The sequence below is a fragment of the Apteryx mantelli genome, chromosome 19, assembly GCF_036417845.1.
Source record: "Apteryx mantelli isolate bAptMan1 chromosome 19, bAptMan1.hap1, whole genome shotgun sequence".
Taxonomy (NCBI): Eukaryota; Metazoa; Chordata; class Aves; order Apterygiformes; family Apterygidae; genus Apteryx; species Apteryx mantelli.
The window spans coordinates 2,551,539-2,618,582 of record NC_089996.1 but is presented as its reverse complement, the minus strand read 5'-3'; positions in this window follow the sequence as shown (position 1 = coordinate 2,618,582).

The following is a 67,044-nucleotide window of genomic DNA, read 5'->3' as shown; positions in this document are numbered from 1 at the left end:
AAGGCACGCAGCGCTTTGCCAGGCGCCCAAGGACGCAGCGCTGTGCGAGGCGGCGAGGGCACGCAGTGCTTTGCCAGGCGCCGAAGGCACGCAGCGCTCTAGGAGGCGGCGAGGGCACACAGTGCTTTGCTAGGCGGCGAGCGGACGTGGAGCTTTGCTAGGCAGCGAAGGCTGAGGACGCTTTGCTAGGCGCTTTGCTAGGCGGCGAAGGCACGAAGCGATTGGGGAGGCGGCGAAGGCACACGGCGCTTTGCTAGGCGGCGAGGGCGAGAAGGCACGCAGCGCTTTCTTAGGCGGCGAGGCGGCGAAGGCACGCGCTGCTTTGCTCGGCGCCGAAGGCACGCAGCGCTTCCTTCGTTTGCGAGGCAGCGAAGAGATGGAGCGCTTTGCTTGTTGGCCAGGCAGCGAACAGGCGCCGTGCTTTGCTTTCTGCCACTCAGCGAATACACGCAGCGGTCTGCTTGTTGGCGAGGCAGCGAAGAGATGCAGCGATTTGCTTGTTGGTGAGGCAGCGAAGAGATGCAGCGGTTTGCTTGTTGGCGAGGCAGCGAAGAGATTCAGCAGTCTCCTTGTTTGTGACACAGCGACCATGCACAGTGCTTGCTCATTGTGCGAGGCAGCGAAGAGATGCAGCACTTTGCTTGTGCAGCAGGTGGCGCAGTGGCATCGCGGATGGCTTTTTGGCGTGGAGGCGAAGCGAGGCAGCACTTTGCTAGTTGGCGAGGCAGCGAAGAGACGCAGCAGGCTGCTTGTTTGTGAGACAGCCAACATGCACAGTGGTTAGCTCTTGTGCGAGGCAGCGAATCACCGCCGAGCAAATGGCTTTGTGCGTTCGCCGCCTCGCTGCCTAGCAAAGCATCGTCTGCCTTGGGCGCCTAGCAAAGCTGCGCGTGCCGTCGCTGTCAAGCAAAGCGCCGTGTTCCTTGGGCGCCTAGCAAAGAAGTGCCTGCGTTCGGCGCCTCGCCGCATCGCAGCCTAGCAAAGCGCTGCGTGCCTTCGGCGGCTGGCAGAGCAGCGCGTGCCTTCGCCGCCTCGCCGCCTGAGAAAGCGCTGCGTGCCTTCTCGCCCTCGCCGCCTAGCAAAGCGCCGTGTCCCTTCGCCGCCTCGCCGCCTAGCAAAGCTCCGCGTGCCGTCGCCGCCTAGCAAAGCGCCGTGTTCCTTCGGCGCCTAGCAAAGCAGCGCGTGCCTTCGCCGCCTCGCTGCCTAAGAAAGCGCTGCGTGCCTTTCGCCCTCGCCGCCCAACAAAGCGCCGTCTCCCTTCACCGCCTCCCCAATCGCTTCGGCCCTTCGCCGCCTCGCCGCCCAGCAAAGCGCTGCTTGCCTTCGCCGCCTCACACACCGCTGCGTCCCTTCGCCGCCTCGCCGCTTAGCAAACGCCGTAGTAGCGCCGAAGGCACACGGCGCTTTTGTAGGCGCCGAAGGCACGTGGCGCTTTGCTAAGCACCGAGGCAGCGAAGGCACGCAGCGATCTGATGGTGGTGGACGGGCTAGGGCGCCTTGCTAGGCGGCGAGGCGGCGAAGGCACGCAGCGCTTTGCCAGGCGCCCAAGGACGCAGCGCTGTGCGAGGCGGCGAGGGCACGCAGTGCTTTGCCAGGCGCCGAAGGCACGCAGCGCTCTAGGAGGCGGCGAGGGCACACAGTGCTTTGCTAGGCGGCGAGCGGACGTGGAGCTTTGCTAGGCAGCGAAGGCTGAGGACGCTTTGCTAGGCGCTTTGCTAGGCGGCGAAGGCACGAAGCGATTGGGGAGGCGGCGAAGGCACACGGCGCTTTGCTAGGCGGCGAGGGCGAGAAGGCACGCAGCGCTTTCTTAGGCGGCGAGGCGGCGAAGGCACGCGCTGCTTTGCTCGGCGCCGAAGGCACGCAGCGCTTCCTTCGTTTGCGAGGCAGCGAAGAGATGGAGCGCTTTGCTTGTTGGCCAGGCAGCGAACAGGCGCCGTGCTTTGCTTTCTGCCACTCAGCGAATACACGCAGCGGTCTGCTTGTTGGCGAGGCAGCGAAGATATGCAGCGATTTGCTTGTTGGTGAGGCAGCGAAGAGATGCAGCGGTTTGCTTGTTGGTGAGGCAGCGAAGAGATGCAGCGGTTTGCTTGTTGGCGAGGCAGCGAAGAGATTCAGCAGTCTCCTTGTTTGTGACACAGCGACCATGCACAGTGCTTGCTCATTGTGCGAGGCAGCGAAGAGATGCAGCACTTTGCTTGTGCACCAGGTGGCGCAGTGGCATCGCGGATGGCTTTTTGGCGTGGAGGCGAAGCGAGGCAGCACTTTGCTAGTTGGCGAGGCAGCGAAGAGACGCAGCAGGCTGCTTGTTTGTGAGACAGCCAACATGCACAGTGGTTAGCTCTTGTGCGAGGCAGCGAATCACCGCAGAGCAAATGGCTTTGTGCGTTCGCCGCCTCGCTGCCTAGCAAAGCGTCGTCTGCCTTGGGCGCCTAGCAAAGCTGCGCGTGCCGTCGCCGTCAAGCAAAGCGCCGTGTTCCTTGGGCGCCTAGCAAAGAAGTGCCTGCGTTCGGCGCCTCGCCGCATCGCAGCCTAGCAAAGCGCTGCGTGCCTTCGGCGGCTGGCAGAGCAGCGCGTGCCTTCGCCGCCTCGCCGCCTGAGAAAGCGCTGCGTGCCTTCTCGCCCTCGCCGCCTAGCGAAGCGCCGTGTCCCTTCGCCGCCTCGCCGCCTAGCAAAGCTCCGCGTGCCGTCGCCGCCTAGCAAAGCGCCGTGTTCCTTCGGCGCCTAGCAAAGCAGCGCGTGCCTTCGCCGCCTCGCTGCCTAAGAAAGCGCTGCGTGCCTTTCGCCCTCGCCGCCCAACAAAGCGCCGTCTCCCTTCACCGCCTCCCCAATCGCTTCGGCCCTTCGCCGCCTCGCCGCCCAGCAAAGCGCTGCTTGCCTTCGCCGCCTCACACACCGCTGCGTCCCTTCGCCGCCTCGCCGCTTAGCAAACGCCGTAGTAGCGCCGAAGGCACACGGCGCTTTTGTAGGCGCCGAAGGCACGTGGCGCTTTGCTAAGCACCGAGGCAGCGAAGGCACGCAGCGATCTGATGGTGGTGGACGGGCTAGGGCGCCTTGCTAGGCGGCGAGGCGGCGAAGGCACGCAGCGCTTTGCCAGGCGCCCAAGGACGCAGCGCTGTGCGAGGCGGCGAGGGCACGCAGTGCTTTGCCAGGCGCCGAAGGCACGCAGCGCTCTAGGAGGCGGCGAGGGCACACAGTGCTTTGCTAGGCGGCGAGCGGACGTGGAGCTTTGCTAGGCAGCGAAGGCTGAGGACGCTTTGCTAGGCGCTTTGCTAGGCGGCGAAGGCACGAAGCGATTGGGGAGGCGGCGAAGGCACACGGCGCTTTGCTAGGCGGCGAGGGCGAGAAGGCACGCAGCGCTTTCTTAGGCGGCGAGGCGGCGAAGGCACGCGCTGCTTTGCTCGGCGCCGAAGGCACGCAGCGCTTCCTTCGTTTGCGAGGCAGCGAAGAGATGGAGCGCTTTGCTTGTTGGCCAGGCAGCGAACAGGCGCCGTGCTTTGCTTTCTGCCACTCAGCGAATACACGCAGCGGTCTGCTTGTTGGCGAGGCAGCGAAGAGATGCAGCGATTTGCTTGTTGGTGAGGCAGCGAAGAGATGCAGCGGTTTGCTTGTTGGCGAGGCAGCGAAGAGATTCAGCAGTCTCCTTGTTTGTGACACAGCGACCATGCACAGTGCTTGCTCATTGTGCGAGGCAGCGAAGAGATGCAGCACTTTGCTTGTGCAGCAGGTGGCGCAGTGGCATCGCGGATGGCTTTTTGGCGTGGAGGCGAAGCGAGGCAGCACTTTGCTAGTTGACGAGGCAGCGAAGAGACGCAGCAGGCTGCTTGTTTGTGAGACAGCCAACATGCACAGTGGTTAGCTCTTGTGCGAGGCAGCGAATCACCGCCGAGCAAATGGCTTTGTGCGTTCGCCGCCTCGCTGCCTAGCAAAGCGTCGTCTGCCTTGGGCGCCTAGCAAAGCTGCGCGTGCCGTCGCCGTCAAGCAAAGCGCCGTGTTCCTTGGGCGCCTAGCAAAGAAGTGCCTGCGTTCGGCGCCTCGCCGCATCGCAGCCTAGCAAAGCGCTGCGTGCCTTCGGCGGCTGGCAGAGCAGCGCGTGCCTTCGGCGCCTCGCCGCCTGAGAAAGCGCTGCGTGCCTTCTCGCCCTCGCCGCCTAGCGAAGCGCCGTGTCCCTTCGCCGCCTCGCCGCCTAGCAAAGCTCCGCGTGCCGTCGCCGCCTAGCAAAGCGCCGTGTTCCTTCGGCGCCTAGCAAAGCAGCGCGTGCCTTCGCCGCCTCGCCGCCTAAGAAAGCGCTGCGTGCCTTTCGCCCTCGCCGCCCAACAAAGCGCCGTCTCCCTTCACCGCCTCCCCAATCGCTTCGGCCCTTCGCCGCCTCGCCGCCCAGCAAAGCGCTGCTTGCCTTCGCCGCCTCACACACCGCTGCGTCCCTTCGCCGCCTCGCCGCTTAGCAAACGCCGTAGTAGCGCCGAAGGCACACGGCGCTTTTGTAGGCGCCGAAGGCACGTGGCGCTTTGCTAAGCACCGAGGCAGCGAAGGCACGCAGCGATCTGATGGTGGTGGACGGGCTAGGGCGCCTTGCTAGGCGGCGAGGCGGCGAAGGCACGCAGCGCTTTGCCAGGCGCCCAAGGACGCAGCGCTGTGCGAGGCGGCGAGGGCACGCAGTGCTTTGCCAGGCGCCGAAGGCACGCAGCGCTCTAGGAGGCGGCGAGGGCACACAGTGCTTTGCTAGGCGGCGAGCGGACGTGGAGCTTTGCTAGGCAGCGAAGGCTGAGGACGCTTTGCTAGGCGCTTTGCTAGGCGGCGAAGGCACGAAGCGATTGGGGAGGCGGCGAAGGCACACGGCGCTTTGCTAGGCGGCGAGGGCGAGAAGGCACGCAGCGCTTTCTTAGGCGGCGAGGCGGCGAAGGCACGCGCTGCTTTGCTCGGCGCCGAAGGCACGCAGCGCTTCCTTCGTTTGCGAGGCAGCGAAGAGATGGAGCGCTTTGCTTGTTGGCCAGGCAGCGAACAGGCGCCGTGCTTTGCTTTCTGCCACTCAGCGAATACACGCAGCGGTCTGCTTGTTGGCGAGGCAGCGAAGAGATGCAGCGATTTGCTTGTTGGTGAGGCAGCGAAGAGATGCAGCGGTTTGCTTGTTGGCGAGGCAGCGAAGAGATTCAGCAGTCTCCTTGTTTGTGACACAGCGACCATGCACAGTGCTTGCTCATTGTGCGAGGCAGCGAAGAGATGCAGCACTTTGCTTGTGCAGCAGGTGGCGCAGTGGCATCGCGGATGGCCTTTTCGCCTGGAGGCGAAGCGAGGCAGCACTTTGCTAGTTGGCGAGGCAGCGAAGAGACGCAGCAGGCTGCTTGTTTGTGAGACAGCCAACATGCACAGTGGTTAGCTCTTGTGCGAGGCAGCGAATCACCGCAGAGCAAATGGCTTTGTGCGTTCGCCGCCTCGCTGCCTAGCAAAGCGTCGTCTGCCTTGGGCGCCTAGCAAAGCTGCGCGTGCCGTCGCCGTCAAGCAAAGCGCCGTGTTCCTTGGGCGCCTAGCAAAGAAGTGCCTGCGTTCGGCGCCTCGCCGCATCGCAGCCTAGCAAAGCGCTGCGTGCCTTCGGCGGCTGGCAGAGCAGCGCGTGCCTTCGCCGCCTCGCCGCCTGAGAAAGCGCTGCGTGCCTTCTCGCCCTCGCCGCCTAGCGAAGCGCCGTGTCCCTTCGCCGCCTCGCCGCCTAGCAAAGCTCCGCGTGCCGTCGCCGCCTAGCAAAGCGCCGTGTTCCTTCGGCGCCTAGCAAAGCAGCGCGTGCCTTCGCCGCCTCGCCGCCTAAGAAAGCGCTGCGTGCCTTTCGCCCTCGCCGCCCAACAAAGCGCCGTCTCCCTTCACCGCCTCCCCAATCGCTTCGGCCCTTCGCCGCCTCGCCGCCCAGCAAAGCGCTGCTTGCCTTCGCCGCCTCACACACCGCTGCGTCCCTTCGCCGCCTCGCCGCTTAGCAAACGCCGTAGTAGCGCCGAAGGCACACGGCGCTTTTGTAGGCGCCGAAGGCACGTGGCGCTTTGCTAAGCACCGAGGCAGCGAAGGCACGCAGCGATCTGATGGTGGTGGACGGGCTAGGGCGCCTTGCTAGGCGGCGAGGCGGCGAAGGCACGCAGCGCTTTGCCAGGCGCCCAAGGACGCAGCGCTGTGCGAGGCGGCGAGGGCACGCAGTGCTTTGCCAGGCGCCGAAGGCACGCAGCGCTCTAGGAGGCGGCGAGGGCGCACAGTGCTTTGCTAGGCGGCGAGCGGACGTGGAGCTTTGCTAGGCAGCGAAGGCTGAGGACGCTTTGCTAGGCGCTTTGCTAGGCGGCGAAGGCACGAAGCGATTGGGGAGGCGGCGAAGGCACACGGCGCTTTGCTAGGCGGCGAGGGCGAGAAGGCACGCAGCGCTTTCTTAGGCGGCGAGGCGGCGAAGGCACGCGCTGCTTTGCTCGGCGCCGAAGGCACGCAGCGCTTCCTTCGTTTGCGAGGCAGCGAAGAGATGGAGCGCTTTGCTTGTTGGCCAGGCAGCGAACAGGCGCCGTGCTTTGCTTTCTGCCACTCAGCGAATACACGCAGCGGTCTGCTTGTTGGCGAGGCAGCGAAGATATGCAGCGATTTGCTTGTTGGTGAGGCAGCGAAGAGATGCAGCGGTTTGCTTGTTGGCGAGGCAGCGAAGAGATTCAGCAGTCTCCTTGTTTGTGACACAGCGACCATGCACAGTGCTTGCTCATTGTGCGAGGCAGCGAAGAGATGCAGCACTTTGCTTGTGCAGCAGGTGGCGCAGTGGCATCGCGGATGGCCTTTTCGCCTGGAGGCGAAGCGAGGCAGCACTTTGCTAGTTGACGAGGCAGCGAAGAGACGCAGCAGGCTGCTTGTTTGTGAGACAGCCAACATGCACAGTGGTTAGCTCTTGTGCGAGGCAGCGAATCACCGCCGAGCAAATGGCTTTGTGCGTTCGCCGCCTCGCTGCCTAGCAAAGCGTCGTCTGCCTTGGGCGCCTAGCAAAGCTGCGCGTGCCGTCGCCGTCAAGCAAAGCGCCGTGTTCCTTGGGCGCCTAGCAAAGAAGTGCCTGCGTTCGGCGCCTCGCCGCATCGCAGCCTAGCAAAGCGCTGCGTGCCTTCGGCGGCTGGCAGAGCAGCGCGTGCCTTCGCCGCCTCGCCGCCTGAGAAAGCGCTGCGTGCCTTCTCGCCCTCGCCGCCTAGCGAAGCGCCGTGTCCCTTCGCCACCTCGCCGCCTAGCAAAGCTCCGCGTGCCGTCGCCGCCTAGCAAAGCGCCGTGTTCCTTCGGCGCCTAGCAAAGCAGCGCGTGCCTTCGCTGCCTCGCCGCCTAAGAAAGCGCTGCGTGCCTTTCGCCCTCGCCGCCCAACAAAGCGCCGTCTCCCTTCACCGCCTCCCCAATCGCTTCGGCCCTTCGCCGCCTCACCGCCCAGCAAAGCGCTGCTTGCCTTCGCCGCCTCACACACCGCTGCGTCCCTTCGCCGCCTCGCCGCTTAGCAAACGCCGTAGTAGCGCCGAAGGCACACGGCGCTTTTGTAGGCGCCGAAGGCACGTGGCGCTTTGCTAAGCACCGAGGCAGCGAAGGCACGCAGCGATCTGATGGTGGTGGACGGGCTAGGGCGCCTTGCTAGGCGGCGAGGCGGCGAAGGCACGCAGCGCTTTGCCAGGCGCCCAAGGACGCAGCGCTTTGCCAGGCGCCGAAGGCACGCAGCGCTCTAGGAGGCGGCGAGGGCACACAGTGCTTTGCTAGGCGGCGAGCGGACGTGGAGCTTTGCTAGGCAGCGAAGGCTGAGGACGCTTTGCTAGGCGCTTTGCTAGGCGGCGAAGGCACGAAGCGATTGGGGAGGCGGCGAAGGCACACGGCGCTTTGCTAGGCGGCGAGGGCGAGAAGGCACGCAGCGCTTTCTTAGGCGGCGAGGCGGCGAAGGCACGCGCTGCTTTGCTCGGCGCCGAAGGCACGCAGCGCTTCCTTCGTTTGCGAGGCAGCGAAGAGATGGAGCGCTTTGCTTGTTGGCCAGGCAGCGAACAGGCGCCGTGCTTTGCTTTCTGCCACTCAGCGAATACACGCAGCGGTCTGCTTGTTGGCGAGGCAGCGAAGATATGCAGCGATTTGCTTGTTGGTGAGGCAGCGAAGAGATGCAGCGGTTTGCTTGTTGGCGAGGCAGCGAAGAGATTCAGCAGTCTCCTTGTTTGTGACACAGCGACCATGCACAGTGCTTGCTCATTGTGCGAGGCAGCGAAGAGATGCAGCACTTTGCTTGTGCAGCAGGTGGCGCAGTGGCATCGCGGATGGCCTTTTCGCCTGGAGGCGAAGCGAGGCAGCACTTTGCTAGTTGACGAGGCAGCGAAGAGACGCAGCAGGCTGCTTGTTTGTGAGACAGCCAACATGCACAGTGGTTAGCTCTTGTGCGAGGCAGCGAATCACCGCCGAGCAAATGGCTTTGTGCGTTCGCCGCCTCGCTGCCTAGCAAAGCGTCGTCTGCCTTGGGCGCCTAGCAAAGCTGCGCGTGCCGTCGCCGTCAAGCAAAGCGCCGTGTTCCTTGGGCGCCTAGCAAAGAAGTGCCTGCGTTCGGCGCCTCGCCGCATCGCAGCCTAGCAAAGCGCTGCGTGCCTTCGGCGGCTGGCAGAGCAGCGCGTGCCTTCGCCGCCTCGCCGCCTGAGAAAGCGCTGCGTGCCTTCTCGCCCTCGCCGCCTAGCGAAGCGCCGTGTCCCTTCGCCACCTCGCCGCCTAGCAAAGCTCCGCGTGCCGTCGCCGCCTAGCAAAGCGCCGTGTTCCTTCGGCGCCTAGCAAAGCAGCGCGTGCCTTCGCTGCCTCGCCGCCTAAGAAAGCGCTGCGTGCCTTTCGCCCTCGCCGCCCAACAAAGCGCCGTCTCCCTTCACCGCCTCCCCAATCGCTTCGGCCCTTCGCCGCCTCACCGCCCAGCAAAGCGCTGCTTGCCTTCGCCGCCTCACACACCGCTGCGTCCCTTCGCCGCCTCGCCGCTTAGCAAACGCCGTAGTAGCGCCGAAGGCACACGGCGCTTTTGTAGGCGCCGAAGGCACGTGGCGCTTTGCTAAGCACCGAGGCAGCGAAGGCACGCAGCGATCTGATGGTGGTGGACGGGCTAGGGCGCCTTGCTAGGCGGCGAGGCGGCGAAGGCACGCAGCGCTTTGCCCGGCCCCGAAGGCACGCAGCGCTTTGCCAGGCGCCGAAGGCACGCAGCGCTCTAGGAGGCGGCGAGGGCACACAGTGCTTTGCTAGGCGGCGAGCGGACGTGGAGCTTTGCTAGGCAGCGAAGGCTGAGGACGCTTTGCTAGGCGCTTTGCTAGGCGGCGAAGGCACGAAGCGATTGGGGAGGCGGCGAAGGCACACGGCGCTTTGCTAGGCGGCGAGGGCGAGAAGGCACGCAGCGCTTTCTTAGGCGGCGAGGCGGCGAAGGCACGCGCTGCTTTGCTCGGCGCCGAAGGCACGCAGCGCTTCCTTCGTTTGCGAGGCAGCGAAGAGATGGAGCGCTTTGCTTGTTGGCCAGGCAGCGAACAGGCGCCGTGCTTTGCTTTCTGCCACTCAGCGAATACACGCAGCGGTCTGCTTGTTGGCGAGGCAGCGAAGATATGCAGCGATTTGCTTGTTGGTGAGGCAGCGAAGAGATGCAGCGGTTTGCTTGTTGGCGAGGCAGCGAAGAGATTCAGCAGTCTCCTTGTTTGTGACACAGCGACCATGCACAGTGCTTGCTCATTGTGCGAGGCAGCGAAGAGATGCAGCACTTTGCTTGTGCAGCAGGTGGCGCAGTGGCATCGCGGATGGCCTTTTCGCCTGCAGGCGAAGCGAGGCAGCACTTTGCTAGTTGGCGAGGCAGCGAAGAGACGCAGCAGGCTGCTTGTTTGTGAGACAGCCAACATGCACAGTGGTTAGCTCTTGTGCGAGGCAGCGAATCACCGCAGAGCAAATGGCTTTGTGCGTTCGCCGCCTCGCTGCCTAGCAAAGCGTCGTCTGCCTTGGGCGCCTAGCAAAGCTGCGCGTGCCGTCGCCGTCAAGCAAAGCGCCGTGTTCCTTGGGCGCCTAGCAAAGAAGTGCCTGCGTTCGGCGCCTCGCCGCATCGCAGCCTAGCAAAGCGCTGCGTGCCTTCGGCGGCTGGCAGAGCAGCGCGTGCCTTCGCCGCCTCGCCGCCTGAGAAAGCGCTGCGTGCCTTCTCGCCCTCGCCGCCTAGCGAAGCGCCGTGTCCCTTCGCCGCCTCGCCGCCTAGCAAAGCTCCGCGTGCCGTCGCCGCCTAGCAAAGCGCCGTGTTCCTTCGGCGCCTAGCAAAGCAGCGCGTGCCTTCGCCGCCTCGCTGCCTAAGAAAGCGCTGCGTGCCTTTCGCCCTCGCCGCCCAACAAAGCGCCGTCTCCCTTCACCGCCTCCCCAATCGCTTCGGCCCTTCGCCGCCTCGCCGCCCAGCAAAGCGCTGCTTGCCTTCGCCGCCTCACACACCGCTGCGTCCCTTCGCCGCCTCGCCGCTTAGCAAACGCCGTAGTAGCGCCGAAGGCACACGGCGCTTTTGTAGGCGCCGAAGGCACGTGGCGCTTTGCTAAGCACCGAGGCAGCGAAGGCACGCAGCGATCTGATGGTGGTGGACGGGCTAGGGCGCCTTGCTAGGCGGCGAGGCGGCGAAGGCACGCAGCGCTTTGCCAGGCGCCCAAGGACGCAGCGCTGTGCGAGGCGGCGAGGGCACGCAGTGCTTTGCCAGGCGCCGAAGGCACGCAGCGCTCTAGGAGGCGGCGAGGGCACACAGTGCTTTGCTAGGCGGCGAGCGGACGTGGAGCTTTGCTAGGCAGCGAAGGCTGAGGACGCTTTGCTAGGCGCTTTGCTAGGCGGCGAAGGCACGAAGCGATTGGGGAGGCGGCGAAGGCACACGGCGCTTTGCTAGGCGGCGAGGGCGAGAAGGCACGCAGCGCTTTCTTAGGCGGCGAGGCGGCGAAGGCACGCGCTGCTTTGCTCGGCGCCGAAGGCACGCAGCGCTTCCTTCGTTTGCGAGGCAGCGAAGAGATGGAGCGCTTTGCTTGTTGGCCAGGCAGCGAACAGGCGCCGTGCTTTGCTTTCTGCCACTCAGCGAATACACGCAGCGGTCTGCTTGTTGGCGAGGCAGCGAAGAGATGCAGCGATTTGCTTGTTGGTGAGGCAGCGAAGAGATGCAGCGGTTTGCTTGTTGGCGAGGCAGCGAAGAGATTCAGCAGTCTCCTTGTTTGTGACACAGCGACCATGCACAGTGCTTGCTCATTGTGCGAGGCAGCGAAGAGATGCAGCACTTTGCTTGTGCAGCAGGTGGCGCAGTGGCATCGCGGATGGCTTTTTGGCGTGGAGGCGAAGCGAGGCAGCACTTTGCTAGTTGGCGAGGCAGCGAAGAGACGCAGCAGGCTGCTTGTTTGTGAGACAGCCAACATGCACAGTGGTTAGCTATTGTGCGAGGCAGCGAATCACCGCAGAGCAAATGGCTTTGTGCGTTCGCCGCCTCGCTGCCTAGCAAAGCGTCGTCTGCCTTGGGCGCCTAGCAAAGCTGCGCGTGCCGTCGCCGTCAAGCAAAGCGCCGTGTTCCTTGGGCGCCTAGCAAAGAAGTGCCTGCGTTCGGCGCCTCGCCGCATCGCAGCCTAGCAAAGCGCTGCGTGCCTTCGGCGGCTGGCAGAGCAGCGCGTGCCTTCGGCGCCTCGCCGCCTGAGAAAGCGCTGCGTGCCTTCTCGCCCTCGCCGCCTAGCGAAGCGCCGTGTCCCTTCGCCGCCTCGCCGCCTAGCAAAGCTCCGCGTGCCGTCGCCGCCTAGCAAAGCGCCGTGTTCCTTCGGCGCCTAGCAAAGCAGCGCGTGCCTTCGCCGCCTCGCCGCCTAAGAAAGCGCTGCGTGCCTTTCGCCCTCGCCGCCCAACAAAGCGCCGTCTCCCTTCACCGCCTCCCCAATCGCTTCGGCCCTTCGCCGCCTCGCCGCCCAGCAAAGCGCTGCTTGCCTTCGCCGCCTCACACACCGCTGCGTCCCTTCGCCGCCTCGCCGCTTAGCAAACGCCGTAGTAGCGCCGAAGGCACACGGCGCTTTTGTAGGCGCCGAAGGCACGTGGCGCTTTGCTAAGCACCGAGGCAGCGAAGGCACGCAGCGATCTGATGGTGGTGGACGGGCTAGGGCGCCTTGCTAGGCGGCGAGGCGGCGAAGGCACGCAGCGCTTTGCCAGGCGCCCAAGGACGCAGCGCTGTGCGAGGCGGCGAGGGCACGCAGTGCTTTGCCAGGCGCCGAAGGCACGCAGCGCTCTAGGAGGCGGCGAGGGCACACAGTGCTTTGCTAGGCGGCGAGCGGACGTGGAGCTTTGCTAGGCAGCGAAGGCTGAGGACGCTTTGCTAGGCGCTTTGCTAGGCGGCGAAGGCACGAAGCGATTGGGGAGGCGGCGAAGGCACACGGCGCTTTGCTAGGCGGCGAGGGCGAGAAGGCACGCAGCGCTTTCTTAGGCGGCGAGGCGGCGAAGGCACGCGCTGCTTTGCTCGGCGCCGAAGGCACGCAGCGCTTCCTTCGTTTGCGAGGCAGCGAAGAGATGGAGCGCTTTGCTTGTTGGCCAGGCAGCGAACAGGCGCCGTGCTTTGCTTTCTGCCACTCAGCGAATACACGCAGCGGTCTGCTTGTTGGCGAGGCAGCGAAGAGATGCAGCGATTTGCTTGTTGGTGAGGCAGCGAAGAGATGCAGCGGTTTGCTTGTTGGCGAGGCAGCGAAGAGATTCAGCAGTCTCCTTGTTTGTGACACAGCGACCATGCACAGTGCTTGCTCATTGTGCGAGGCAGCGAAGAGATGCAGCACTTTGCTTGTGCAGCAGGTGGCGCAGTGGCATCGCGGATGGCCTTTTCGCCTGGAGGCGAAGCGAGGCAGCACTTTGCTAGTTGGCGAGGCAGCGAAGAGACGCAGCAGGCTGCTTGTTTGTGAGACAGCCAACATGCACAGTGGTTAGCTCTTGTGCGAGGCAGCGAATCACCGCAGAGCAAATGGCTTTGTGCGTTCGCCGCCTCGCTGCCTAGCAAAGCGTCGTCTGCCTTGGGCGCCTAGCAAAGCTGCGCGTGCCGTCGCCGTCAAGCAAAGCGCCGTGTTCCTTGGGCGCCTAGCAAAGAAGTGCCTGCGTTCGGCGCCTCGCCGCATCGCAGCCTAGCAAAGCGCTGCGTGCCTTCGGCGGCTGGCAGAGCAGCGCGTGCCTTCGCCGCCTCGCCGCCTGAGAAAGCGCTGCGTGCCTTCTCGCCCTCGCCGCCTAGCGAAGCGCCGTGTCCCTTCGCCGCCTCGCCGCCTAGCAAAGCTCCGCGTGCCGTCGCCGCCTAGCAAAGCGCCGTGTTCCTTCGGCGCCTAGCAAAGCAGCGCGTGCCTTCGCCGCCTCGCCGCCTAAGAAAGCGCTGCGTGCCTTTCGCCCTCGCCGCCCAACAAAGCGCCGTGTCCCTTCACCGCCTCCCCAATCGCTTCGGCCCTTCGCCGCCTCGCCGCCCAGCAAAGCGCTGCTTGCCTTCGCCGCCTCACACACCGCTGCGTCCCTTCGCCGCCTCGCCGCTTAGCAAACGCCGTAGTAGCGCCGAAGGCACACGGCGCTTTTGTAGGCGCCGAAGGCACGTGGCGCTTTGCTAAGCACCGAGGCAGCGAAGGCACGCAGCGATCTGATGGTGGTGGACGGGCTAGGGCGCCTTGCTAGGCGGCGAGGCGGCGAAGGCACGCAGCGCTTTGCCAGGCGCCCAAGGACGCAGCGCTGTGCGAGGCGGCGAGGGCACGCAGTGCTTTGCCAGGCGCCGAAGGCACGCAGCGCTCTAGGAGGCGGCGAGGGCACACAGTGCTTTGCTAGGCGGCGAGCGGACGTGGAGCTTTGCTAGGCAGCGAAGGCTGAGGACGCTTTGCTAGGCGCTTTGCTAGGCGGCGAAGGCACGAAGCGATTGGGGAGGCGGCGAAGGCACACGGCGCTTTGCTAGGCGGCGAGGGCGAGAAGGCACGCAGCGCTTTCTTAGGCGGCGAGGCGGCGAAGGCACGCGCTGCTTTGCTCGGCGCCGAAGGCACGCAGCGCTTCCTTCGTTTGCGAGGCAGCGAAGAGATGGAGCGCTTTGCTTGTTGGCCAGGCAGCGAACAGGCGCCGTGCTTTGCTTTCTGCCACTCAGCGAATACACGCAGCGGTCTGCTTGTTGGCGAGGCAGCGAAGATATGCAGCGATTTGCTTGTTGGTGAGGCAGCGAAGAGATGCAGCGGTTTGCTTGTTGGCGAGGCAGCGAAGAGATTCAGCAGTCTCCTTGTTTGTGACACAGCGACCATGCACAGTGCTTGCTCATTGTGCGAGGCAGCGAAGAGATGCAGCACTTTGCTTGTGCAGCAGGTGGCGCAGTGGCATCGCGGATGGCCTTTTCGCCTGGAGGCGAAGCGAGGCAGCACTTTGCTAGTTGACGAGGCAGCGAAGAGACGCAGCAGGCTGCTTGTTTGTGAGACAGCCAACATGCACAGTGGTTAGCTCTTGTGCGAGGCAGCGAATCACCGCCGAGCAAATGGCTTTGTGCGTTCGCCGCCTCGCTGCCTAGCAAAGCGTCGTCTGCCTTGGGCGCCTAGCAAAGCTGCGCGTGCCGTCGCCGTCAAGCAAAGCGCCGTGTTCCTTGGGCGCCTAGCAAAGAAGTGCCTGCGTTCGGCGCCTCGCCGCATCGCAGCCTAGCAAAGCGCTGCGTGCCTTCGGCGGCTGGCAGAGCAGCGCGTGCCTTCGCCGCCTCGCCGCCTGAGAAAGCGCTGCGTGCCTTCTCGCCCTCGCCGCCTAGCGAAGCGCCGTGTCCCTTCGCCACCTCGCCGCCTAGCAAAGCTCCGCGTGCCGTCGCCGCCTAGCAAAGCGCCGTGTTCCTTCGGCGCCTAGCAAAGCAGCGCGTGCCTTCGCTGCCTCGCCGCCTAAGAAAGCGCTGCGTGCCTTTCGCCCTCGCCGCCCAACAAAGCGCCGTCTCCCTTCACCGCCTCCCCAATCGCTTCGGCCCTTCGCCGCCTCACCGCCCAGCAAAGCGCTGCTTGCCTTCGCCGCCTCACACACCGCTGCGTCCCTTCGCCGCCTCGCCGCTTAGCAAACGCCGTAGTAGCGCCGAAGGCACACGGCGCTTTTGTAGGCGCCGAAGGCACGTGGCGCTTTGCTAAGCACCGAGGCAGCGAAGGCACGCAGCGATCTGATGGTGGTGGACGGGCTAGGGCGCCTTGCTAGGCGGCGAGGCGGCGAAGGCACGCAGCGCTTTGCCCGGCCCCGAAGGCACGCAGCGCTTTGCCAGGCGCCGAAGGCACGCAGCGCTCTAGGAGGCGGCGAGGGCACACAGTGCTTTGCTAGGCGGCGAGCGGACGTGGAGCTTTGCTAGGCAGCGAAGGCTGAGGACGCTTTGCTAGGCGCTTTGCTAGGCGGCGAAGGCACGAAGCGATTGGGGAGGCGGCGAAGGCACACGGCGCTTTGCTAGGCGGCGAGGGCGAGAAGGCACGCAGCGCTTTCTTAGGCGGCGAGGCGGCGAAGGCACGCGCTGCTTTGCTCGGCGCCGAAGGCACGCAGCGCTTCCTTCGTTTGCGAGGCAGCGAAGAGATGGAGCGCTTTGCTTGTTGGCCAGGCAGCGAACAGGCGCCGTGCTTTGCTTTCTGCCACTCAGCGAATACACGCAGCGGTCTGCTTGTTGGCGAGGCAGCGAAGATATGCAGCGATTTGCTTGTTGGTGAGGCAGCGAAGAGATGCAGCGGTTTGCTTGTTGGCGAGGCAGCGAAGAGATTCAGCAGTCTCCTTGTTTGTGACACAGCGACCATGCACAGTGCTTGCTCATTGTGCGAGGCAGCGAAGAGATGCAGCACTTTGCTTGTGCAGCAGGTGGCGCAGTGGCATCGCGGATGGCCTTTTCGCCTGGAGGCGAAGCGAGGCAGCACTTTGCTAGTTGACGAGGCAGCGAAGAGACGCAGCAGGCTGCTTGTTTGTGAGACAGCCAACATGCACAGTGGTTAGCTCTTGTGCGAGGCAGCGAATCACCGCCGAGCAAATGGCTTTGTGCGTTCGCCGCCTCGCTGCCTAGCAAAGCGTCGTCTGCCTTGGGCGCCTAGCAAAGCTGCGCGTGCCGTCGCCGTCAAGCAAAGCGCCGTGTTCCTTGGGCGCCTAGCAAAGAAGTGCCTGCGTTCGGCGCCTCGCCGCATCGCAGCCTAGCAAAGCGCTGCGTGCCTTCGGCGGCTGGCAGAGCAGCGCGTGCCTTCGCCGCCTCGCCGCCTGAGAAAGCGCTGCGTGCCTTCTCGCCCTCGCCGCCTAGCGAAGCGCCGTGTCCCTTCGCCACCTCGCCGCCTAGCAAAGCTCCGCGTGCCGTCGCCGCCTAGCAAAGCGCCGTGTTCCTTCGGCGCCTAGCAAAGCAGCGCGTGCCTTCGCTGCCTCGCCGCCTAAGAAAGCGCTGCGTGCCTTTCGCCCTCGCCGCCCAACAAAGCGCCGTCTCCCTTCACCGCCTCCCCAATCGCTTCGGCCCTTCGCCGCCTCACCGCCCAGCAAAGCGCTGCTTGCCTTCGCCGCCTCACACACCGCTGCGTCCCTTCGCCGCCTCGCCGCTTAGCAAACGCCGTAGTAGCGCCGAAGGCACACGGCGCTTTTGTAGGCGCCGAAGGCACGTGGCGCTTTGCTAAGCACCGAGGCAGCGAAGGCACGCAGCGATCTGATGGTGGTGGACGGGCTAGGGCGCCTTGCTAGGCGGCGAGGCGGCGAAGGCACGCAGCGCTTTGCCCGGCCCCGAAGGCACGCAGCGCTTTGCCAGGCGCCGAAGGCACGCAGCGCTCTAGGAGGCGGCGAGGGCACACAGTGCTTTGCTAGGCGGCGAGCGGACGTGGAGCTTTGCTAGGCAGCGAAGGCTGAGGACGCTTTGCTAGGCGCTTTGCTAGGCGGCGAAGGCACGAAGCGATTGGGGAGGCGGCGAAGGCACACGGCGCTTTGCTAGGCGGCGAGGGCGAGAAGGCACGCAGCGCTTTCTTAGGCGGCGAGGCGGCGAAGGCACGCGCTGCTTTGCTCGGCGCCGAAGGCACGCAGCGCTTCCTTCGTTTGCGAGGCAGCGAAGAGATGGAGCGCTTTGCTTGTTGGCCAGGCAGCGAACAGGCGCCGTGCTTTGCTTTCTGCCACTCAGCGAATACACGCAGCGGTCTGCTTGTTGGCGAGGCAGCGAAGATATGCAGCGATTTGCTTGTTGGTGAGGCAGCGAAGAGATGCAGCGGTTTGCTTGTTGGCGAGGCAGCGAAGAGATTCAGCAGTCTCCTTGTTTGTGACACAGCGACCATGCACAGTGCTTGCTCATTGTGCGAGGCAGCGAAGAGATGCAGCACTTTGCTTGTGCAGCAGGTGGCGCAGTGGCATCGCGGATGGCCTTTTCGCCTGCAGGCGAAGCGAGGCAGCACTTTGCTAGTTGGCGAGGCAGCGAAGAGACGCAGCAGGCTGCTTGTTTGTGAGACAGCCAACATGCACAGTGGTTAGCTCTTGTGCGAGGCAGCGAATCACCGCAGAGCAAATGGCTTTGTGCGTTCGCCGCCTCGCTGCCTAGCAAAGCGTCGTCTGCCTTGGGCGCCTAGCAAAGCTGCGCGTGCCGTCGCCGTCAAGCAAAGCGCCGTGTTCCTTGGGCGCCTAGCAAAGAAGTGCCTGCGTTCGGCGCCTCGCCGCATCGCAGCCTAGCAAAGCAGTGCGTGCCTTCGGCGGCTGGCAGAGCAGTGCGTGCCTTCGCCGCCTCGCCGCCTGAGAAAGCGCTGCGTGCCTTCTCGCCCTCGCCGCCCAACAAAGCGCCGTGTCCCTTCGCCGCCTCGCCGCCTAGCAAAGCTGCGCGTGCCGTCGCCGCCTAGCAAAGCGCCGTGTTCCTTCGGCGCCTAGCAAAGCAGCGCGTGCCTTCGCCGCCTCGCCGCCTAAGAAAGCGCTGCGTGCCTTTCGCCCTCGCCGCCCAACAAAGCGCCGTCTCCCTTCACCGCCTCCCCAATCGCTTCGGCCCTTCGCCGCCTCGCCGCCCAGCAAAGCGCTGCTTGCCTTCGCCGCCTCACACACCGCTGCGTCCCTTCGCCGCCTCGCCGCTTAGCAAACGCCGTAGTAGCGCCGAAGGCACACGGCGCTTTTGTAGGCGCCGAAGGCACGTGGCGCTTTGCTAAGCACCGAGGCAGCGAAGGCACGCAGCGATCTGATCGTGGTGGACGGGCTAGGGCGCCTTGCTAGGCGGCGAGGCGGCGAAGGCACGCAGCGCTTTGCCAGGCGCCCAAGGACGCAGCGCTGTGCGAGGCGGCGAGGGCACGCAGTGCTTTGCCAGGCGCCGAAGGCACGCAGCGCTCTAGGAGGCGGCGAGGGCACACAGTGCTTTGCTAGGCGGCGAGCGGACGTGGAGCTTTGCTAGGCAGCGAAGGCTGAGGACGCTTTGCTAGGCGCTTTGCTAGGCGGCGAAGGCACGAAGCGATTGGGGAGGCGGCGAAGGCACACGGCGCTTTGCTAGGCGGCGAGGGCGAGAAGGCACGCAGCGCTTTCTTAGGCGGCGAGGCGGCGAAGGCACGCGCTGCTTTGCTCGGCGCCGAAGGCACGCAGCGCTTCCTTCGTTTGCGAGGCAGCGAAGAGATGGAGCGCTTTGCTTGTTGGCCAGGCAGCGAACAGGCGCCGTGCTTTGCTTTCTGCCACTCAGCGAATACACGCAGCGGTCTGCTTGTTGGCGAGGCAGCGAAGATATGCAGCGATTTGCTTGTTGGTGAGGCAGCGAAGAGATGCAGCGGTTTGCTTGTTGGCGAGGCAGCGAAGAGATGCAGCGGTTTGCTTGTTGGCGAGGCAGCGAAGAGATTCAGCAGTCTCCTTGTTTGTGACACAGCGACCATGCACAGTGCTTGCTCATTGTGCGAGGCAGCGAAGAGATGCAGCACTTTGCTTGTGCAGCAGGTGGCGCAGTGGCATCGCGGATGGCTTTTTGGCGTGGAGGCGAAGCGAGGCAGCACTTTGCTAGTTGGCGAGGCAGCGCAGAGACGCAGCAGGCTGCTTGTTTGTGAGACAGCCAACATGCACAGTGGTTAGCTATTGTGCGAGGCAGCGAATCACCGCAGAGCAAATGGCTTTGTGCGTTCGCCGCCTCGCTGCCTAGCAAAGCGTCGTCTGACTTGGGCGCCTAGCAAAGCTGCACGTGCCGTCGCCGTCAAGCAAAGCGCCGTGTTCCTTGGGCGCCTAGCAAAGAAGTGCCTGCGTTCGGCGCCTCGCCGCATCGCAGCCTAGCAAAGCGCTGCGTGCCTTCGGCGGCTGGCAGAGCAGCGCGTGCCTTCGCCGCCTCGCCGCCTGAGAAAGCGCTGCGTGCCTTCTCGCCCTCGCCGCCTAGCGAAGCGCCGTGTCCCTTCGCCGCCTCGCCGCCTAGCAAAGCTCCGCGTGCCGTCGCCGCCTAGCAAAGCGCCGTGTTCCTTCGGCGCCTAGCAAAGCAGCGCGTGCCTTCGCTGCCTCGCCGCCTAAGAAAGCGCTGCGTGCCTTTCGCCCTCGCCGCCCAACAAAGCGCCGTCTCCCTTCACCGCCTCCCCAATCGCTTCGGCCCTTCGCCGCCTCGCCGCCCAGCAAAGCGCTGCTTGCCTTCGCCGCCTCACACACCGCTGCGTCCCTTCGCCGCCTCGCCGCTTAGCAAACGCCGTAGTAGCGCCGAAGGCACACGGCGCTTTTGTAGGCGCCGAAGGCACGTGGCGCTTTGCTAAGCACCGAGGCAGCGAAGGCACGCAGCGATCTGATGGTGGTGGACGGGCTAGGGCGCCTTGCTAGGCGGCGAGGCGGCGAAGGCACGCAGCGCTTTGCCAGGCGCCCAAGGACGCAGCGCTGTGCGAGGCGGCGAGGGCACGCAGTGCTTTGCCAGGCGCCGAAGGCACGCAGCGCTCTAGGAGGCGGCGAGGGCACACAGTGCTTTGCTAGGCGGCGAGCGGACGTGGAGCTTTGCTAGGCAGCGAAGGCTGAGGACGCTTTGCTAGGCGCTTTGCTAGGCGGCGAAGGCACGAAGCGATTGGGGAGGCGGCGAAGGCACACGGCGCTTTGCTAGGCGGCGAGGGCGAGAAGGCACGCAGCGCTTTCTTAGGCGGCGAGGCGGCGAAGGCACGCGCTGCTTTGCTCGGCGCCGAAGGCACGCAGCGCTTCCTTCGTTTGCGAGGCAGCGAAGAGATGGAGCGCTTTGCTTGTTGGCCAGGCAGCGAACAGGCGCCGTGCTTTGCTTTCTGCCACTCAGCGAATACACGCAGCGGTCTGCTTGTTGGCGAGGCAGCGAAGAGATGCAGCGATTTGCTTGTTGGTGAGGCAGCGAAGAGATGCAGCGGTTTGCTTGTTGGCGAGGCAGCGAAGAGATTCAGCAGTCTCCTTGTTTGTGACACAGCGACCATGCACAGTGCTTGCTCATTGTGCGAGGCAGCGAAGAGATGCAGCACTTTGCTTGTGCAGCAGGTGGCGCAGTGGCATCGCGGATGGCTTTTTGGCGTGGAGGCGAAGCGAGGCAGCACTTTGCTAGTTGGCGAGGCAGCGAAGAGACGCAGCAGGCTGCTTGTTTGTGAGACAGCCAACATGCACAGTGGTTAGCTCTTGTGCGAGGCAGCGAATCACCGCCGAGCAAATGGCTTTGTGCGTTCGCCGCCTCGCTGCCTAGCAAAGCATCGTCTGCCTTGGGCGCCTAGCAAAGCTGCGCGTGCCGTCGCCGTCAAGCAAAGCGCCGTGTTCCTTGGGTGCCTAGCAAAGAAGTGCCTGCGTTCGGCGCCTCGCCGCATCGCAGCCTAGCAAAGCGCTGCGTGCCTTCGGCGGCTGGCAGAGCAGCGCGTGCCTTCGCCGCCTCGCCGCCTGAGAAAGCGCTGCGTGCCTTCTCGCCCTCGCCGCCTAGCGAAGCGCCGTGTCCCTTCGCCGCCTCGCCGCCTAGCAAAGCTGCGCGTGCCGTCGCCGCCTAGCAAAGCGCCGTGTTCCTTCGGCGCCTAGCAAAGCAGCGCGTGCCTTCGCCGCCTCGCCGCCTAAGAAAGCGCTGCGTGCCTTTCGCCCTCGCCGCCCAACAAAGCGCCGTCTCCCTTCACCGCCTCCCCAATCGCTTCGGCCCTTCGCCGCCTCGCCGCCCAGCAAAGCGCTGCTTGCCTTCGCCGCCTCACACACCGCTGCGTCCCTTCGCCGCCTCGCCGCTTAGCAAACGCCGTAGTAGCGCCGAAGGCACACGGCGCTTTTGTAGGCGCCGAAGGCACGTGGCGCTTTGCTAAGCACCGAGGCAGCGAAGGCACGCAGCGATCTGATGGTGGTGGACGGGCTAGGGCGCCTTGCTAGGCGGCGAGGCGGCGAAGGCACGCAGCGCTTTGCCAGGCGCCCAAGGACGCAGCGCTGTGCGAGGCGGCGAGGGCACGCAGTGCTTTGCCAGGCGCCGAAGGCACGCAGCGCTCTAGGAGGCGGCGAGGGCACACAGTGCTTTGCTAGGCGGCGAGCGGACGTGGAGCTTTGCTAGGCAGCGAAGGCTGAGGACGCTTTGCTAGGCGCTTTGCTAGGCGGCAAAGGCACGAAGCGATTGGGGAGGCGGCGAAGGCACACGGCGCTTTGCTAGGCGGCGAGGGCGAGAAGGCACGCAGCGCTTTCTTAGGCGGCGAGGCGGCGAAGGCACGCGCTGCTTTGCTCGGCGCCGAAGGCACGCAGCGCTTCCTTCGTTTGCGAGGCAGCGAAGAGATGGAGCGCTTTGCTTGTTGGCCAGGCAGCGAACAGGCGCCGTGCTTTGCTTTCTGCCACTCAGCGAATACACGCAGCGGTCTGCTTGTTGGCGAGGCAGCGAAGAGATGCAGCGATTTGCTTGTTGGTGAGGCAGCGAAGAGATGCAGCGGTTTGCTTGTTGGCGAGGCAGCGAAGAGATTCAGCAGTCTCCTTGTTTGTGACACAGCGACCATGCACAGTGCTTGCTCATTGTGCGAGGCAGCGAAGAGATGCAGCACTTTGCTTGTGCAGCAGGTGGCGCAGTGGCATCGCGGATGGCTTTTTGGCGTGGAGGCGAAGCGAGGCAGCACTTTGCTAGTTGGCGAGGCAGCGAAGAGACGCAGCAGGCTGCTTGTTTGTGAGACAGCCAACATGCACAGTGGTTAGCTCTTGTGCGAGGCAGCGAATCACCGCCGAGCAAATGGCTTTGTGCGTTCGCCGCCTCGCTGCCTAGCAAAGCGTCGTCTGCCTTGGGCGCCTAGCAAAGCTGCGCGTGCCGTCGCCGTCAAGCAAAGCGCCGTGTTCCTTGGGCGCCTAGCAAAGAAGTGCCTGCGTTCGGCGCCTCGCCGCATCGCAGCCTAGCAAAGCGCTGCGTGCCTTCGGCGGCTGGCAGAGCAGCGCGTGCCTTCGCCGCCTCGCCGCCTGAGAAAGCGCTGCGTGCCTTCTCGCCCTCGCCGCCTAGCGAAGCGCCGTGTCCCTTCGCCGCCTCGCCGCCTAGCAAAGCTCCGCGTGCCGTCGCCGCCTAGCAAAGCGCCGTGTCCCTTCGCCGCCTCGCCGCCTAGCAAAGCGCCGTGTTCCTTCGGCGCCTAGCAAAGCAGCGCGTGCCTTCGCCGCCTCGCCGCCTGAGAAAGCGCTGCGTGCCTTTCGCCCTCGCCGCCCAACAAAGCGCCGTGTGCCTTCACCGCCTCCCCAATCGCTTCGGCCCTTCGCCGCCTCGCCGCCCAGCAAAGCGCTGCTTGCCTTCGCCGCCTCACACACCGCTGCGTCCCTTCGCCGCCTCGCCGCTTAGCAAACGCCGTAGTAGCGCCGAAGGCACACGGCGCTTTTGTAGGCGCCGAAGGCACGTGGCGCTTTGCTAAGCACCGAGGCAGCGAAGGCACGCAGCGATCTGATGGTGGTGGACGGGCTAGGGCGCCTTGCTAGGCGGCGAGGCGGCGAAGGCACGCAGCGCTTTGCCAGGCGCCCAAGGACGCAGCGCTGTGCGAGGCGGCGAGGGCACGCAGTGCTTTGCCAGGCGCCGAAGGCACGCAGCGCTCTAGGAGGCGGCGAGGGCACACAGTGCTTTGCTAGGCGGCGAGCGGACGTGGAGCTTTGCTAGGCAGCGAAGGCTGAGGACGCTTTGCTAGGCGCTTTGCTAGGCGGCGAAGGCACGAAGCGATTGGGGAGGCGGCGAAGGCACACGGCGCTTTGCTAGGCGGCGAGGGCGAGAAGGCACGCAGCGCTTTCTTAGGCGGCGAGGCGGCGAAGGCACGCGCTGCTTTGCTCGGCGCCGAAGGCACGCAGCGCTTCCTTCGTTTGCGAGGCAGCGAAGAGATGGAGCGCTTTGCTTGTTGGCCAGGCAGCGAACAGGCGCCGTGCTTTGCTTTCTGCCACTCAGCGAATACACGCAGCGGTCTGCTTGTTGGCGAGGCAGCGAAGATATGCAGCGATTTGCTTGTTGGCGAGGCAGCGAAGAGATGCAGCGGTTTGCTTGTTGGCGAGGCAGCGAAGAGATTCAGCAGTCTCCTTGTTTGTGACACAGCGACCATGCACAGTGCTTGCTCATTGTGCGAGGCAGCGAAGAGATGCAGCACTTTGCTTGTGCAGCAGGTGGCGCAGTGGCATCGCGGATGGCCTTTTCGCCTGGAGGCGAAGCGAGGCAGCACTTTGCTAGTTGGCGAGGCAGCGAAGAGACGCAGCAGGCTGCTTGTTTGTGAGACAGCCAACATGCACAGTGGTTAGCTCTTGTGCGAGGCAGCGAATCACCGCCGAGCAAATGGCTTTGTGCGTTCGCCGCCTCGCTGCCTAGCAAAGCGTCGTCTGCCTTGGGCGCCTAGCAAAGCTGCGCGTGCCGTCGCCGTCAAGCAAAGCGCCGTGTTCCTTGGGTGCCTAGCAAAGAAGTGCCTGCGTTCGGCGCCTCGCCGCATCGCAGCCTAGCAAAGCGCTGCGTGCCTTCGGCGGCTGGCAGAGCAGCGCGTGCCTTCGCCGCCTCGCCGCCTGAGAAAGCGCTGCGTGCCTTCTCGCCCTCGCCGCCTAGCGAAGCGCCGTGTCCCTTCGCCGCCTCGCCGCCTAGCAAAGCTCCGCGTGCCGTCGCCGCCTAGCAAAGCGCCGTGTTCCTTCGGCGCCTAGCAAAGCAGCGCGTGCCTTCGCCGCCTCGCCGCCTAAGAAAGTGCTGCGTGCCTTTCGCCCTCGCCGCCCAACAAAGCGCCGTCTCCCTTCACCGCCTCCCCAATCGCTTCGGCCCTTCGCCGCCTCGCCGCCCAGCAAAGCGCTGCTTGCCTTCGCCGCCTCACACACCGCTGCGTCCCTTCGCCGCCTCGCCGCTTAGCAAACGCCGTAGTAGCGCCGAAGGCACACGGCGCTTTTGTAGGCGCCGAAGGCACGTGGCGCTTTGCTAAGCACCGAGGCAGCGAAGGCACGCAGCGATCTGACCGTGGTGGACGGGCTAGGGCGCCTTGCTAGGCGGCGAGGCGGCGAAGGCACGCAGCGCTTTGCCAGGCGCCCAAGGACGCAGCGCTGTGCGAGGCGGCGAGGGCACGCAGTGCTTTGCCAGGCGCCGAAGGCACGCAGCGCTCTAGGAGGCGGCGAGGGCACACAGTGCTTTGCTAGGCGGCGAGCGGACGTGGAGCTTTGCTAGGCAGCGAAGGCTGAGGACGCTTTGCTAGGCGCTTTGCTAGGCGGCGAAGGCACGAAGCGATTGGGGAGGCGGCGAAGGCACACGGCGCTTTGCTAGGCGGCGAGGGCGAGAAGGCACGCAGCGCTTTCTTAGGCGGCGAGGCGGCGAAGGCACGCGCTGCTTTGCTCGGCGCCGAAGGCACGCAGCGCTTCCTTCGTTTGCGAGGCAGCGAAGAGATGGAGCGCTTTGCTTGTTGGCCAGGCAGCGAACAGGCGCCGTGCTTTGCTTTCTGCCACTCAGCGAATACACGCAGCGGTCTGCTTGTTGGCGAGGCAGCGAAGATATGCAGCGATTTGCTTGTTGGTGAGGCAGCGAAGAGATGCAGCGGTTTGCTTGTTGGCGAGGCAGCGAAGAGATTCAGCAGTCTCCTTGTTTGTGACACAGCGACCATGCACAGTGCTTGCTCATTGTGCGAGGCAGCGAAGAGATGCAGCACTTTGCTTGTGCAGCAGGTGGCGCAGTGGCATCGCGGATGGCTTTTTGGCGTGGAGGCGAAGCGAGGCAGCACTTTGCTAGTTGGCGAGGCAGCGAAGAGACGCAGCAGGCTGCTTGTTTGTGAGACAGCCAACATGCACAGTGGTTAGCTCTTGTGCGAGGCAGCGAATCACCGCCGAGCAAATGGCTTTGTGCGTTCGCCGCCTCGCTGCCTAGCAAAGCGTCGTCTGCCTTGGGCGCCTAGCAAAGCTGCGCGTGCCGTCGCCGTCAAGCAAAGCGCCGTGTTCCTTGGGCGCCTAGCAAAGAAGTGCCTGCGTTGGGCGCCTCGCCGCATCGCAGCCTAGCAAAGCGCTGCGTGCCTTCGGCGGCTGGCAGAGCAGCGCGTGCCTTCGCCGCCTCACCGCCTGAGAAAGCGTTGCGTGCCTTCTCGCCCTCGCCGCCTAGCGAAGCGCCGTGTCCCTTCGCCGCCTCGCCGCCTAGCAAAGCTCCGCGTGCCGTCGCCGCCTAGCAAAGCGCCGTGTTCCTTCGGCGCCTAGCAAAGCAGCGCGTGCCTTCGCCGCCTCGCCGCCTAAGAAAGCGCTGCGTGCCTTTCGCCCTCGCCGCCCAACAAAGCGCCGTGTGCCTTCACCGCCTCCCCAATCGCTTCGGCCCTTCGCCGCCTCGCCGCCCAGCAAAGCGCTGCTTGCCTTCGCCGCCTCACACACCGCTGCGTCCCTTCGCCGCCTCGCCGCTTAGCAAACGCCGTAGTAGCGCCGAAGGCACACGGCGCTTTTGTAGGCGCCGAAGGCACGTGGCGCTTTGCTAAGCACCGAGGCAGCGAAGGCACGCAGCGATCTGATGGTGGTGGACGGGCTAGGGCGCCTTGCTAGGCGGCGAGGCGGCGAAGGCACGCAGCGCTTTGCCAGGCGCCCAAGGACGCAGCGCTGTGCGAGGCGGCGAGGGCACGCAGTGCTTTGCCAGGCGCCGAAGGCACGCAGCGCTCTAGGAGGCGGCGAGGGCACACAGTGCTTTGCTAGGCGGCGAGCGGACGTGGAGCTTTGCTAGGCAGCGAAGGCTGAGGACGCTTTGCTAGGCGCTTTGCTAGGCGGCGAAGGCACGAAGCGATTGGGGAGGCGGCGAAGGCACACGGCGCTTTGCTAGGCGGCGAGGGCGAGAAGGCACGCAGCGCTTTCTTAGGCGGCGAGGCGGCGAAGGCACGCGCTGCTTTGCTCGGCGCCGAAGGCACGCAGCGCTTCCTTCGTTTGCGAGGCAGCGAAGAGATGGAGCGCTTTGCTTGTTGGCCAGGCAGCGAACAGGCGCCGTGCTTTGCTTTCTGCCACTCAGCGAATACACGCAGCGGTCTGCTTGTTGGCGAGGCAGCGAAGATATGCAGCGATTTGCTTGTTGGTGAGGCAGCGAAGAGATGCAGCGGTTTGCTTGTTGGCGAGGCAGCGAAGAGATTCAGCAGTCTCCTTGTTTGTGACACAGCGACCATGCACAGTGCTTGCTCATTGTGCGAGGCAGCGAAGAGATGCAGCACTTTGCTTGTGCAGCAGGTGGCGCAGTGGCATCGCGGATGGCCTTTTCGCCTGGAGGCAAAGCGAGGCAGCACTTTGCTAGTTGGCGAGGCAGCGAAGAGACGCAGCAGGCTGCTTGTTTGTGAGACAGCCAACATGCACAGTGGTTAGCTATTGTGCGAGGCAGCGAATCACCGCAGAGCAAATGGCTTTGTGCGTTCGCCGCCTCGCTGCCTAGCAAAGCGTCGTCTGCCTTGGGCGCCTAGCAAAGCTGCGCGTGCCGTCGCCGTCAAGCAAAGCGCCGTGTTCCTTGGGCGCCTAGCAAAGAAGTGCCTGCGTTGGGCGCCTCGCCGCATCGCAGCCTAGCAAAGCGCTGCGTGCCTTCGGCGGCTGGCAAAGCCGTGCGTGCCTTCGCCGCCTCACACAGCGCTGCGTGCCTTCGCCGGCTGGCAAAGCCGTGCGTGCCTTCGCCGCCTCACACACCGCGGCGTGCCTTCGGCGGCTGGCAGAGCAGCGCGTGCCTTCGCCGCCTCGCCGCCTGAGAAAGCGCTGCGTGCCTTATCGCCCTCGCCGCCTAGCGAAGCGCCGTGTCCCTTCGCCGCCTCGCCGCCTAGCAAAGCTCCGCGTGCCGTCGCCGCCTAGCAAAGCGCCGTGTTCCTTCGGCGCCTAGCAAAGCAGCGCGTGCCTTCGTCGCCTCGCCGCCTAAGAAAGCGCTGCGTGCCTTTCGCCCTCGCTGCCCAACAAAGCGCCGTCTCCCTTCACCGCCTCCCCAATCGCTTCGGCCCTTCGCCGCCTCGCCGCCCAGCAAAGCGCTGCTTGCCTTCGCCGCCTCACACACCGCTGCGTCCCTTCGCCGCCTCGCCGTTTAGCAAACGCCGTAGAAGCGCCGAAGGCACACGGCGCTTTTGTAGGCGCCCAAGGCACGTGGCGCTTTGCTAAGCACCGAGGCAGCGAAGGCACGCAGCGATCTGATGGTGGTGGACGGGCTAGGGCGCCTTGCTAGGCGGCGAGGCGGCGAAGGCACGCAGCGCTTTGCCAGGCGTCCAAGGACGCAGCGCTGTGCGAGGCGGCGAGGGCACACAGTGCTTTGCTAGGCGGCGAGCCGACGTGGAGCTTTGCTAGGCAGTGAAGGCTGAGGACGCTTTGCTAGGCGGCGAAGGCACGAAGCGATTGGGGAGGCGGCGAAGGCACACGGCGCTTTGCTAGGCGGCGAGGGCGAGAAGGCACGCAGCGCTTTCTTAGGCGGCGAGGCGGCGAAGGCACGCGCTGCTTTGCTCGGCGCCGAAGGCACGCAGCGCTTCCTTCGTTTGCGAGGCAGCGAAGAGATGGAGCGCTTTGCTTGTTGGCCAGGCAGCGAACAGGCGCCGTGCTTTGCTTTCTGCCACTCAGCGAATACACGCAGCGGTCTGCTTGTTGGCGAGGCAGCGAAGATATGCAGCGATTTGCTTGTTGGCGATGCAGGGAAGAGACGCAGCGGTTTGCTTGTTGGCGAGGCAGCGAAGAGATTCAGCAGTCTCCTTGTTTGTGACACAGCGACCATGCACAGTGCTTGCTCATTGTGCGAGGCAGCGAAGAGATGCAGCACTTTGCTTGTGCACCAGGTGGCGCAGTGGCATCGCGGATGGCTTTTTGGCGTGGAGGCGAAGCGAGGCAGCACTTTGCTAGTTGGCGAGGCAGCGAAGAGACGCAGCAGGCTGCTTGTTTGTGAGACAGCCAACATGCACAGTGGTTAGCTCTTGTGCGAGGCAGCGAATCACCGCCGAGCAAATGGCTTTGTGCGTTCGCCGCCTCGCTGCCTAGCAAAGCGTCGTCTGCCTTGGGCGCCTAGCAAAGCTGCGCGTGCCGTCGCCGTCAAGCAAAGCGCCGTGTTCCTTGGGCGCCTAGCAAAGAAGTGCCTGCGTTGGGCGCCTCGCCGCATCGCAGCCTAGCAAAGCGCTGCGTGCCTTCGGCGGCTGGCAGAGCAGCGCGTGCCTTCGCCGCCTCGCCGCCTGAGAAAGCGCTGCGTGCCTTCTCACCCTCGCCGCCTAGCGAAGCGCCGTGTCCCTTCGCCGCCTCGCCGCCTAGCAAAGCTCCGCGTGCCGTCGCCGCCTAGCAAAGCGCCGTGTTCCTTCGGCGCCTAGCAAAGCAGCGCGTGCCTTCGCCGCCTCGCCGCCTAAGAAAGCGCTGCGTGCCTTTCGCCCTCGCCGCCCAACAAAGCGCCGTCTCCCTTCACCGCCTCCCCAATCGCTTCGGCCCTTCGCCGCCTCGCCGCCCAGCAAAGCGCTGCTTGCCTTCGCCGCCTCACACACCGCTGCGTCCCTTCGCCGCCTCGCCGCTTAGCAAACGCCGTAGTAGCGCCGAAGGCACACGGCGCTTTTGTAGGCGCCGAAGGCACGTGGCGCTTTGCTAAGCACCGAGGCAGCGAAGGCACGCAGCGATCTGATGGTGGTGGACGGGCTAGGGCGCCTTGCTAGGCGGCGAGGCGGCGAAGGCACGCAGCGCTTTTTCAGGCGCCCAAGGACGCAGCGCTGTGCGAGGCGGCGAGGGCACGCAGTGCTTTGCCAGGCGCCGAAGGCACGCAGCGCTCTAGGAGGCGGCGAGGGCACACAGTGCTTTGCTAGGCGGCGAGCGGACGTGGAGCTTTGCTAGGCAGCGAAGGCTGAGGACGCTTTGCTAGGCGCTTTGCTAGGCGGCGAAGGCACGAAGCGATTGGGGAGGCGGCGAAGGCACACAGTGCTTTGCTAGGCGGCGAGCCGACGTGGAGCTTTGCTAGGCAGCGAAGGCTGAGGACGCTTTGCTAGGCGCTTTGCTAGGCGGCGAAGGCACGAAGCGATTGGGGAGGCGGCGAAGGCACACAGTGCTTTGCTAGGCGGCGAGCCGACGTGGAGCTTTGCTAGGCAGCGAAGGCTGAGGACGCTTTGCTAGGCGCTTTGCTAGGCGGCGAAGGCACGAAGCGATTGGGGAGGCGGCGAAGGCACACGGCGCTTTGCTAGGCGGCGAGGGCGAGAAGGCACGCAGCGCTTTCTTAGGCGGCGAGGCGGCGAAGGCACGCGCTGCTTTGCTCGGCGCCGAAGGCACGCAGCGCTTCCTTCGTTTGCGAGGCAGCGAAGAGATGGAGCGCTTTGCTTGTTGGCCAGGCAGCGAACAGGCGCCGTGCTTTGCTTTCTGCCACTCAGCGAATACACGCAGCGGTCTGCTTGTTGGCGAGGCAGCGAAGATATGCAGCGATTTGCTTGTTGGTGAGGCAGCGAAGAGATGCAGCGGTTTGCTTGTTGGCGAGGCAGCGAAGAGATTCAGCAGTCTCCTTGTTTGTGACACAGCGACCATGCACAGTGCTTGCTCCTTCTGCGAGGCAGCGAAGAGATGCAGCACTTTGCTTGTGCAGCAGGTGGCGCAGTGGCATCGCGGATGGCTTTTTCGCCTGGAGGCGAAGCGAGGCAGCACTTTGCTAGTTGGCGAGGCAGCGAAGAGACGCAGCAGGCTGCTTGTTTGTGAGACAGCCAACATGCACAGTGGTTAGCTCTTGTGCGAGGCAGCGAATCACCGCCGAGCAAATGGCTTTGTGCGTTCGCCGCCTCGCTGCCTAGCAAAGCGTCGTCTGCCTTGGGCGCCTAGCAAAGCTGCGCGTGCCGTCGCCGTCAAGCAAAGCGCCGTGTTCCTTGGGCGCCTAGCAAAGAAGTGCCTGCGTTCGGCGCCTCGCCGCATCGCAGCCTAGCAAAGCGCTGCGTGCCTTCGGCGGCTGGCAGAGCAGCGCGTGCCTTCGCCGCCTCGCCGCCTGAGAAAGCGCTGCGTGCCTTCTCGCCCTCGCCGCCTAGCAAAGCGCCGTGTCCCTTCGCCGCCTCGCCGCCTAGCAAAGCTCCGCGTGCCGTCGCCGCCTAGCAAAGCGCCGTGTTCCTTCGGCGCCTAGCAAAGCAGCGCGTGCCTTCGCCGCCTCGCCGCCTAAGAAAGCGCTGCGTGCCTTTCGCCCTCGCCGCCCAACAAAGCGCCGTGTCCCTTCACCGCCTCCCCAATCGCTTCGGCCCTTCGCCGCCTCGCCGCCCAGCAAAGCGCTGCTTGCCTTCGCCGCCTCACACACCGCTGCGTCCCTTCGCCGCCTCGCCGCTTAGCAAACGCCGTAGTAGCGCCGAAGGCACACGGCGCTTTTGTAGGCGCCGAAGGCACGTGGCGCTTTGCTAAGCACCGAGGCAGCGAAGGCACGCAGCGATCTGATGGTGGTGGACGGGCTAGGGCGCCTTGCTAGGCGGCGAGGCGGCGAAGGCACGCAGCGCTTTGCCAGGCGCCCAAGGACGCAGCGCTGTGCGAGGCGGCGAGGGCACGCAGTGCTTTGCCAGGCGCCGAAGGCACGCAGCGCTCTAGGAGGCGGCGAGGGCACACAGTGCTTTGCTAGGCGGCGAGCCGACGTGGAGCTTTGCTAGGCAGCGAAGGCTGAGGACGCTTTGCTAGGCGCTTTGCTAGGCGGCGAAGGCACGAAGCGATTGGGGAGGCGGCGAAGGCACACAGTGCTTTGCTAGGCGGCGAGCGGACGTGGAGCTTTGCTAGGCAGCGAAGGCTGAGGACGCTTTGCTAGGCGCTTTGCTAGGCGGCGAAGGCACGAAGCGATTGGGGAGGCGGCGAAGGCACACGGCGCTTTGCTAGGCGGCGAGGGCGAGAAGGCACGCAGCGCTTTCTTAGGCGGCGAGGCGGCGAAGGCACGCGCTGCTTTGCTCGGCGCCGAAGGCACGCAGCGCTTCCTTCGTTTGCGAGGCAGCGAAGAGATGGAGCGCTTTGCTTGTTGGCCAGGCAGCGAACAGGCGCCGTGCTTTGCTTTCTGCCACTCAGCGAATACACGCAGCGGTCTGCTTGTTGGCGAGGCAGCGAAGATATGCAGCGATTTGCTTGTTGGTGAGGCAGCGAAGAGATTCAGCAGTCTCCTTGTTTGTGACACAGTGACCATGCACAGTGCTTGCTCATTGTGCGAGGCAGCGAAGAGATGCAGCACTTTGCTTGTGCAGCAGGTGGCGCAGTGGCATCGCGGATGGCTTTTTCGCCTGGAGGCGAAGCGAGGCAGCACTTTGCTAGTTGGCGAGGCAGCGAAGAGACGCAGCAGGCTGCTTGTTTGTGAGACAGCCAACATGCACAGTGGTTAGCTCTTGTGCGAGGCAGCGAATCACCGCCGAGCAAATGGCTTTGTGCGTTCGCCGCCTCGCTGCCTAGCAAAGCGTCGTCTGCCTTGGGCGCCTAGCAAAGCTGCGCGTGCCGTCGCCGTCAAGCAAAGCGCCGTGTTCCTTGGGTGCCTAGCAAAGAAGTGCCTGCGTTGGGCGCCTCGCCGCATCGCAGCCTAGCAAAGCGCTGCGTGCCTTCGGCGGCTGGCAGAGCAGCGCGTGCCTTCGCCGCCTCGCCGCCTGAGAAAGCGCTGCGTGCCTTCTCACCCTCGCCGCCTAGCGAAGCGCCGTGTCCCTTCGCCGCCTCGCCGCCTAGCAAAGCTCCGCGTGCCGTCGCCGCCTAGCAAAGCGCCGTGTTCCTTCGGCGCCTAGCAAAGCAGCGCGTGCCTTCGCCGCCTCGCCGCCTAAGAAAGCGCTGCGTGCCTTTCGCCCTCGCCGCCCAACAAAGCGCCGTCTCCCTTCACCGCCTCCCCAATCGCTTCGGCCCTTCGCCGCCTCGCCGCCCAGCAAAGCGCTGCTTGCCTTCGCCGCCTCACACACCGCTGCGTCCCTTCGCCGCCTCGCCGCTTAGCAAACGCCGTAGTAGCGCCGAAGGCACACGGCGCTTTTGTAGGCGCCGAAGGCACGTGGCGCTTTGCTAAGCACCGAGGCAGCGAAGGCACGCAGCGATCTGATGGTGGTGGACGGGCTAGGGCGCCTTGCTAGGCGGCGAGGCGGCGAAGGCACGCAGCGCTTTTTCAGGCGCCCAAGGACGCAGCGCTGTGCGAGGCGGCGAGGGCACGCAGTGCTTTGCCAGGCGCCGAAGGCACGCAGCGCTCTAGGAGGCGGCGAGGGCACACAGTGCTTTGCTAGGCGGCGAGCGGACGTGGAGCTTTGCTAGGCAGCGAAGGCTGAGGACGCTTTGCTAGGCGCTTTGCTAGGCGGCGAAGGCACGAAGCGATTGGGGAGGCGGCGAAGGCACACAGTGCTTTGCTAGGCGGCGAGCCGACGTGGAGCTTTGCTAGGCAGCGAAGGCTGAGGACGCTTTGCTAGGCGCTTTGCTAGGCGGCGAAGGCACGAAGCGATTGGGGAGGCGGCGAAGGCACACAGTGCTTTGCTAGGCGGCGAGCCGACGTGGAGCTTTGCTAGGCAGCGAAGGCTGAGGACGCTTTGCTAGGCGCTTTGCTAGGCGGCGAAGGCACGAAGCGATTGGGGAGGCGGCGAAGGCACACGGCGCTTTGCTAGGCGGCGAGGGCGAGAAGGCACGCAGCGCTTTCTTAGGCGGCGAGGCGGCGAAGGCACGCGCTGCTTTGCTCGGCGCCGAAGGCACGCAGCGCTTCCTTCGTTTGCGAGGCAGCGAAGAGATGGAGCGCTTTGCTTGTTGGCCAGGCAGCGAACAGGCGCCGTGCTTTGCTTTCTGCCACTCAGCGAATACACGCAGCGGTCTGCTTGTTGGCGAGGCAGCGAAGATATGCAGCGATTTGCTTGTTGGTGAGGCAGCGAAGAGATGCAGCGGTTTGCTTGTTGGCGAGGCAGCGAAGAGATTCAGCAGTCTCCTTGTTTGTGACACAGCGACCATGCACAGTGCTTGCTCCTTCTGCGAGGCAGCGAAGAGATGCAGCACTTTGCTTGTGCAGCAGGTGGCGCAGTGGCATCGCGGATGGCTTTTTCGCCTGGAGGCGAAGCGAGGCAGCACTTTGCTAGTTGGCGAGGCAGCGAAGAGACGCAGCAGGCTGCTTGTTTGTGAGACAGCCAACATGCACAGTGGTTAGCTCTTGTGCGAGGCAGCGAATCACCGCCGAGCAAATGGCTTTGTGCGTTCGCCGCCTCGCTGCCTAGCAAAGCGTCGTCTGCCTTGGGCGCCTAGCAAAGCTGCGCGTGCCGTCGCCGTCAAGCAAAGCGCCGTGTTCCTTGGGCGCCTAGCAAAGAAGTGCCTGCGTTCGGCGCCTCGCCGCATCGCAGCCTAGCAAAGCGCTGCGTGCCTTCGGCGGCTGGCAGAGCAGCGCGTGCCTTCGCCGCCTCGCCGCCTGAGAAAGCGCTGCGTGCCTTCTCGCCCTCGCCGCCTAGCAAAGCGCCGTGTCCCTTCGCCGCCTCGCCGCCTAGCAAAGCTCCGCGTGCCGTCGCCGCCTAGCAAAGCGCCGTGTTCCTTCGGCGCCTAGCAAAGCAGCGCGTGCCTTCGCCGCCTCGCCGCCTAAGAAAGCGCTGCGTGCCTTTCGCCCTCGCCGCCCAACAAAGCGCCGTGTCCCTTCACCGCCTCCCCAATCGCTTCGGCCCTTCGCCGCCTCGCCGCCCAGCAAAGCGCTGCTTGCCTTCGCCGCCTCACACACCGCTGCGTCCCTTCGCCGCCTCGCCGCTTAGCAAACGCCGTAGTAGCGCCGAAGGCACACGGCGCTTTTGTAGGCGCCGAAGGCACGTGGCGCTTTGCTAAGCACCGAGGCAGCGAAGGCACGCAGCGATCTGATGGTGGTGGACGGGCTAGGGCGCCTTGCTAGGCGGCGAGGCGGCGAAGGCACGCAGCGCTTTGCCAGGCGCCCAAGGACGCAGCGCTGTGCGAGGCGGCGAGGGCACGCAGTGCTTTGCCAGGCGCCGAAGGCACGCAGCGCTCTAGGAGGCGGCGAGGGCACACAGTGCTTTGCTAGGCGGCGAGCCGACGTGGAGCTTTGCTAGGCAGCGAAGGCTGAGGACGCTTTGCTAGGCGCTTTGCTAGGCGGCGAAGGCACGAAGCGATTGGGGAGGCGGCGAAGGCACACAGTGCTTTGCTAGGCGGCGAGCGGACGTGGAGCTTTGCTAGGCAGCGAAGGCTGAGGACGCTTTGCTAGGCGCTTTGCTAGGCGGCGAAGGCACGAAGCGATTGGGGAGGCGGCGAAGGCACACGGCGCTTTGCTAGGCGGCGAGGGCGAGAAGGCACGCAGCGCTTTCTTAGGCGGCGAGGCGGCGAAGGCACGCGCTGCTTTGCTCGGCGCCGAAGGCACGCAGCGCTTCCTTCGTTTGCGAGGCAGCGAAGAGATGGAGCGCTTTGCTTGTTGGCCAGGCAGCGAACAGGCGCCGTGCTTTGCTTTCTGCCACTCAGCGAATACACGCAGCGGTCTGCTTGTTGGCGAGGCAGCGAAGATATGCAGCGATTTGCTTGTTGGTGAGGCAGCGAAGAGATTCAGCAGTCTCCTTGTTTGTGACACAGTGACCATGCACAGTGCTTGCTCATTGTGCGAGGCAGCGAAGAGATGCAGCACTTTGCTTGTGCAGCAGGTGGCGCAGTGGCATCGCGGATGGCTTTTTCGCCTGGAGGCGAAGCGAGGCAGCACTTTGCTAGTTGGCGAGGCAGCGAAGAGACGCAGCAGGCTGCTTGTTTGTGAGACAGCCAACATGCACAGTGGTTAGCTCTTGTGCGAGGCAGCGAATCACCGCCGAGCAAATGGCTTTGTGCGTTCGCCGCCTCGCTGCCTAGCAAAGCGTCGTCTGCCTTGGGCGCCTAGCAAAGCTGCGCGTGCCGTCGCCGTCAAGCAAAGCGCCGTGTTCCTTGGGTGCCTAGCAAAGAAGTGCCTGCGTTGGGCGCCTCGCCGCATCGCAGCCTAGCAAAGCGCTGCGTGCCTTCGGCGGCTGGCAGAGCAGCGCGTGCCTTCGCCGCCTCGCCGCCTGAGAAAGCGCTGCGTGCCTTCTCGCCCTCGCCGCCTAGCGAAGCGCCGTGTCCCTTCGCCGCCTCGCCGCCTAGCAAAGCTCCGCGTGCCGTCGCCGCCTAGCAAAGCGCCGTGTTCCTTCGGCGCCTAGCAAAGCAGCGCGTGCCTTCGCCGCCTCGCCGCCTAAGAAAGCGCTGCGTGCCTTTCGCCCTCGCCGCCCAACAAAGCGCCGTGTCCCTTCACCGCCTCCCCAATCGCTTCGGCCCTTCGCCGCCTCGCCGCCCAGCAAAGCGCTGCTTGCCTTCGCCGCCTCACACACCGCTGCGTCCCTTCGCCGCCTCGCCGCTTAGCAAACGCCGTAGTAGCGCCGAAGGCACACGGCGCTTTTGTAGGCGCCGAAGGCACGTGGCGCTTTGCTAAGCACCGAGGCAGCGAAGGCACGCAGCGATCTGATGGTGGTGGACGGGCTAGGGCGCCTTGCTAGGCGGCGAGGCGGCGAAGGCACGCAGCGCTTTGCCAGGCGCCCAAGGACGCAGCGCTGTGCGAGGCGGCGAGGGCACGCAGTGCTTTGCCAGGCGCCGAAGGCACGCAGCGCTCTAGGAGGCGGCGAGGGCACACAGTGCTTTGCTAGGCGGCGAGCCGACGTGGAGCTTTGCTAGGCAGCGAAGGCTGAGGACGCTTTGCTAGGCGCTTTGCTAGGCGGCGAAGGCACGAAGCGATTGGGGAGGCGGCGAAGGCACACAGTGCTTTGCTAGGCGGCGAGCCGACGTGGAGCTTTGCTAGGCAGCGAAGGCTGAGGACGCTTTGCTAGGCGCTTTGCTAGGCGGCGAAGGCACGAAGCGATTGGGGAGGCGGCGAAGGCACACGGCGCTTTGCTAGGCGGCGAGGGCGAGAAGGCACGCAGCGCTTTCTTAGGCGGCGAGGCGGCGAAGGCACGCGCTGCTTTGCTCGGCGCCGAAGGCACGCAGCGCTTCCTTCGTTTGCGAGGCAGCGAAGAGATGGAGCGCTTTGCTTGTTGGCCAGGCAGCGAACAGGCGCCGTGCTTTGCTTTCTGCCACTCAGCGAATACACGCAGCGGTCTGCTTGTTGGCGAGGCAGCGAAGATATGCAGCGATTTGCTTGTTGGTGAGGCAGCGAAGAGATTCAGCAGTCTCCTTGTTTGTGACACAGTGACCATGCACAGTGCTTGCTCATTGTGCGAGGCAGCGAAGAGATGCAGCACTTTGCTTGTGCACCAGGTGGCGCAGTGGCATCGCGGATGGCTTTTTCGCCTGGAGGCGAAGCGAGGCAGCACTTTGCTAGTTGGCGAGGCAGCGAAGAGACGCAGCAGGCTGCTTGTTTGTGAGACAGCCAACATGCACAGTGGTTAGCTCTTGTGCGAGGCAGCGAATCACCGCCGAGCAAATGGCTTTGTGCGTTCGCCGCCTCGCTGCCTAGCAAAGCGTCGTCTGCCTTGGGCGCCTAGCAAAGCTGCGCGTGCCGTCGCCGTCAAGCAAAGCGCCGTGTTCCTTGGGTGCCTAGCAAAGAAGTGCCTGCGTTCGGCGCCTCGCCGCATCGCAGCCTAGCAAAGCGCTGCGTGCCTTCGGCGGCTGGCAGAGCAGCGCGTGCCTTCGCCGCCTCGCCGCCTGAGAAAGCGCTGCGTGCCTTCTCGCCCTCGCCGCCTAGCGAAGCGCCGTGTCCCTTCGCCGCCTCGCCGCCTAGCAAAGCTCCGCGTGCCGTCGCCGCCTAGCAAAGCGCCGTGTTCCTTCGGCGCCTAGCAAAGCAGCGCGTGCCTTCGCCGCCTCGCCGCCTAAGAAAGCGCTGCGTGCCTTTCGCCCTCGCCGCCCAACAAAGCGCCGTGTCCCTTCACCGCCTCCGCAATCGCTTCGGCCCTTCGCCGCCTCGCCGCCCAGCAAAGCGCTGCTTGCCTTCGCCGCCTCACACACCGCTGCGTCCCTTCGCCGCCTCGCCGCTTAGCAAACGCCGTAGTAGCGCCGAAGGCACACGGCGCTTTTGTAGGCGCCGAAGGCACGTGGCGCTTTGCTAAGCACCGAGGCAGCGAAGGCACGCAGCGATCTGATGGTGGTGGACGGGCTAGGGCGCCTTGCTAGGCGGCGAGGCGGCGAAGGCACGCAGCGCTTTGCCAGGCGCCCAAGGACGCAGCGTTGTGCGAGGCGGCGAGGGCACGCAGTGCTTTGCCAGGCGCCGAAGGCACGCAGCGCTCTAGGAGGCGGCGAGGGCACACAGTGCTTTGCTAGGCGGCGAGCCGACGTGGAGCTTTGCTAGGCAGCGAAGGCTGAGGACGCTTTGCTAGGCGCTTTGCTAGGCGGCGAAGGCACGAAGCGATTGGGGAGGCGGCGAAGGCACACAGTGCTTTGCTAGGCGGCGAGCCGACGTGGAGCTTTGCTAGGCAGCGAAGGCTGAGGACGCTTTGCTAGGCGCTTTGCTAGGCGGCGAAGGCACGAAGCGATTGGGGAGGCGGCGAAGGCACACGGCGCTTTGCTAGGCGGCGAGGGCGAGAAGGCACGCAGCGCTTTCTTAGGCGGCGAGGCGGCGAAGGCACGCGCTGCTTTGCTCGGCGCCGAAGGCACGCAGCGCTTCCTTCGTTTGCGAGGCAGCGAAGAGATGGAGCGCTTTGCTTGTTGGCCAGGCAGCGAACAGGCGCCGTGCTTTGCTTTCTGCCACTCAGCGAATACACGCAGCGGTCTGCTTGTTGGCGAGGCAGCGAAGATATGCAGCGATTTGCTTGTTGGTGAGGCAGCGAAGAGATTCAGCAGTCTCCTTGTTTGTGACACAGTGACCATGCACAGTGCTTGCTCATTGTGCGAGGCAGCGAAGAGATGCAGCACTTTGCTTGTGCACCAGGTGGCGCAGTGGCATCGCGGATGGCTTTTTCGCCTGGAGGCGAAGCGAGGCAGCACTTTGCTAGTTGGCGAGGCAGCGAAGAGACGCAGCAGGCTGCTTGTTTGTGAGACAGCCAACATGCACAGTGGTTAGCTCTTGTGCGAGGCAGCGAATCACCGCCGAGCAAATCGCTTTGTGCGTTCGCCGCCTCGCTGCCTAGCAAAGCGTCGTCTGCCTTGGGCGCCTAGCAAAGCTGCGCGTGCCGTCGCCGTCAAGCAAAGCGCCGTGTTCCTTGGGCGCCTAGCAAAGAAGTGCCTGCGTTCGGCGCCTCGCCGCATCGCAGCCTAGCAAAGCAGTGCGTGCCTTCGGCGCCTGGCAAAGCCGTGCGTGCCTTCGCCGCCTCACACAGCGCTGCGTGCCTTCGCCGGCTGGCAAAGCCGTGCGTGCCTTCGCCGCCTCACACACCGCGGCGTGCCTTCGGCGGCTGGCAGAGCAGCGCGTGCCTTCGCCGCCTCGCCGCCTGAGAAAGCGCTGCGTGCCTTCTCGCCCTCGCCGCCTAGCGAAGCGCCGTGTCCCTTCGCCGCCTCGCCGCCTAGCAAAGCTCCGCGTGCCGTCGCCGCCTAGCAAAGCGCCGTGTTCCTTCGGCGCCTAGCAAAGCAGCGCGTGCCTTTGCCGCCTCGCCGCCTAAGAAAGCGCTGCGTGCCTTTCGCCCTCGCCGCCCAACAAAGCGCCGTCTCCCTTCACCACCTCCCCAATCGCTTCGGCCCTTCGCCGCCTCGCCGCCCAGCAAAGCGCTGCTTGCCTTCGCCGCCTCACACACCGCTGCGTCCCTTCGCTGCCTCGCCGCTTAGCAAACGCCGTAGTAGCGCCGAAGGCACACGGCGCTTTTGTAGGCGCCGAAGGCACGTGGCGCTTTGCTAAGCACCGAGGCAGCGAAGGCACGCAGCGATCTGATTGTGGTGGACGGGCTAGGGCGCCTTGCTAGGCGGCGAGGCGGCGAAGGCACGCAGCGCTTTGCCAGGCGCCGAAGGCACGCAGCGCTCTAGGAGGCGGCGAGGGCACACAGTGCTTTGCTAGGCGGCGAGCGGACGTGGAGCTTTGCTAGGCAGCGAAGGCTGAGGACGCTTTGCTAGGCGCTTTGCTAGGCGGCGAAGGCACGAAGCGATTGGGGAGGCGGCGAAGGCACACGGCGCTTTGCTAGGCGGCGAGGGCGAGAAGGCACGCAGCGCTTTCTTAGGCGGCGAGGCGGCGAAGGCACGCGCTGCTTTGCTCGGCGCCAAAGGCACGCAGCGCTTCCTTCGTTTGCGAGGCAGCGAAGAGATGGAGCGCTTTGCTTGTTGGCCAGGCAGCGAACAGGCGCCGTGCTTTGCTTTCTGCCACTCAGCGAATACACGCAGCGGTCTGCTTGTTGGCGAGGCAGCGAAGATATGCAGCGATTTGCTTGTTGGTGAGGCAGCGAAGAGATGCAGCGGTTTGCTTGTTGGCGAGGCAGCGAAGAGATTCAGCAGTCTCCTTGTTTGTGACACAGCGACCATGCACAGTGCTTGCTCATTGTGCGAGGCAGCGAAGAGATGCAGCACTTTGCTTGTGCAGCAGGTGGCGCAGTGGCATCGCGGATGGCTTTTTCGCCTGGAGGCGAAGCGAGGCAGCACTTTGCTAGTTGGCGAGGCAGCGAAGAGACGCAGCAGGCTGCTTGTTTGTGAGACAGCCAACATGCACAGTGGTTAGCTCTTGTGCGAGGCAGCGAATCACCGCCGAGCAAATGGCTTTGTGCGTTCGCCGCCTCGCTGCCTAGCAAAGCGTCGTCTGCCTTGGGCGCCTAGCAAAGCTGCGCGTGCCGTCGCCGTCAAGCAAAGCGCCGTGTTCCTTGGGCGCCTAGCAAAGAAGTGCCTGCGTTGGGCGCCTCGCCGCATTGCAGCCTAGCAAAGCGCTGCGTGCCTTCGGCGGCTGGCAGAGCAGCGCGTGCCTTCGCCGCCTCGCCGCCTGAGAAAGCGCTGCGTGCCTTCTCGCCCTCGCCGCCTAGCGAAGCGCCGTGTCCCTTCGCCGCCTCGCCGCCTAGCAAAGCTCCGCGTGCCGTCGCCGCCTAGCAAAGCGCCGTGTTCCTTCGGCGCCTAGCAAAGCAGCGCGTGCCTTCGCCGCCTCGCCGCCTAAGAAAGCGCTGCGTGCCTTTCGCCCTCGCCGCCCAACAAAGCGCCGTGTCCCTTCACCGCCTCCCCAATCGCTTCGGCCCTTCGCCGCCTCGCCGCCCAGCAAAGCGCTGCTTGCCTTCGCCGCCTCACACACCGCTGCGTCCCTTCGCCGCCTCGCCGCTTAGCAAACGCCGTAGTAGCGCCGAAGGCACACGGCGCTTTTGTAGGCGCCGAAGGCACGTGGCGCTTTGCTAAGCACCGAGGCAGCGAAGGCACGCAGCGATCTGATGGTGGTGGACGGGCTAGGGCGCCTTGCTAGGCGGCGAGGCGGCGAAGGCACGCAGCGCTTTGCCAGGCGCCCAAGGACGCAGCGCTGTGCGAGGCGGCGAGGGCACGCAGTGCTTTGCCAGGCGCCGAAGGCACGCAGCGCTCTAGGAGGCGGCGAGGGCACACAGTGCTTTGCTAGGCGGCGAGCGGACGTGGAGCTTTGCTAGGCAGCGAAGGCTGAGGACGCTTTGCTAGGCGCTTTGCTAGGCGGCGAAGGCACGAAGCGATTGGGGAGGCGGCGAAGGCACACGGCGCTTTGCTAGGCGGCGAGCCGACGTGGAGCTTTGCTAGGCAGCGAAGGCTGAGGACGCTTTGCTAGGCGCTTTGCTAGGCGGCGAAGGCACGAAGCGATTGGGGAGGCGGCGAAGGCACACAGTGCTTTGCTAGGCGGCGAGCCGACGTGGAGCTTTGCTAGGCAGCGAAGGCTGAGGACGCTTTGCTAGGCGCTTTGCTAGGCGGCGAAGGCACGAAGCGATTGGGGAGGCGGCGAAGGCACACGGCGCTTTGCTAGGCGGCGAGGGCGAGAAGGCACGCAGCGCTTTCTTAGGCGGCGAGGCGGCGAAGGCACGCGCTGCTTTGCTCGGCGCCGAAGGCACGCAGCGCTTCCTTCGTTTGCGAGGCAGCGAAGAGATGGAGCGCTTTGCTTGTTGGCCAGGCAGCGAACAGGCGCCGTGCTTTGCTTTCTGCCACTCAGCGAATACACGCAGCGGTCTGCTTGTTGGCGAGGCAGCGAAGATATGCAGCGATTTGCTTGTTGGTGAGGCAGCGAAGAGATGCAGCGGTTTGCTTGTTGGCGAGGCAGCGAAGATATGCAGCGATTTGCTTGTTGGTGAGGCAGCGAAGAGATGCAGCGGTTTGCTTGTTGGCGAGGCAGCGAAGATATGCAGCGATTTGCTTGTTGGTGAGGCAGCGAAGAGATGCAGCGGTTTGCTTGTTGGCGAGGCAGCGAAGAGATTCAGCAGTCTCCTTGTTTGTGACACAGCGACCATGCACAGTGCTTGCTCATTGTGCGAGGCAGCGAAGAGATGCAGCACTTTGCTTGTGCAGCAGGTGGCGCAGTGGCATCGCGGATGGCTTTTTGGCGTGGAGGCGAAGCGAGGCAGCACTTTGCTAGTTGGCGAGGCAGCGAAGAGACGCAGCAGGCTGCTTGTTTGTGAGACAGTCAACATGCACAGTGGTTAGCTCTTGTGCGAGGCAGCGAATCACCGCCGAGCAAATGGCTTTGTGCGTTCGCCGCCTCGCTGCCTAGCAAAGCTCCGCGTGCCGTCGCCGCCTAGCAAAGCGCCGTGTTCCTTCGGCGCCTAGCAAAGCAGCACGTGCCTTCGCCGCCTCGCCGCCTAAGAAAGCGCTGCGTGCCTTTCGCCCTCGCCGCCCAACAAAGCGCCGTCTCCCTTCACCGCCTCCCCAATCGCTTCGGCCCTTCGCCGCCTCGCCGCCCAGCAAAGCGCTGCTTGCCTTCGCCGCCTCACACACCGCTGCGTCCCTTCGCCGCCTCGCCGCTTAGCAAACGCCGTAGTAGCGCCGAAGGCACACGGCGCTTTTGTAGGCGCCGAAGGCACGTGGCGCTTTGCTAAGCACCGAGGCAGCGAAGGCACGCAGCGATCTGATCGTGGTGGACGGGCTAGGGCGCCTTGCTAGGCGGCGAGGCGGCGAAGGCACGCAGCGCTTTTTCAGGCGCCCAAGGACGCAGCGCTGTGCGAGGCGGCGAGGGCACGCAGTGCTTTGCCAGGCGCCGAAGGCACGCAGCGCTCTAGGAGGCGGCGAGGGCACACAGTGCTTTGCTAGGCGGCGAGCGGACGTGGAGCTTTGCTAGGCAGCGAAGGCTGAGGACGCTTTGCTAGGCGCTTTGCTAGGCGGCGAAGGCACGAAGCGATTGGGGAGGCGGCGAAGGCACACGGCGCTTTGCTAGGCGGCGAGCCGACGTGGAGCTTTGCTAGGCAGCGAAGGCTGAGGACGCTTTGCTAGGCGCTTTGCTAGGCGGCGAAGGCACGAAGCGATTGGGGAGGCGGCGAAGGCACACGGCGCTTTGCTAGGCGGCGAGGGCGAGAAGGCACGCAGCGCTTTCTTAGGCGGCGAGGCGGCGAAGGCACGCGCTGCTTTGCTCGGCGCCGAAGGCACGCAGCGCTTCCTTCGTTTGCGAGGCAGCGAAGAGATGGAGCGCTTTGCTTGTTGGCCAGGCAGCGAACAGGCGCCGTGCTTTGCTTTCTGCCACTCAGCGAATACACGCAGCGGTCTGCTTGTTGGCGAGGCAGCGAAGATATGCAGCGATTTGCTTGTTGGTGAGGCAGCGAAGAGATGCAGCGGTTTGCTTGTTGGCGAGGCAGCGAAGAGATTCAGCAGTCTCCTTGTTTGTGACACAGCGACCATGCACAGTGGTTGCTCCTTCTGCGAGGCAGCGAAGAGATGCAGCACTTTGCTTGTGCACCAGGTGGCGCAGTGGCATCGCGGATGGCCTTTTCGCCTGGAGGCGAAGCGAGGCAGCACTTTGCTAGTTGGCGAGGCAGCGAAGAGACGCAGCAGGCTGCTTGTTTGTGAGACAGCCAACATGCACAGTGGTTAGCTCTTGTGCGAGGCAGCGAATCACCGCCGAGCAAATGGCTTTGTGCGTTCGCCGCCTCGCTGCCTAGCAAAGCGTCGTCTGCCTTGGGCGCCTAGCAAAGCTGCGCGTGCCGTCGCCGTCAAGCAAAGCGCCGTGTTCCTTGGGTGCCTAGCAAAGAAGTGCCTGCGTTCGGCGCCTCGCCGCATCGCAGCCTAGCAAAGCGCTGCGTGCCTTCGGCGGCTGGCAGAGCAGCGCGTGCCTTCGCCGCCTCGCCGCCTGAGAAAGCGCTGCGTGCCTTCTCGCCCTCGCCGCCTAGCGAAGCGCCGTGTCCCTTCGCCGCCTCGCCGCCTAGCAAAGCTCCGCGTGCCGTCGCCGCCTAGCAAAGCGCCGTGTTCCTTCGGCGCCTAGCAAAGCAGCGCGTGCCTTCGCCGCCTCGCCGCCTAAGAAAGCGCTGCGTGCCTTTCGCCCTCGCCGCCCAACAAAGCGCCGTGTCCCTTCACCGCCTCCCCAATCGCTTCGGCCCTTCGCCGCCTCGCCGCCCAGCAAAGCGCTGCTTGCCTTCGCCGCCTCACACACCGCTGCGTCCCTTCGCCGCCTCGCCGCTTAGCAAACGCCGTAGTAGCGCCGAAGGCACACGGCGCTTTTGTAGGCGCCGAAGGCACGTGGCGCTTTGCTAAGCACCGAGGCAGCGAAGGCACGCAGCGATCTGATGGTGGTGGACGGGCTAGGGCGCCTTGCTAGGCGGCGAGGCGGCGAAGGCACGCAGCGCTTTGCCAGGCGCCCAAGGACGCAGCGCTGTGCGAGGCGGCGAGGGCACGCAGTGCTTTGCCAGGCGCCGAAGGCACGCAGCGCTCTAGGAGGCGGCGAGGGCACGCAGTGCTTTGCTAGGCGGCGAGCGGATGTGGAGCTTTGCTAGGCAGCGAAGGCTGAGGACGCTTTGCTAGGCGCTTTGCTAGGCGGCGAAGGCACGAAGCGATTGGGGAGGCGGCGAAGGCACACGGCGCTTTGCTAGGCGGCGAGCCGACGTGGAGCTTTGCTAGGCAGCGAAGGCTGAGGACGCTTTGCTAGGCGCTTTGCTAGGCGGCGAAGGCACGAAGCGATTGGGGAGGCGGCGAAGGCACACGGCGCTTTGCTAGGCGGCGAGGGCGAGAAGGCACGCAGCGCTTTCTTAGGCGGCGAGGCGGCCAAGGCACGCGCTGCTTTGCTCGGCGCCGAAGGCACGCAGCGCTTCCTTCGTTTGCGAGGCAGCGAAGAGATGGAGCGCTTTGCTTGTTGGCCAGGCAGCGAACAGGCGCCGTGCTTTGCTTTCTGCCACTCAGCGAATACACGCAGCGGTCTGCTTGTTGGCGAGGCAGCGAAGATATGCAGCGATTTGCTTGTTGGTGAGGCAGCGAAGAGATTCAGCAGTCTCCTTGTTTGTGACACAGTGACCATGCACAGTGCTTGCTCATTGTGCGAGGCAGCGAAGAGATGCAGCACTTTGCTTGTGCAGCAGGTGGCGCAGTGGCATCGCGGATGGCTTTTTCGCCTGGAGGCGAAGCGAGGCAGCACTTTGCTAGTTGGCGAGGCAGCGAAGAGACGCAGCAGGCTGCTTGTTTGTGAGACAGCCAACATGCACAGTGGTTAGCTCTTGTGCGAGGCAGCGAATCACCGCAGAGCAAATGGCTTTGTGCGTTCGCCGCCTCGCTGCCTAGCAAAGCGTCGTCTGCCTTGGGCGCCTAGCAAAGCTGCGCGTGCCGTCGCCGTCAAGCAAAGCGCCGTGTTCCTTGGGCGCCTAGCAAAGAAGTGCCTGCGTTCGGCGCCTCGCCGCATCGCAGCCTAGCAAAGCAGTGCGTGCCTTCGGCGCCTGGCAAAGCACTGCGTGCCTTTGCCGCCTCACACAGCGCTGCGTCCTTGGGCGCCTGGCAAAGCGCTGCGTGCCTTCGCCGCCTCGCCGCCTAGCAAGGCGCCCTAGCCCGTCCACCACCATCAGATCGCTGCGTGCCTTCGCCGCCTCACACAGCGCTGCGTGCCTTCGCCGGCTGGCAAAGCCGTGCGTGCCTTCGCCGCCTCACACACCGCGGCGTGCCTTCGGCGGCTGGCAGAGCAGCGCGTGCCTTCGCCGCCTCGCCGCCTGAGAAAGTGCTGCGTGCCTTCTCGCCCTCGCCGCCTAGCGAAGCGCCGTGTCCCTTCGCCGCCTCGCCGCCTAGCAAAGCTCCGCGTGCCGTCGCCGCCTAGCAAAGCGCCGTGTTCCTTCGGCGCCTAGCAAAGCAGCGCGTGCCTTCGCCGCCTCGCCGCCTAAGAAAGCGCTGCGTGCCTTTCGCCCTCGCCGCCCAACAAAGCGCCGTGTCCCTTCACCGCCTCCGCAATCGCTTCGGCCCTTCGCCGCCTCGCCGCCCAGCAAAGCGCTGCTTGCCTTCGCCGCCTCACACACCGCTGCGTCCCTTCGCCGCCTCGCCGCTTAGCAAACGCCGTAGTAGCGCCGAAGGCACACGGCGCTTTTGTAGGCGCCGAAGGCACGTGGCGCTTTGCTAAGCACCGAGGCAGCGAAGGCACGCAGCGATCTGATGGTGGTGGACGGGCTAGGGCGCCTTGCTAGGCGGCGAGGCGGCGAAGGCACGCAGCGCTTTTTCAGGCGCCCAAGGACGCAGCGCTGTGCGAGGCGGCGAGGGCACGCAGTGCTTTGCCAGGCGCCGAAGGCACGCAGCGCTCTAGGAGGCGGCGAGGGCACACAGTGCTTTGCTAGGCGGCGAGCGGACGTGGAGCTTTGCTAGGCAGCGAAGGCTGAGGACGCTTTGCTAGGCGCTTTGCTAGGCGGCGAAGGCACGAAGCGATTGGGGAGGCGGCGAAGGCACACGGCGCTTTGCTAGGCGGCGAGCCGACGTGGAGCTTTGCTAGGCAGCGAAGGCTGAGGACGCTTTGCTAGGCGCTTTGCTAGGCGGCGAAGGCACGAAGCGATTGGGGAGGCGGCGAAGGCACACGGCGCTTTGCTAGGCGGCGAGGGCGAGAAGGCACGCAGCGCTTTCTTAGGCGGCGAGGCGGCGAAGGCACGCGCTGCTTTGCTCGGCGCCGAAGGCACGCAGCGCTTCCTTCGTTTGCGAGGCAGCGAAGAGATGGAGCGCTTTGCTTGTTGGCCAGGCAGCGAACAGGCGCCGTGCTTTGCTTTCTGCCACTCAGCGAATACACGCAGCGGTCTGCTTGTTGGCGAGGCAGCGAAGATATGCAGCGATTTGCTTGTTGGTGAGGCAGCGAAGAGATGCAGCGGTTTGCTTGTTGGCGAGGCAGCGAAGAGATTCAGCAGTCTCCTTGTTTGTGACACAGCGACCATGCACAGTGGTTGCTCCTTCTGCGAGGCAGCGAAGAGATGCAGCACTTTGCTTGTGCACCAGGTGGCGCAGTGGCATCGCGGATGGCCTTTTCGCCTGGAGGCGAAGCGAGGCAGCACTTTGCTAGTTGGCGAGGCAGCGAAGAGACGCAGCAGGCTGCTTGTTTGTGAGACAGCCAACATGCACAGTGGTTAGCTCTTGTGCGAGGCAGCGAATCACCGCCGAGCAAATGGCTTTGTGCGTTCGCCGCCTCGCTGCCTAGCAAAGCGTCGTCTGCCTTGGGCGCCTAGCAAAGCTGCGCGTGCCGTCGCCGTCAAGCAAAGCGCCGTGTTCCTTGGGTGCCTAGCAAAGAAGTGCCTGCGTTGGGCGCCTCGCCGCATCGCAGCCTAGCAAAGCGCTGCGTGCCTTCGGCGGCTGGCAGAGCAGCGCGTGCCTTCGCCGCCTCGCCGCCTGAGAAAGCGCTGCGTGCCTTCTCGCCCTCGCCGCCTAGCGAAGCGCCGTGTCCCTTCGCCGCCTCGCCGCCTAGCAAAGCTCCGCGTGCCGTCGCCGCCTAGCAAAGCGCCGTGTTCCTTCGGCGCCTAGCAAAGCAGCGCGTGCCTTCGCCGCCTCGCCGCCTAAGAAAGCGCTGCGTGCCTTTCGCCCTCGCCGCCCAACAAAGCGCCGTCTCCCTTCACCGCCTCCCCAATCGCTTCGGCCCTTCGCCGCCTCGCCGCCCAGCAAAGCGCTGCTTGCCTTCGCCGCCTCACACACCGCTGCGTCCCTTCGCCGCCTCGCCGCTTAGCAAACGCCGTAGTAGCGCCGAAGGCACACGGCGCTTTTGTAGGCGCCGAAGGCACGTGGCGCTTTGCTAAGCACCGAGGCAGCGAAGGCACGCAGCGATCTGATGGTGGTGGACGGGCTAGGGCGCCTTGCTAGGCGGCGAGGCGGCGAAGGCACGCAGCGCTTTGCCAGGCGCCCAAGGACGCAGCGCTGTGCGAGGCGGCGAGGGCACGCAGTGCTTTGCCAGGCGCCGAAGGCACGCAGCGCTCTAGGAGGCGGCGAGGGCACACAGTGCTTTGCTAGGCGGCGAGCGGACGTGGAGCTTTGCTAGGCAGCGAAGGCTGAGGACGCTTTGCTAGGCGCTTTGCTAGGCGGCGAAGGCACGAAGCGATTGGGGAGGCGGCGAAGGCACACGGCGCTTTGCTAGGCGGCGAGCCGACGTGGAGCTTTGCTAGGCAGCGAAGGCTGAGGACGCTTTGCTAGGCGCTTTGCTAGGCGGCGAAGGCACGAAGCGATTGGGGAGGCGGCGAAGGCACACGGCGCTTTGCTAGGCGGCGAGGGCGAGAAGGCACGCAGCGCTTTCTTAGGCGGCGAGGCGGCGAAGGCACGCGCTGCTTTGCTCGGCGCCGAAGGCACGCAGCGCTTCCTTCGTTTGCGAGGCAGCGAAGAGATGGAGCGCTTTGCTTGTTGGCCAGGCAGCGAACAGGCGCCGTGCTTTGCTTTCTGCCACTCAGCGAATACACGCAGCGGTCTGCTTGTTGGCGAGGCAGCGAAGATATGCAGCGATTTGCTTGTTGGTGAGGCAGCGAAGAGATTCAGCAGTCTCCTTGTTTGTGACACAGTGACCATGCACAGTGCTTGCTCATTGTGCGAGGCAGCGAAGAGATGCAGCACTTTGCTTGTGCACCAGGTGGCGCAGTGGCATCGCGGATGGCTTTTTGGCGTGGAGGCGAAGCGAGGCAGCACTTTGCTAGTTGGCGAGGCAGCGAAGAGACGCAGCAGGCTGCTTGTTTGTGAGACAGCCAACATGCACAGTGGTTAGCTCTTGTGCGAGGCAGCGAATCACCGCAGAGCAAATGGCTTTGTGCGTTCGCCGCCTCGCTGCCTAGCAAAGCGTGGTCTGCCTTGGGCGCCTAGCAAAGCTGCGCGTGCCGTCGCCGTCAAGCAAAGCGCCGTGTTCCTTGGGTGCCTAGCAAAGAAGTGCCTGCGTTCGGCGCCTCGCCGCATCGCAGCCTAGCAAAGCAGTGCGTGCCTTCGGCGCCTGGCAAAGCCGTGCGTGCCTTCGCCGCCTCACACAGCGCTGCGTGCCTTCGCCGGCTGGCAAAGCCGTGCGTGCCTTCGCCGCCTCACACACCGCGGCGTGCCTTCGGCGGCTGGCAGAGCAGCGCGTGCCTTCGCCGCCTCGCCGCCTGAGAAAGCGCTGCGTGCCTTCTCGCCCTCGCCGCCTAGCGAAGCGCCGTGTCCCTTCGCCGCCTCGCCGCCTAGCAAAGCTCCGCGTGCCGTCGCCGCCTAGCAAAGCGCCGTGTTCCTTCGGCGCCTAGCAAAGCAGCGCGTGCCTTCGCCGCCTCGCCGCCTAAGAAAGCGCTGCGTGCCTTTCGCCCTCGCCGCCCAACAAAGCGCCGTCTCCCTTCACCGCCTCCGCAATCGCTTCGGCCCTTCGCCGCCTCGCCGCCCAGCAAAGCGCTGCTTGCCTTCGCCGCCTCACACACCGCTGCGTCCCTTCGCTGCCTCGCCGCTTAGCAAACGCCGTAGTAGCGCCGAAGGCACACGGCGCTTTTGTAGGCGCCGAAGGCACGTGGCGCTTTGCTAAGCACCGAGGCAGCGAAGGCACGCAGCGATCTGATCGTGGTGGACGGGCTAGGGCGCCTTGCTAGGCGGCGAGGCGGCGAAGGCATGCAGCGCTTTGCCAGGCGCCGAAGGCACGCAGCGCTCTAGGAGGCGGCGAGGGCACACAGTGCTTTGCTAGGCGGCGAGCGGACATGGAGCTTTGCTAGGCAGCGAAGGCTGAGGACGCTTTGCTAGGCGCTTTGCTAGGCGGCGAAGGCACGAAGCGATTGGGGAGGCGGCGAAGGCACACAGTGCTTTGCTAGGCGGCGAGCCGACGTGGAGCTTTGCTAGGCAGCGAAGGCTGAGGACGCTTTGCTAGGCGCTTTGCTAGGCGGCGAAGGCACGAAGCGATTGGGGAGGCGGCGAAGGCACACGGCGCTTTGCTAGGCGGCGAGGGCGAGAAGGCACGCAGCGCTTTCTTAGGCGGCGAGGCGGCGAAGGCACGCGCTGCTTTGCTCGGCGCCGAAGGCACGCAGCGCTTCCTTCGTTTGCGAGGCAGCGAAGAGATGGAGCGCTTTGCTTGTTGGCCAGGCAGCGAACAGGCGCCGTGCTTTGCTTTCTGCCACTCAGCGAATACACGCAGCGGTCTGCTTGTTGGCGAGGCAGCGAAGATATGCAGCGATTTGCTTGTTGGTGAGGCAGCGAAGAGATGCAGCGGTTTGCTTGTTGGCGAGGCAGCGAAGATATGCAGCGATTTGCTTGTTGGTGAGGCAGCGAAGAGATGCAGCGGTTTGCTTGTTGGCGAGGCAGCGAAGAGATTCAGCAGTCTCCTTGTTTGTGACACAGCGACCATGCACAGTGCTTGCTCATTGTGCGAGGCAGCGAAGAGATGCAGCACTTTGCTTGTGCAGCAGGTGGCGCAGTGGCATCGCGGATGGCTTTTTGGCGTGGAGGCGAAGCGAGGCAGCACTTTGCTAGTTGGCGAGGCAGCGAAGAGACGCAGCAGGCTGCTTGTTTGTGAGACAGTCAACATGCACAGTGGTTAGCTCTTGTGCGAGGCAGCGAATCACCGCCGAGCAAATGGCTTTGTGCGTTCGCCGCCTCGCTGCCTAGCAAAGCTCCGCGTGCCGTCGCCGCCTAGCAAAGCGCCGTGTTCCTTCGGCGCCTAGCAAAGCAGCGCGTGCCTTCGCCGCCTCGCCGCCTAAGAAAGCGCTGCGTGCCTTTCGCCCTCGCCGCCCAACAAAGCGCCGTGTCCCTTCACCGCCTCCCCAATCGCTTCGGCCCTTCGCCGCCTCGCCGCCCAGCAAAGCGCTGCTTGCCTTCGCCGCCTCACACACCGCTGCGTCCCTTCGCCGCCTCGCCGCTTAGCAAACGCCGTAGTAGCGCCGAAGGCACACGGCGCTTTTGTAGGCGCCGAAGGCACGTGGCGCTTTGCTAAGCACCGAGGCAGCGAAGGCACGCAGCGATCTGATGGTGGTGGACGGGCTAGGGCGCCTTGCTAGGCGGCGAGGCGGCGAAGGCACGCAGCGCTTTGCCAGGCGCCCAAGGACGCAGCGCTGTGCGAGGCGGCGAGGGCACGCAGTGCTTTGCCAGGCGCCGAAGGCACGCAGCGCTCTAGGAGGCGGCGAGGGCACACAGTGCTTTGCTAGGCGGCGAGCCGACGTGGAGCTTTGCTAGGCAGCGAAGGCTGAGGACGCTTTGCTAGGCGCTTTGCTAGGCGGCGAAGGCACGAAGCGATTGGGGAGGCGGCGAAGGCACACGGCGCTTTGCTAGGCGGCGAGGGCGAGAAGGCACGCAGCGCTTTCTTAGGCGGCGAGGCGGCGAAGGCACGCGCTGCTTTGCTCGGCGCCGAAGGCACGCAGCGCTTCCTTCGTTTGCGAGGCAGCGAAGAGATGGAGCGCTTTGCTTGTTGGCCAGGCAGCGAACAGGCGCCGTGCTTTGCTTTCTGCCACTCAGCGAATACACGCAGCGGTCTGCTTGTTGGTGAGGCAGCGAAGAGATTCAGCAGTCTCCTTGTTTGTGACACAGTGACCATGCACAGTGCTTGCTCATTGTGCGAGGCAGCGAAGAGATGCAGCACTTTGCTTGTGCACCAGGTGGCGCAGTGGCATCGCGGATGGCTTTTTCGCCTGGAGGCGAAGCGAGGCAGCACTTTGCTAGTTGGCGAGGCAGCGAAGAGACGCAGCAGGCTGCTTGTTTGTGAGACAGCCAACATGCACAGTGGTTAGCTCTTGTGCGAGGCAGCGAATCACCGCCGAGCAAATGGCTTTGTGCGTTCGCCGCCTCGCTGCCTAGCAAAGCGTCGTCTGCCTTGGGCGCCTAGCAAAGCTGCGCGTGCCGTCGCCGTCAAGCAAAGCGCCGTGTTCCTTGGGCGCCTAGCAAAGAAGTGCCTGCGTTCGGCGCCTCGCCGCATCGCAGCCTAGCAAAGCAGTGCGTGCCTTCGGCGCCTGGCAAAGCCGTGCGTGCCTTCGCCGCCTCACACAGCGCTGCGTGCCTTCGCCGGCTGGCAAAGCCATGCGTGCCTTCGCCGCCTCACACACCGCGGCGTGCCTTCGGCGGCTGGCAGAGCAGCGCGTGCCTTCGCCGCCTCGCCGCCTGAGAAAGCGCTGCGTGCCTTCTCGCCCTCGCCGCCTAGCGAAGCGCCGTGTCCCTTCGCCGCCTCGCCGCCTAGCAAAGCTCCGCGTGCCGTCGCCGCCTAGCAAAGCGCCGTGTTCCTTCGGCGCCTAGCAAAGCAGCGCGTGCCTTCGCCGCCTCGCCGCCTAAGAAAGCGCTGCGTGCCTTTCGCCCTCGCCGCCCAACAAAGCGCCGTCTCCCTTCACCGCCTCCCCAATCGCTTCGGCCCTTCGCCGCCTCGCCGCCCAGCAAAGCGCTGCTTGCCTTCGCCGCCTCACACACCGCTGCGTCCCTTCGCCGCCTCGCCGCTTAGCAAACGCCGTAGTAGCGCCGAAGGCACACGGCGCTTTTGTAGGCGCCGAAGGCACGTGGCGCTTTGCTAAGCACCGAGGCAGCGAAGGCACGCAGCGATCTGATGGTGGTGGACGGGCTAGGGCGCCTTGCTAGGCGGCGAGGCGGCGAAGGCACGCAGCGCTTTGCCAGGCGCCCAAGGACGCAGCGCTGTGCGAGGCGGCGAGGGCACGCAGTGCTTTGCCAGGCGCCGAAGGCACGCAGCGCTCTAGGAGGCGGCGAGGGCACACAGTGCTTTGCTAGGCGGCGAGCGGACGTGGAGCTTTGCTAGGCAGCGAAGGCTGAGGACGCTTTGCTAGGCGCTTTGCTAGGCGGCGAAGGCACGAAGCGATTGGGGAGGCGGCGAAGGCACACGGCGCTTTGCTAGGCGGCGAGCCGACGTGGAGCTTTGCTAGGCAGCGAAGGCTGAGGACGCTTTGCTAGGCGCTTTGCTAGGCGGCGAAGGCACGAAGCGATTGGGGAGGCGGCGAAGGCACACGGCGCTTTGCTAGGCGGCGAGGGCGAGAAGGCACGCAGCGCTTTCTTAGGCGGCGAGGCGGCGAAGGCACGCGCTGCTTTGCTCGGCGCCGAAGGCACGCAGCGCTTCCTTCGTTTGCGAGGCAGCGAAGAGATGGAGCGCTTTGCTTGTTGGCCAGGCAGCGAACAGGCGCCGTGCTTTGCTTTCTGCCACTCAGCGAATACACGCAGCGGTCTGCTTGTTGGCGAGGCAGCGAAGATATGCAGCGATTTGCTTGTTGGTGAGGCAGCGAAGAGATGCAGCGGTTTGCTTGTTGGCGAGGCAGCGAAGAGATTCAGCAGTCTCCTTGTTTGTGACACAGCGACCATGCACAGTGGTTGCTCCTTCTGCGAGGCAGCGAAGAGATGCAGCACTTTGCTTGTGCACCAGGTGGCGCAGTGGCATCGCGGATGGCCTTTTCGCCTGGAGGCGAAGCGAGGCAGCACTTTGCTAGTTGGCGAGGCAGCGAAGAGACGCAGCAGGCTGCTTGTTTGTGAGACAGCCAACATGCACAGTGGTTAGCTCTTGTGCGAGGCAGCGAATCACCGCCGAGCAAATGGCTTTGTGCGTTCGCCGCCTCGCTGCCTAGCAAAGCGTCGTCTGCCTTGGGCGCCTAGCAAAGCTGCGCGTGCCGTCGCCGTCAAGCAAAGCGCCGTGTTCCTTGGGTGCCTAGCAAAGAAGTGCCTGCGTTCGGCGCCTCGCCGCATCGCAGCCTAGCAAAGCGCTGCGTGCCTTCGGCGGCTGGCAGAGCAGCGCGTGCCTTCGCCGCCTCGCCGCCTGAGAAAGCGCTGCGTGCCTTCTCGCCCTCGCCGCCTAGCGAAGCGCCGTGTCCCTTCGCCGCCTCGCCGCCTAGCAAAGCTCCGCGTGCCGTCGCCGCCTAGCAAAGCGCCGTGTTCCTTCGGCGCCTAGCAAAGCAGCGCGTGCCTTCGCCGCCTCGCCGCCTAAGAAAGCGCTGCGTGCCTTTCGCCCTCGCCGCCCAACAAAGCGCCGTGTCCCTTCACCGCCTCCCCAATCGCTTCGGCCCTTCGCCGCCTCGCCGCCCAGCAAAGCGCTGCTTGCCTTCGCCGCCTCACACACCGCTGCGTCCCTTCGCCGCCTCGCCGCTTAGCAAACGCCGTAGTAGCGCCGAAGGCACACGGCGCTTTTGTAGGCGCCGAAGGCACGTGGCGCTTTGCTAAGCACCGAGGCAGCGAAGGCACGCAGCGATCTGATGGTGGTGGACGGGCTAGGGCGCCTTGCTAGGCGGCGAGGCGGCGAAGGCACGCAGCGCTTTGCCAGGCGCCCAAGGACGCAGCGCTGTGCGAGGCGGCGAGGGCACGCAGTGCTTTGCCAGGCGCCGAAGGCACGCAGCGCTCTAGGAGGCGGCGAGGGCACACAGTGCTTTGCTAGGCGGCGAGCGGACGTGGAGCTTTGCTAGGCAGCGAAGGCTGAGGACGCTTTGCTAGGCGCTTTGCTAGGCGGCGAAGGCACGAAGCGATTGGGGAGGCGGCGAAGGCACACAGTGCTTTGCTAGGCGGCGAGCCGACGTGGAGCTTTGCTAGGCAGCGAAGGCTGAGGACGCTTTGCTAGGCGCTTTGCTAGGCGGCGAAGGCACGAAGCGATTGGGGAGGCGGCGAAGGCACACGGCGCTTTGCTAGGCGGCGAGGGCGAGAAGGCACGCAGCGCTTTCTTAGGCGACGAGGCGGCCAAGGCACGCGCTGCTTTGCTCGGCGCCGAAGGCACGCAGCGCTTCCTTCGTTTGCGAGGCAGCGAAGAGATGGAGCGCTTTGCTTGTTGGCCAGGCAGCGAACAGGCGCCGTGCTTTGCTTTCTGCCACTCAGCGAATACACGCAGCGGTCTGCTTGTTGGCGAGGCAGCGAAGATATGCAGCGATTTGCTTGTTGGTGAGGCAGCGAAGAGATTCAGCAGTCTCCTTGTTTGTGACACAGTGACCATGCACAGTGCTTGCTCATTGTGCGAGGCAGCGAAGAGATGCAGCACTTTGCTTGTGCACCAGGTGGCGCAGTGGCATCGCGGATGGCTTTTTCGCCTGGAGGTGAAGCGAGGCAGCACTTTGCTAGTTGGCGAGGCAGCGAAGAGACGCAGCAGGCTGCTTGTTTGTGAGACAGCCAACATGCACAGTGGTTAGCTCTTGTGCGAGGCAGCGAATCACCGCAGAGCAAATGGCTTTGTGCGTTCGCCGCCTCGCTGCCTAGCAAAGCGTCGTCTGCCTTGGGCGCCTAGCAAGGCTGCGCGTGCCGTCGCCGTCAAGCAAAGCGCCGTGTTCCTTGGGCGCCTAGCAAAGAAGTGCCTGCGTTCGGCGCCTCGCCGCATCGCAGCCTAGCAAAGCAGTGCGTGCCTTCGGCGCCTGGCAAAGCCGTGCGTGCCTTCGCCGCCTCACACAGCGCTGCGTGCCTTCGCCGGCTGGCAAAGCCATGCGTGCCTTCGCCGCCTCACACACCGCGGCGTGCCTTCGGCGGCTGGCAGAGCAGCGCGTGCCTTCGCCGCCTCGCCGCCTGAGAAAGCGCTGCGTGCCTTCTCGCCCTCGCCGCCTAGCGAAGCGCCGTGTCCCTTCGCCGCCTCGCCGCCTAGCAAAGCTCCGCGTGCCGTCGCCGCCTAGCAAAGCGCCGTGTTCCTTCGGCGCCTAGCAAAGCAGCGCGTGCCTTCGCCGCCTCGCCGCCTAAGAAAGCGCTGCGTGCCTTTCGCCCTCGCCGCCCAACAAAGCGCCGTGTCCCTTCACCGCCTCCCCAATCGCTTCGGCCCTTCGCCGCCTCGCCGCCCAGCAAAGCGCTGCTTGCCTTCGCCGCCTCACACACCGCTGCGTCCCTTCGCCGCCTCGCCGCTTAGCAAACGCCGTAGTAGCGCCGAAGGCACACGGCGCTTTTGTAGGCGCCGAAGGCACGTGGCGCTTTGCTAAGCACCGAGGCAGCGAAGGCACGCAGCGATCTGATGGTGGTGGACGGGCTAGGGCGCCTTGCTAGGCGGCGAGGCGGCGAAGGCACGCAGCGCTTTGCCAGGCGCCCAAGGACGCAGCGCTGTGCGAGGCGGCGAGGGCACGCAGTGCTTTGCCAGGCGCCGAAGGCACGCAGCGCTCTAGGAGGCGGCGAGGGCACACAGTGCTTTGCTAGGCGGCGAGCGGACGTGGAGCTTTGCTAGGCAGCGAAGGCTGAGGACGCTTTGCTAGGCGCTTTGCTAGGCGGCGAAGGCACGAAGCGATTGGGGAGGCGGCGAAGGCACACGGCGCTTTGCTAGGCGGCGAGCCGACGTGGAGCTTTGCTAGGCAGCGAAGGCTGAGGACGCTTTGCTAGGCGCTTTGCTAGGCGGCGAAGGCACGAAGCGATTGGGGAGGCGGCGAAGGCACACGGCGCTTTGCTAGGCGGCGAGGGCGAGAAGGCACGCAGCGCTTTCTTAGGCGGCGAGGCGGCGAAGGCACGCGCTGCTTTGCTCGGCGCCGAAGGCACGCAGCGCTTCCTTCGTTTGCGAGGCAGCGAAGAGATGGAGCGCTTTGCTTGTTGGCCAGGCAGCGAACAGGCGCCGTGCTTTGCTTTCTGCCACTCAGCGAATACACGCAGCGGTCTGCTTGTTGGCGAGGCAGCGAAGATATGCAGCGATTTGCTTGTTGGTGAGGCAGCGAAGAGATTCAGCAGTCTCCTTGTTTGTGACACAGTGACCATGCACAGTGCTTGCTCATTGTGCGAGGCAGCGAAGAGATGCAGCACTTTGCTTGTGCACCAGGTGGCGCAGTGGCATCGCGGATGGCTTTTTCGCCTGGAGGCGAAGCGAGGCAGCACTTTGCTAGTTGGCGAGGCAGCGAAGAGACGCAGCAGGCTGCTTGTTTGTGAGACAGCCAACATGCACAGTGGTTAGCTCTTGTGCGAGGCAGCGAATCACCGCAGAGCAAATGGCTTTGTGCGTTCGCCGCCTCGCTGCCTAGCAAAGCGTCGTCTGCCTTGGGCGCCTAGCAAAGCTGCGCGTGCCGTCGCCGTCAAGCAAAGCGCCGTGTTCCTTGGGTGCCTAGCAAAGAAGTGCCTGCGTTCGGCGCCTCGCCGCATCGCAGCCTAGCAAAGCGCTGCGTGCCTTCGGCGGCTGGCAGAGCAGCGCGTGCCTTCGCCGCCTCGCCGCCTGAGAAAGCGCTGCGTGCCTTCTCGCCCTCGCCGCCTAGCGAAGCGCCGTGTCCCTTCGCCGCCTCGCCGCCTAGCAAAGCTCCGCGTGCCGTCGCCGCCTAGCAAAGCGCCGTGTTCCTTCGGCGCCTAGCAAAGCAGCGCGTGCCTTCGCCGCCTCGCCGCCTAAGAAAGCGCTGCGTGCCTTTCGCCCTCGCCGCCCAACAAAGCGCCGTGTCCCTTCACCGCCTCCCCAATCGCTTCGGCCCTTCGCCGCCTCGCCGCCCAGCAAAGCGCTGCTTGCCTTCGCCGCCTCACACACCGCTGCGTCCCTTCGCCGCCTCGCCGCTTAGCAAACGCCGTAGTAGCGCCGAAGGCACACGGCGCTTTTGTAGGCGCCGAAGGCACGTGGCGCTTTGCTAAGCACCGAGGCAGCGAAGGCACGCAGCGATCTGATGGTGGTGGACGGGCTAGGGCGCCTTGCTAGGCGGCGAGGCGGCGAAGGCACGCAGCGCTTTGCCAGGCGCCCAAGGACGCAGCGCTGTGCGAGGCGGCGAGGGCACGCAGTGCTTTGCCAGGCGCCGAAGGCACGCAGCGCTCTAGGAGGCGGCGAGGGCACACAGTGCTTTGCTAGGCGGCGAGCGGACGTGGAGCTTTGCTAGGCAGCGAAGGCTGAGGACGCTTTGCTAGGCGCTTTGCTAGGCGGCGAAGGCACGAAGCGATTGGGGAGGCGGCGAAGGCACACGGCGCTTTGCTAGGCGGCGAGCCGACGTGGAGCTTTGCTAGGCAGCGAAGGCTGAGGACGCTTTGCTAGGCGCTTTGCTAGGCGGCGAAGGCACGAAGCGATTGGGGAGGCGGCGAAGGCACACGGCGCTTTGCTAGGCGGCGAGGGCGAGAAGGCACGCAGCGCTTTCTTAGGCGGCGAGGCGGCGAAGGCACGCGCTGCTTTGCTCGGCGCCGAAGGCACGCAGCGCTTCCTTCGTTTGCGAGGCAGCGAAGAGATGGAGCGCTTTGCTTGTTGGCCAGGCAGCGAACAGGCGCCGTGCTTTGCTTTCTGCCACTCAGCGAATACACGCAGCGGTCTGCTTGTTGGCGAGGCAGCGAAGATATGCAGCGATTTGCTTGTTGGTGAGGCAGCGAAGAGATGCAGCGGTTTGCTTGTTGGCGAGGCAGCGAAGAGATTCAGCAGTCTCCTTGTTTGTGACACAGCGACCATGCACAGTGGTTGCTCCTTCTGCGAGGCAGCGAAGAGATGCAGCACTTTGCTTGTGCACCAGGTGGCGCAGTGGCATCGCGGATGGCCTTTTCGCCTGGAGGCGAAGCGAGGCAGCACTTTGCTAGTTGGCGAGGCAGCGAAGAGACGCAGCAGGCTGCTTGTTTGTGAGACAGCCAACATGCACAGTGGTTAGCTCTTGTGCGAGGCAGCGAATCACCGCCGAGCAAATGGCTTTGTGCGTTCGCCGCCTCGCTGCCTAGCAAAGCGTCGTCTGCCTTGGGCGCCTAGCAAAGCTGCGCGTGCCGTCGCCGTCAAGCAAAGCGCCGTGTTCCTTGGGTGCCTAGCAAAGAAGTGCCTGCGTTCGGCGCCTCGCCGCATCGCAGCCTAGCAAAGCGCTGCGTGCCTTCGGCGGCTGGCAGAGCAGCGCGTGCCTTCGCCGCCTCGCCGCCTGAGAAAGCGCTGCGTGCCTTCTCGCCCTCGCCGCCTAGCGAAGCGCCGTGTCCCTTCGCCGCCTCGCCGCCTAGCAAAGCTCCGCGTGCCGTCGCCGCCTAGCAAAGCGCCGTGTTCCTTCGGCGCCTAGCAAAGCAGCGCGTGCCTTCGCCGCCTCGCCGCCTAAGAAAGCGCTGCGTGCCTTTCGCCCTCGCCGCCCAACAAAGCGCCGTCTCCCTTCACCGCCTCCCCAATCGCTTCGGCCCTTCGCCGCCTCGCCGCCCAGCAAAGCGCTGCTTGCCTTCGCCGCCTCACACACCGCTGCGTCCCTTCGCCGCCTCGCCGCTTAGCAAACGCCGTAGTAGCGCCGAAGGCACACGGCGCTTTTGTAGGCGCCGAAGGCACGTGGCGCTTTGCTAAGCACCGAGGCAGCGAAGGCACGCAGCGATCTGATGGTGGTGGACGGGCTAGGGCGCCTTGCTAGGCGGCGAGGCGGCGAAGGCACGCAGCGCTTTGCCAGGCGCCCAAGGACGCAGCGCTGTGCGAGGCGGCGAGGGCACGCAGTGCTTTGCCAGGCGCCGAAGGCACGCAGCGCTCTAGGAGGCGGCGAGGGCACACAGTGCTTTGCTAGGCGGCGAGCGGACGTGGAGCTTTGCTAGGCAGCGAAGGCTGAGGACGCTTTGCTAGGCGCTTTGCTAGGCGGCGAAGGCACGAAGCGATTGGGGAGGCGGCGAAGGCACACAGTGCTTTGCTAGGCGGCGAGCCGACGTGGAGCTTTGCTAGGCAGCGAAGGCTGAGGACGCTTTGCTAGGCGCTTTGCTAGGCGGCGAAGGCACGAAGCGATTGGGGAGGCGGCGAAGGCACACGGCGCTTTGCTAGGCGGCGAGGGCGAGAAGGCACGCAGCGCTTTCTTAGGCGACGAGGCGGCCAAGGCACGCGCTGCTTTGCTCGGCGCCGAAGGCACGCAGCGCTTCCTTCGTTTGCGAGGCAGCGAAGAGATGGAGCGCTTTGCTTGTTGGCCAGGCAGCGAACAGGCGCCGTGCTTTGCTTTCTGCCACTCAGCGAATACACGCAGCGGTCTGCTTGTTGGCGAGGCAGCGAAGATATGCAGCGATTTGCTTGTTGGTGAGGCAGCGAAGAGATTCAGCAGTCTCCTTGTTTGTGACACAGTGACCATGCACAGTGCTTGCTCATTGTGCGAGGCAGCGAAGAGATGCAGCACTTTGCTTGTGCACCAGGTGGCGCAGTGGCATCGCGGATGGCTTTTTCGCCTGGAGGTGAAGCGAGGCAGCACTTTGCTAGTTGGCGAGGCAGCGAAGAGACGCAGCAGGCTGCTTGTTTGTGAGACAGCCAACATGCACAGTGGTTAGCTCTTGTGCGAGGCAGCGAATCACCGCAGAGCAAATGGCTTTGTGCGTTCGCCGCCTCGCTGCCTAGCAAAGCGTCGTCTGCCTTGGGCGCCTAGCAAGGCTGCGCGTGCCGTCGCCGTCAAGCAAAGCGCCGTGTTCCTTGGGCGCCTAGCAAAGAAGTGCCTGCGTTCGGCGCCTCGCCGCATCGCAGCCTAGCAAAGCAGTGCGTGCCTTCGGCGCCTGGCAAAGCCGTGCGTGCCTTCGCCGCCTCACACAGCGCTGCGTGCCTTCGCCGGCTGGCAAAGCCATGCGTGCCTTCGCCGCCTCACACACCGCGGCGTGCCTTCGGCGGCTGGCAGAGCAGCGCGTGCCTTCGCCGCCTCGCCGCCTGAGAAAGCGCTGCGTGCCTTCTCGCCCTCGCCGCCTAGCGAAGCGCCGTGTCCCTTCGCCGCCTCGCCGCCTAGCAAAGCTCCGCGTGCCGTCGCCGCCTAGCAAAGCGCCGTGTTCCTTCGGCGCCTAGCAAAGCAGCGCGTGCCTTCGCCGCCTCGCCGCCTAAGAAAGCGCTGCGTGCCTTTCGCCCTCGCCGCCCAACAAAGCGCCGTCTCCCTTCACCGCCTCCCCAATCGCTTCGGCCCTTCGCCGCCTCGCCGCCCAGCAAAGCGCTGCTTGCCTTCGCCGCCTCACACACCGCTGCGTCCCTTCGCCGCCTCGCCGCTTAGCAAACGCCGTAGTAGCGCCGAAGGCACACGGCGCTTTTGTAGGCGCCGAAGGCACGTGGCGCTTTGCTAAGCACCGAGGCAGCGAAGGCACGCAGCGATCTGATGGTGGTGGACGGGCTAGGGCGCCTTGCTAGGCGGCGAGGCGGCGAAGGCACGCAGCGCTTTGCCAGGCGCCCAAGGACGCAGCGCTGTGCGAGGCGGCGAGGGCACGCAGTGCTTTGCCAGGCGCCGAAGGCACGCAGCGCTCTAGGAGGCGGCGAGGGCACACAGTGCTTTGCTAGGCGGCGAGCGGACGTGGAGCTTTGCTAGGCAGCGAAGGCTGAGGACGCTTTGCTAGGCGCTTTGCTAGGCGGCGAAGGCACGAAGCGATTGGGGAGGCGGCGAAGGCACACGGCGCTTTGCTAGGCGGCGAGCCGACGTGGAGCTTTGCTAGGCAGCGAAGGCTGAGGACGCTTTGCTAGGCGCTTTGCTAGGCGGCGAAGGCACGAAGCGATTGGGGAGGCGGCGAAGGCACACGGCGCTTTGCTAGGCGGCGAGGGCGAGAAGGCACGCAGCGCTTTCTTAGGCGGCGAGGCGGCGAAGGCACGCGCTGCTTTGCTCGGCGCCGAAGGCACGCAGCGCTTCCTTCGTTTGCGAGGCAGCGAAGAGATGGAGCGCTTTGCTTGTTGGCCAGGCAGCGAACAGGCGCCGTGCTTTGCTTTCTGCCACTCAGCGAATACACGCAGCGGTCTGCTTGTTGGCGAGGCAGCGAAGATATGCAGCGATTTGCTTGTTGGTGAGGCAGCGAAGAGATGCAGCGGTTTGCTTGTTGGTGAGGCAGCGAAGAGATTCAGCAGTCTCCTTGTTTGTGACACAGCGACCATGCACAGTGGTTGCTCCTTCTGCGAGGCAGCGAAGAGATGCAGCACTTTGCTTGTGCACCAGGTGGCGCAGTGGCATCGCGGATGGCCTTTTCGCCTGGAGGCGAAGCGAGGCAGCACTTTGCTAGTTGGCGAGGCAGCGAAGAGACGCAGCAGGCTGCTTGTTTGTGAGACAGCCAACATGCACAGTGGTTAGCTCTTGTGCGAGGCAGCGAATCACCGCCGAGCAAATGGCTTTGTGCGTTCGCCGCCTCGCTGCCTAGCAAAGCGTCGTCTGCCTTGGGCGCCTAGCAAAGCTGCGCGTGCCGTCGCCGTCAAGCAAAGCGCCGTGTTCCTTGGGCGCCTAGCAAAGAAGTGCCTGCGTTGGGCGCCTCGCCGCATCTCAGCCTAGCAAAGCGCTGCGTGCCTTCGGCGGCTGGCAGAGCAGCGCGTGCCTTCGCCGCCTCGCCGCCTGAGAAAGCGCTGCGTGCCTTCTCGCCCTCGCCGCCTAGCGAAGCGCCGTGTCCCTTCGCCGCCTCGCCGCCTAGCAAAGCTCCGCGTGCCGTCGCCGCCTAGCAAAGCGCCGTGTTCCTTCGGCGCCTAGCAAAGCAGCGCGTGCCTTCGCCGCCTCGCCGCCTAAGAAAGCGCTGCGTGCCTTTCGCCCTCGCCGCCCAACAAAGCGCCGTCTCCCTTCACCGCCTCCCCAATCGCTTCGGCCCTTCGCCGCCTCGCCGCCCAGCAAAGCGCTGCTTGCCTTCGCCGCCTCACACACCGCTGCGTCCCTTCGCCGCCTCGCCGCTTAGCAAACGCCGTAGTAGCGCCGAAGGCACACGGCGCTTTTGTAGGCGCCGAAGGCACGTGGCGCTTTGCTAAGCACCGAGGCAGCGAAGGCACGCAGCGATCTGATGGTGGTGGACGGGCTAGGGCGCCTTGCTAGGCGGCGAGGCGGCGAAGGCACGCAGCGCTTTGCCAGGCGCCCAAGGACGCAGCGCTGTGCGAGGCGGCGAGGGCACGCAGTGCTTTGCCAGGCGCCGAAGGCACGCAGCGCTCTAGGAGGCGGCGAGGGCACACAGTGCTTTGCTAGGCGGCGAGCGGACGTGGAGCTTTGCTAGGCAGCGAAGGCTGAGGACGCTTTGCTAGGCGCTTTGCTAGGCGGCGAAGGCACGAAGCGATTGGGGAGGCGGCGAAGGCACACGGCGCTTTGCTAGGCGGCGAGCCGACGTGGAGCTTTGCTAGGCAGCGAAGGCTGAGGACGCTTTGCTAGGCGCTTTGCTAGGCGGCGAAGGCACGAAGCGATTGGGGAGGCGGCGAAGGCACACGGCGCTTTGCTAGGCGGCGAGGGCGAGAAGGCACGCAGCGCTTTCTTAGGCGGCGAGGCGGCGAAGGCACGCGCTGCTTTGCTCGGCGCCGAAGGCACGCAGCGCTTCCTTCGTTTGCGAGGCAGCGAAGAGATGGAGCGCTTTGCTTGTTGGCCAGGCAGCGAACAGGCGCCGTGCTTTGCTTTCTGCCACTCAGCGAATACACGCAGCGGTCTGCTTGTTGGCGAGGCAGCGAAGATATGCAGCGATTTGCTTGTTGGTGAGGCAGCGAAGAGATTCAGCAGTCTCCTTGTTTGTGACACAGTGACCATGCACAGTGCTTGCTCATTGTGCGAGGCAGCGAAGAGATGCAGCACTTTGCTTGTGCACCAGGTGGCGCAGTGGCATCGCGGATGGCTTTTTCGCCTGGAGGCGAAGCGAGGCAGCACTTTGCTAGTTGGCGAGGCAGCGAAGAGACGCAGCAGGCTGCTTGTTTGTGAGACAGCCAACATGCACAGTGGTTAGCTCTTGTGCGAGGCAGCGAATCACCGCAGAGCAAATGGCTTTGTGCGTTCGCCGCCTCGCTGCCTAGCAAAGCGTCGTCTGCCTTGGGCGCCTAGCAAAGCTGCGCGTGCCGTCGCCGTCAAGCAAAGCGCCGTGTTCCTTGGGTGCCTAGCAAAGAAGTGCCTGCGTTCGGCGCCTCGCCGCATCGCAGCCTAGCAAAGCGCTGCGTGCCTTCGGCGGCTGGCAGAGCAGCGCGTGCCTTCGCCGCCTCGCCGCCTGAGAAAGCGCTGCGTGCCTTCTCGCCCTCGCCGCCTAGCGAAGCGCCGTGTCCCTTCGCCGCCTCGCCGCCTAGCAAAGCTCCGCGTGCCGTCGCCGCCTAGCAAAGCGCCGTGTTCCTTCGGCGCCTAGCAAAGCAGCGCGTGCCTTCGCCGCCTCGCCGCCTAAGAAAGCGCTGCGTGCCTTTCGCCCTCGCCGCCCAACAAAGCGCCGTGTCCCTTCACCGCCTCCCCAATCGCTTCGGCCCTTCGCCGCCTCGCCGCCCAGCAAAGCGCTGCTTGCCTTCGCCGCCTCACACACCGCTGCGTCCCTTCGCCGCCTCGCCGCTTAGCAAACGCCGTAGTAGCGCCGAAGGCACACGGCGCTTTTGTAGGCGCCGAAGGCACGTGGCGCTTTGCTAAGCACCGAGGCAGCGAAGGCACGCAGCGATCTGATGGTGGTGGACGGGCTAGGGCGCCTTGCTAGGCGGCGAGGCGGCGAAGGCACGCAGCGCTTTGCCAGGCGCCCAAGGACGCAGCGCTGTGCGAGGCGGCGAGGGCACGCAGTGCTTTGCCAGGCGCCGAAGGCACGCAGCGCTCTAGGAGGCGGCGAGGGCACACAGTGCTTTGCTAGGCGGCGAGCGGACGTGGAGCTTTGCTAGGCAGCGAAGGCTGAGGACGCTTTGCTAGGCGCTTTGCTAGGCGGCGAAGGCACGAAGCGATTGGGGAGGCGGCGAAGGCACACAGTGCTTTGCTAGGCGGCGAGCCGACGTGGAGCTTTGCTAGGCAGCGAAGGCTGAGGACGCTTTGCTAGGCGCTTTGCTAGGCGGCGAAGGCACGAAGCGATTGGGGAGGCGGCGAAGGCACACGGCGCTTTGCTAGGCGGCGAGGGCGAGAAGGCACGCAGCGCTTTCTTAGGCGGCGAGGCGGCGAAGGCACGCGCTGCTTTGCTCGGCGCCGAAGGCACGCAGCGCTTCCTTCGTTTGCGAGGCAGCGAAGAGATGGAGCGCTTTGCTTGTTGGCCAGGCAGCGAACAGGCGCCGTGCTTTGCTTTCTGCCACTCAGCGAATACACGCAGCGGTCTGCTTGTTGGCGAGGCAGCGAAGATATGCAGCGATTTGCTTGTTGGTGAGGCAGCGAAGAGATTCAGCAGTCTCCTTGTTTGTGACACAGTGACCATGCACAGTGCTTGCTCATTGTGCGAGGCAGCGAAGAGATGCAGCACTTTGCTTGTGCACCAGGTGGCGCAGTGGCATCGCGGATGGCTTTTTCGCCTGGAGGCGAAGCGAGGCAGCACTTTGCTAGTTGGCGAGGCAGCGAAGAGACGCAGCAGGCTGCTTGTTTGTGAGACAGCCAACATGCACAGTGGTTAGCTCTTGTGCGAGGCAGCGAATCACCGCAGAGCAAATGGCTTTGTGCGTTCGCCGCCTCGCTGCCTAGCAAAGCGTCGTCTGCCTTGGGCGCCTAGCAAAGCTGCGCGTGCCGTCGCCGTCAAGCAAAGCGCCGTGTTCCTTGGGTGCCTAGCAAAGAAGTGCCTGCGTTCGGCGCCTCGCCGCATCGCAGCCTAGCAAAGCGCTGCGTGCCTTCGGCGGCTGGCAGAGCAGCGCGTGCCTTCGCCGCCTCGCCGCCTGACAAAGCGCTGCGTGCCTTCTCGCCCTCGCCGCCTAGCGAAGCGCCGTGTCCCTTCGCCGCCTCGCCGCCTAGCAAAGCTCCGCGTGCCGTCGCCGCCTAGCAAAGCGCCGTGTTCCTTCGGCGCCTAGCAAAGCAGCGCGTGCCTTCGCCGCCTCGCCGCCTAAGAAAGCGCTGCGTGCCTTTCGCCCTCGCCGCCCAACAAAGCGCCGTCTCCCTTCACCGCCTCCCCAATCGCTTCGGCCCTTCGCCGCCTCGCCGCCCAGCAAAGCGCTGCTTGCCTTCGCCGCCTCACACACCGCTGCGTCCCTTCGCCGCCTCGCCGCTTAGCAAACGCCGTAGTAGCGCCGAAGGCACACGGCGCTTTTGTAGGCGCCGAAGGCACGTGGCGCTTTGCTAAGCACCGAGGCAGCGAAGGCACGCAGCGATCTGATCGTGGTGGACGGGCTAGGGCGCCTTGCTAGGCGGCGAGGCGGCGAAGGCACGCAGCGCTTTGCCAGGCGCCCAAGGACGCAGCGCTGTGCGAGGCGGCGAGGGCACGCAGTGCTTTGCCAGGCGCCGAAGGCACGCAGCGCTCTAGGAGGCGGCGAGGGCACACAGTGCTTTGCTAGGCGGCGAGCGGACGTGGAGCTTTGCTAGGCAGCGAAGGCTGAGGACGCTTTGCTAGGCGCTTTGCTAGGCGGCGAAGGCACGAAGCGATTGGGGAGGCGGCGAAGGCACACAGTGCTTTGCTAGGCGGCGAGCCGACGTGGAGCTTTGCTAGGCAGCGAAGGCTGAGGACGCTTTGCTAGGCGCTTTGCTAGGCGGCGAAGGCACGAAGCGATTGGGGAGGCGGCGAAGGCACACGGCGCTTTGCTAGGCGGCGAGGGCGAGAAGGCACGCAGCGCTTTCTTAGGCGGCGAGGCGGCGAAGGCACGCGCTGCTTTGCTCGGCGCCGAAGGCACGCAGCGCTTCCTTCGTTTGCGAGGCAGCGAAGAGATGGAGCGCTTTGCTTGTTGGCCAGGCAGCGAACAGGCGCCGTGCTTTGCTTTCTGCCACTCAGCGAATACACGCAGCGGTCTGCTTGTTGGCGAGGCAGCGAAGATATGCAGCGATTTGCTTGTTGGTGAGGCAGCGAAGAGATTCAGCAGTCTCCTTGTTTGTGACACAGTGACCATGCACAGTGCTTGCTCATTGTGCGAGGCAGCGAAGAGATGCAGCACTTTGCTTGTGCACCAGGTGGCGCAGTGGCATCGCGGATGGCTTTTTCGCCTGGAGGCGAAGCGAGGCAGCACTTTGCTAGTTGGCGAGGCAGCGAAGAGACGCAGCAGGCTGCTTGTTTGTGAGACAGCCAACATGCACAGTGGTTAGCTCTTGTGCGAGGCAGCGAATCACCGCAGAGCAAATGGCTTTGTGCGTTCGCCGCCTCGCTGCCTAGCAAAGCGTCGTCTGCCTTGGGCGCCTAGCAAAGCTGCGCGTGCCGTCGCCGTCAAGCAAAGCGCCGTGTTCCTTGGGTGCCTAGCAAAGAAGTGCCTGCGTTCGGCGCCTCGCCGCATCGCAGCCTAGCAAAGCGCTGCGTGCCTTCGGCGGCTGGCAGAGCAGCGCGTGCCTTCGCCGCCTCGCCGCCTGACAAAGCGCTGCGTGCCTTCTCGCCCTCGCCGCCTAGCGAAGCGCCGTGTCCCTTCGCCGCCTCGCCGCCTAGCAAAGCTCCGCGTGCCGTCGCCGCCTAGCAAAGCGCCGTGTTCCTTCGGCGCCTAGCAAAGCAGCGCGTGCCTTCGCCGCCTCGCCGCCTAAGAAAGCGCTGCGTGCCTTTCGCCCTCGCCGCCCAACAAAGCGCCGTCTCCCTTCACCGCCTCCCCAATCGCTTCGGCCCTTCGCCGCCTCGCCGCCCAGCAAAGCGCTGCTTGCCTTCGCCGCCTCACACACCGCTGCGTCCCTTCGCCGCCTCGCCGCTTAGCAAACGCCGTAGTAGCGCCGAAGGCACACGGCGCTTTTGTAGGCGCCGAAGGCACGTGGCGCTTTGCTAAGCACCGAGGCAGCGAAGGCACGCAGCGATCTGATCGTGGTGGACGGGCTAGGGCGCCTTGCTAGGCGGCGAGGCGGCGAAGGCACGCAGCGCTTTGCCAGGCGCCCAAGGACGCAGCGCTGTGCGAGGCGGCGAGGGCACGCAGTGCTTTGCCAGGCGCCGAAGGCACGCAGCGCTCTAGGAGGCGGCGAGGGCACACAGTGCTTTGCTAGGCGGCGAGCGGACGTGGAGCTTTGCTAGGCAGCGAAGGCTGAGGACGCTTTGCTAGGCGCTTTGCTAGGCGGCGAAGGCACGAAGCGATTGGGGAGGCGGCGAAGGCACACAGTGCTTTGCTAGGCGGCGAGCCGACGTGGAGCTTTGCTAGGCAGCGAAGGCTGAGGACGCTTTGCTAGGCGCTTTGCTAGGCGGCGAAGGCACGAAGCGATTGGGGAGGCGGCGAAGGCACACGGCGCTTTGCTAGGCGGCGAGGGCGAGAAGGCACGC